Here is a 72,089-nt window from a genome sequence, read left to right as displayed (position 1 = left end):
GGGGCAAAAAAATTGAAAAAGTATAAAAATTCAAATTACTAGCCATTGTTTCACCATTTTGATGAAAAAAGTGTTTTAAAATGCATTATACACCTGTCCAGTTGTTTTGCCATCATTAGTTTCCAAAATATCGAATTTGCGAAAAATAAAATTTTTGCGTTGCTGTACATTGGAATTTCATAAAAATTCAAAACATTTTTAAACAAGCCCAAACATGCTAAATATGATTATCAATGCATAAAATGCATTTTAGATTGTTTTCAGTTGATTAGACTTCTATTTTTATGGAAATTTTAGAATTAAATGAAATGTAGTTTATGATATTTTCTTCTCAAAACTTCTCAAAAGTGGTTACATTACACCGGACGCCAAAACTGTCATCTTCCGGTGTCTCACGTATTTGCTGAATAAACGAACGGATGAAAAGAGGCGAACATTCTCGTCCAGATAGTGTCCAACATCACTAACATATCAATTACGTCAACGACATTCTTCCTCTCCCATTCTGGCGAGAGATTTGCAATGTCGCTTGTACACGTTAACCCTGTATAAACAAATCAAATTGAATTCTTCGAAATGCATTGGAGGAGGAATCTCAAGTTATAATATGTATGTATGAAAATTACTCATTTTCGAACAGTTGAATCCAGACAATAAAACATCTTTTTTATGTTTAATATTAAATTTATGCTCAGCAAACCCAATTAGTTTAGTAATCCGATCATAATATTTACCTTTTTTGATAGAAGTGGCGGTGTGACTGTGCCGTATAGGCAAATGGATTGTTACACCGTTTTATGATCAGATTACTAGACGAATTCGAGTAGATGACTGCTTGTCAAATTACCAAATGAATACTCTCAATACTCTACCAACGCGATTTTAAATTCCAACACAAGTATTTTTTTAAGATTTATTAAACAAAATTTTCAGTTTTTGCTTTTTGACTTTTTTTTAAATATGGCTGACTCAAGGTGAAATTTTTGTTTATTGGAAATAAAAAAAACTCCAGATTTCAACATTTTACAAACACTGGAAATAATGTTAGAAATCTCAACTTTAATTCAGTAATAAAGGGTTAAGATTAAAATTGAGACACTCAATAACAAAAAACATCGCCGACCGATCGCTCGAGGCCTGTTTTCTTGACGTCAACGCGTTGCAATGCTTCGTTTCTTAATGGGTGCTGTTTATTATTATTGTTATTATAATTATTAGTACGATTATTACCTCGCAACGGAAGTGTACACCATGATGAGTCAAAAGGTGTGACTTGGCGACACGGCGAATGTCATTTGTAAGACGCTCCTCTTACGGTATCAAGGTGCTGTTGTCATTAAAAGTGATGACTAAATTAAACACAACAGTAGCACTGAGATCGGATGATGTTTGGGTGTTTCGGGCTTCTAGACAAAATCTGATAAAAGCTAAATTTTGTTTTGTCTTATATCTCAATGCAGTGGAGGAGCATGGTACTTCCTCGTCTTTAACTACCTTGCGTCTCCATTGAATTATTAAAATTATTCCATATGAACATCACTTTCACCCAAATCAGCCCACAACTGTTTCCAACCAAAAGGGACAACAGCAACTTCATCGTCAACCGCTCCCTGGGCGTGGTTTTACGGGGCCAACGGCACCCATAAAACATCAACAAACTGTGTCCCGGTCACGTTGCAACTATTCCGAATGGTCCCGGTCGTCGCCGCTCGGCACACAAAATACAATGTTGTTATTGGCTGTGACCGGCCACTTTTGTTGACATAATTTATCGTTACCTTCTCGCCGCGATAGCGCTCAACAACCATCAACAGTTTTGCGAAGGGTAAACATTCGAAATGTTTCGAAAACGTTCGAATGTTTGCATGTAAAAGTAAAATAGGGATAATTCTCCGCCAACTCACACGAAATCGGAATAAGTTGCCCCTACCTCTTTTCGATTTGCGTGAAACTTCGACCTAACGGGGTAATTTTATCCCTGATCACGAATCCGAGCTCCATTTTTTGATATTTCGTGACGGAGGGGCGGTACGTACCCTTTCATTTTCGAACATTTGAAAAAAGACTTGTTTTTCAATAGTTTTCAGTCAGAAATGGTGATTTTTTTGAAATTTGGTGTCAAGGGACTTTTTTTTGTAAAATTGGGCGCATACATAAAATTCCGAGAAAATATATTTTTCATCGAAAAAAAAAAACACTTAAAAAGTGTTAAAAACTCTTGCAATTGCAGTTACTCAGTTTTACAAAATTTTGGAACATGTAATTTTAAGGGAAAGTTATTGTACTTTTCGAATCAACATTAACCCAGAAGGGTCATGTTTTATTCAGAACAAAATTGCTTTATTTTTTTTTATTTCGTGATTTTTGTTACTTTGCAGGGTTATTTTCACGAGTTATCGTGATTTTACGAAAAAAAAGTTTTGAAATTTTGTTTTTTTTTTTTTAAATTCAAATCGAAGAGGGGTCGGGACAACTGCTATGTGAGTTGGCGGAGAATTACTCATACAGTAAATTAAAAACAAAGTAAAACATAACTTGAGCTTGAGAACTCATTTTTTTGATCAAATTGGTGTCGTAAAGTTTAAAGTATTGCTTAGGACTTTTCAGAAAGAAATTGTTACACTCAAAAAAAAAATTACCCATTTTTTTTATTCGACTTCTACAAAAATTCGATTGTGCAAAATAATTATACTTTTTGAGGAATTTATTTTTTGAATTTGTTTCAGATGACAAAATGGCATCTTTTGACGCTGCCAATTTTCGAAAAAAATATTTATTTAATATATATGAAAAGGTTGGAAGGTACTTTATATAAATTTTGAAACGTGCACCGGCTTTTATTTTTGTTGACATTTGATAAGAAAAAAATAAATGGGTTTGGACCTTTTCAAATGTTATGGTTGATTCGAAAAAAATTAAAATATTTTTTTTCGAGGAATCGGAAAATTTTACTAAACTTTCCTTTTATTACATTGAAAAAAAAAATTCAACGTTATTTTGGTGATGTATAGAAAACCTCGTTTTTCTCGTGTATTTTTTTAGTGGCTTGGCACATGTATAGTCATGACTTTTATAAGTTAAAATAAACAAATTATCAACAAAAAATCTCGAAAACGGCTCAAGTTTCGTCGTTTTTCGAAGGCAAATTTAATTTTGCATATTTAAATAAAGTCCAAATAATGTCCATCCATATTTTTCAAAAATCTTGATTTTTCGAAAAAAAAATGGCAACACTGCCAAATGAATATTGACCAACCAAGATTAAAACATCATTTTTTGTGTAAAAAGTCGAATTTAAAAAATTGATGATTTTAAGAGTATTACTGTTTTTTTATAAGTCCTCTGAGCAATACCTACAACTTTGCCGAAGAGACCAAATCGATCAAAAAATCCGTTCTCAAGATGCCGATTATAATATATTGTTATATTTGATTGTGAGATTTATGTGATAAAACATCAGGATTTAAAAATACAATAAAAACGCTGGAAAACGGTGCATTTATTGCTTTTTGCAATAACCTATTGAAAAAGTAAGCAAAATTTTCAAGATTCTGGCTATTTTTTGATTTTTTGATTTATATTTTTTAGGGTTTTTTATGTGGCGATATATTAGCTTTTCAACTGGAGATATTTCGGAAACTATTTTTATTTATTTTTTATTCTATGGGTTTAACATTTTTCATGTATTAACCTCTAAATTAAATTAAAAATAAATACAACTAAGGCATTATACTTCAAAACTTCAATGTTCTGATTTTTATGCCAAACATAAAACTTTTGTGAAAAATGTAAATTAAACATTTGCAAGAGTCCAGAATCAAGCATAACATTCGGAAATGTCAGGATGGAGTTTTTATTCAAATCTATCAAAAAATTTAAAAATATCATGCAAGATAAAGTAAATAGTCCAATGTCACACTCAGATTTTTTTACCGAATTCGGTAGTTGAAAAATCGGTAAAGTTTAGATCGGTAAACCATCTGTCAAAATGAACAACATTTTACCGAATTTCGGTCGTACGATGTACAATAATGGAATTCATTACCGAATTTCGGTAAGTTTTCACCGAATTCGGTAATTTTCAGTTTACCGAACTGTTCACCAGTTGAAAATTCTGTAAATTTTACCGAATTCGGTAAGAAAATTCATGTGTGTAGAAGTGTGAACAAAAAGACAATTTTGCCCATGCCAGCTGATTACATCAGGAACGATCTTTTGGGCCAAATTTATCCTTATTAAATTAGTTGATGTTTACATAAAGAACGTATTTGGCCCAATTGTATTGTTTTGCTAGAAATTGTTTTTTTTTTGTATATTTTTGCTCTTGCATAGTTTTTTTTTATAAATTTTGTTCTTCTTTCTCTGTGGGTGTTAAAAAAATTGTTTTCTTTTTGCTTACTTTCTAGGTTTACTCTTGCATCAAAATGTAAATATTTACAATGTAACGCCCCGGTCGACCCAAAAAACCGTGTCACGGTTGTCACTGGTTGATGTTCAGCCAACAGCTGTGGTTAAAGTAGTGGCGTCGAGTAAATCCACTAATTTTAGCCACAAACATAAACCAACTAATTAGCGTGTGCTCATTCACGTATGGGGGGGAGAGCATTTTTCCCAGAATCAATGAACTGAATGGACCCCGTTTTTTGGCGTGGGTTTGACGGGGTTTTCCACCCACGCCGTCATCACAGGAAATCTCTCCGTTTGGTCTGGTCAACAACAAAGTACAAAGTTCTGAGTTGGAAAACAAGGAAAGAATTCATTCATAATGGTTCGTTTTTGATGTCTTCTTCTGGGAAGGATAAATCGGGATTTAACGTGATGAGAGATTTGGAGAGGCAATTAGTCTGAATTTTCGAAGGTGTTTGACTATTTCTTTTCCTTAAAAAAAATTAAACTTTTTGAAAATTGTAGAAAACTTTAAAAAATATAACTTGTATTTGTATTCCTAGAAAATTCAGTAAGTTTTAAACTTTCTTGAATCTAAATTTAATTTTTATTGCGTCTACGGCGCGGTAGCTTCTTTCAGTCAAAAATTCTCGAATATAAAATGATAACAAATCGTAAATCTACGCGGCAAACATTCCGTCTTTATTATTTCTTCACATCAACGAATTGTGGCGACAAGCGAAGGAGAAAAAAAAGAAGTAAATTTGCCAAAATTGATAGCACGGATGTGAGCCGTCACAAATTGCACGTTTTCAAGGCTATCAGACGCGACATTTTTTCTGCGTCTTGGCGCAAGTGGAAATTTTTTGCCAGTTTTTTTTTAAATCATTTTTTGTTTTTAATTTGTAAATCAATAGAACTAAAATTTTGATGGACATTTCGTAAATTTAATTTTATTATTTCCGCATTTTTTCTTATCATTATTCTTTTAAAAAACAAACAAATTAATCATCACAAAAACAATCAGTTCCGACCTTGAACATTCCAGCTAATCAAACATCGCAGTGACGATAGCAAAATTTGTTTTTGTTTACCTTATTCGGTTTCTCTCAAGCAAAAACAACAATTTCGACAGATGATACAAAACAAAGATTAGAATTAAATCGAAGGCGCGCGGGGTGTGGCACGTAGTCGCGCTTTTGGCGACTTCCTAATTTTAAACTTCTTTCGCCGGAGTAAGCAAAATAAACAAATTTACGCTTTCTTTTTGCTTCCCAAGGACTCTGAATGTTCAATCACCTCTCTAATCGACGACGTAATACGCCGGCTGCGACTAGGAAGAGGATGTGGGTTGGCAAAATATTTTGGTATTTTTGTTTGATTTTTTTTGTGCCTGCGATTTGGGAAGATTAGGGTAAAATAGGCTGTTTGATGATTTGGAAAAAAAAAATTAAAAAAAAAACATAAAAAAACACACAACTAATTAATTAAATCCATAAACAAAATGTAATGCAACAAAAGTTCCTAAAATTTCACGAAAACAATTCAGAATACATTTTTCAACATTGATATGGGGAAATATTATTTTGGTTTAGACTTGGATTTAAGGGGTTACATACATGTAAATCATCAAAAATGTCAGAGGTTGGTTTGAGTATACACTTAAACTTTTTTCAAAATCTTTTTGCAGGGCATTAAAATGTACATTTTCATCTATTAACAAAATAAATATGAAGACATTTGGATGTACCATTGCCGAGATATAGCTATTTTAAGTTAGCAGTTTCAAAAAACGAGTGCCACGATATCTCAACACTGCTTTGACCAAATCGGCTCAAAATTTTGGTGAAGACTTGTTAAACTGGTCCTGTGTGCATGACGAAGGTCGATTTTTCAAAAACTTAATTTAAGAAAAATATAAAAATATTTTTATGTTTTTCATATAAAAAATCCTCAGTTTTTGATTTTTGTATTTTTTTTAAATCGTAATTTCAAAATCGGGCTTCGTTATGCACACGGGATATGTCTTGGAAATCTTCACCCAAAATATCGTGGCACCCGTAAATCAACTCAGTGTTCAGAGAAAAACGCTCAGAAAGTTTGACAGTCCGCTTTGCGCATGGCAAAGTTTTGAACTTAAATCGTCTCTTACTCAGTTCAGTCACGAAATATCCTTATGAAACTTTCAGGAGTGATTGAAAATCAGCTTTTTAGTGAATTTAGTGAATTTTCTGTAACATGAAATTTTGGAATTTTCTACATGTATGTAACCCCTTAAACATTTAAACTACCGTTTAGAAAAAAAACATTATTTTTTTTAAACCCGTTTCATAACTCTTTTTTGATTAGAGCTGAGTTTTATTTAATTTTTTTGATTCATCTTATTTTTAAACTAACGGAAAAAAGCAATTATTTTTAACCTTTAAAAGAGTTTCAAGAAGGCTTGATAACGTAAAAATGCGATTCAGCTTGTAAAAAAATTGTGTACACAGGAAAAGCATATAATTATTGAACTTAATATTCTATTGAATTTAATATGTCATGCATTAAATTTAATGCAAATAATTAAATATTTCTAGAGATTGTTTTTGTTTTAGAAAAACTTCTCTAAGTAAATTTGAAATATTTTTTTAAGAATCGAGACAATTCCTTTTTTTCCTAAATAAACTACTTTTTTCTTAAAAATATAAAACATTTCTTTGATAACAAATTCAGCTTTATTTAAAAAAATATTTATACTACTGTCACTAATTTGCAAAATATCCATAAATTCACAAAAAAAACATCCGCAAGTTTCACTCCTTTTTCATTATGTGGTCTCAAAATTAAAAATTGGTAAAAATATAAAAAAAACCTTTATATTATTTAAAAAAAACGGATGAAAAAACGTTATGTTGGCTTAATAGTTTACATTCGATTTACAAGTTTGTTCAATAAAACTTAAATTTTTTAGCAGTTATTATGTTTTTGCCCCCTGACTTTTTGGATTGAAAGGGCAAGGAATGAAAATTTAAAAAAAAAAGCATAGGTCTATAACATATCAAATTTGTGAATGATTTTTTCTTTGTTACTAACATTTTATCCACATTAAGATACATTTTTATTTAAAATAAAGCGAAATCAAATTTTATTCAGAATATCGTTCCCTTTCCCCTTGAAAAAGGGGGCATATAAAATTATTGATAAGTAAAAAATCATCGAAAAACACGTAAAATCGAACAAAAACTATTTAAAATAGATTTTGCAACATTATTTTTGCATTGCATTTTTATAATATACTTTCAAGCTTTTCATAAATTTAGATTTTTAAGATCGGAAGACTTAAGGGGAAAAAAGTTTGTTTTGAATTAATTGAAATTTAGTTTTTCTGCAGAACTTACTACTTATATCGACATTTTGAAAAAAATACAAGGCTTGAAATTGTATATTAATTTTTTTTATTATTGTTTCTCACACTCCTCAACCTAGATCTCGAAAATTTGGATACAATTTTTAATAAGCCAAAAAAAATATCAACTACATTTTTAAATAGAACCTTATCAAAATACAAATTTGAAATTATTCATTGCTATTTCTTTTCGATACAAGTGATGAAAATTTAACTTTTCAGCACTCTTATGATACTTTCATTTTTGCGATAAAAAATTAATAATTTGATGTTTTTTTTTGCCGCTCAACATAAACGAAAAATGTGTTCTTTCAATTATGAACAGGAAAGTGTCTACACTTTCCTGTCTACAAAATAAATTATACCTTTTGCATTAGATTAAACTTAGAGAATGTTGTAGAATTTCGGTCAATCAAATTTTAAGTTTCAGTTATTTTATTTTATTGAGAATTTAGAAATTAAATTTAATAAAATATCTTCAAAACGAAGCTCATTCTAAACTTCATATTCATCGAAAGAAGATTCATTGAAATAAGTATTATCAAATTTTATTAGTTTCCTTAATTTAAATTTATTTGAGGATTATAGGAAAACTTCATTATCAACAGCTTTTTTTTTTTTTCATTTACATTGCAAAATATTTAGTGAATTTGATCCATTAAATATTGTGTTTTAAATCAATTGAATAATAAACATAAATTTATAATCAAAATATTCAAAAAAAAGTCTCATTTTTCTCACATAAAATGCAACTTGTTCAACGTTCTTTAAATAAATTTTGCAAAGATTTACAAATAAAAAAAAGCTCTAACTTTTTTGCGCTTTCTTTTATACTAATAATGAATAATGATCTTTTTACAATTCCGTCGCAAAACGACTTACTTTTCCTGTCATTTTTGAAAAATGAAAAAACCTACTTTTCTGTACCATAAATAGCAGAATCGAATAGCCACATTTTTCAAAACAAATGCTGAAAAGTTGAACTTTTCAGCACTTGTTTCGAAAAATAACAGTTTTCAACATTTTTTTATTTAAACGATTTATTGACAAAATACATGAACATTTGACTTATAATTTCACTCAATGGTTGTTTTTCGGAATTGCAAAAAATGTTGTATGGAACTCGTTGCAAAACTTGATTTTTTCAGCACTCGTCGTATTTATCCAACTCGGTAAACCTGTGAATGTACGACTCGTGCTGAAAAAATCTTCTTTCTGCAACTTGTTGCATAAGTATTTGAAGTATTTGAATTAAATTATTATTAAGAAATCAAATCAAATTATCCAACTAATTTTAAATGGGTTTTGTTCAATTGTTTGCATTATTGAAAATATCAGTTATTTTAAATGCAAGATAAATTAATTTTATAATTTTGTTAGAATTAAACCCAAAAAAAACACATTTAATCCCATTTGCTCCCCCAGGAACCACATCCTGCGTAAAATTCTTTCCGCAATCTCCAAGGTCGACACATCGCCAGCGAAAAAAAAGGCGCGGTAATTTAAAATATCTCGATTGAAACAAGAAAATAAAAAGAAGAAAAAATCCGCCAATTCACGCAATCACGAACATGGTGCTGATAGTGGTCCGATGCAGTGTCGAGTTTTATCAGCCTCGGTGTTTTGTTGGATTGTAATTTTCCGCGCGAAACGATCCGCAAACACGTGATGAAGCGTGGCCACCGTTATCGCTCTAGGAAATAGGGTGCGTTTTTGCTGGTGAGCAGTGACTTTTATTTTTGAGCATTTAAAAGTTATTTTATTCATTTTTTGTACTGTCGTTGTTGATGGTTTTTAATCAAACAGTACCTAATACATCTCAGATAAATTATCGTCAACGTCTATCAGGCTCTTAACGATTGAGTGCATCACCCGGGAACTTTTTACTAAAATTCAAATTTCTCGAAAAGGTTTAAAGTTTTCGCAAAACTAATCCCGACCGGGCCTAGAGGACATTTCAGAGTATGTTTTGTGCAAATATGAGCTTTGTTGGTAATCTCTAGCTCCTAGAAATATGTAATTTGTAAACAACTTTTGATGAACGTAACATTTTTGCCAAGTTCCCCTTCGTGTAGCAGAAAACAAAACCATTTTTTGGGAAAACTGGTCCCGACAGGTTTTAGTTTAGACAATTCCCTTCAATTTGATGTATAGAAAGTATAGCATTGTATGCCAAAAACTTACAGAACTATCCATTTTGTAAAAAAAAATCAATTTCATTTATGTTGGAATGTTTACGTTTTGACACAGCAAAGCGCTTGAAAAGAAAGTGCTGCCAGATTTTTTTCCAACGAGATTGAATAAAGTTTTGAGGAATGTGACTTGAACAAAAAACATTTTTTTTCCTCAAATGAACTCATTTTTTCAATTTTAAAATTTTGAAAGGAAATGTTTCTGGCCACTGTCATGACCAGGTGGCCACTTGGCCTCGCCGGAACCGGTTCCGCCGGATTCCGTGGAACCCGTGTGCGGTCATTTGACGGATTGTTCCGAACCTCATTATGCTGCATATCAAATGCCATGAAATTTCGAAAGGAAATAAGTTTGACCATTTTCATGACCAGGTGGCCACTTGGTCTCGCCGGAACCGGTTCCGCCGGATTCCGTGGAACCTGTGTGCGGTCATTTGGTGGATTTTTCCGAACCTCATTATTCTGCATTTCAAATGCCATGAAATTTCGAAAGGAATTATTTTTGACCACTTTCATGACCAGGTGGCCACTTGGTCTCGCCGGAACCGGTTCCGCCGGATTCCGTGGATCCTGTGTGCGGTCATTTGGCGGATTTTTCCGAACCTCATTATTCTGCATATCAAATGCCATGAAATTTCGAAAGGAATTATTTTTGACCACTTTCATGACCAGGTGGACACTTGGCCTCGCCGGAACCGGTTCCGCCGGATTCCGTGGAACCTGTGTGCGGTCATTTGGTGGATTGTTCCGAACCTTATTATTCTGCATGTCAAATGCCATGAAATTTCGAAAGGAATTATTTTTGACCACTTTCATGACCAGGTGGCCACTTGGCCTCGCCGGAACCGGTTCCGCCGGATTCCGTGGAACCCGTGTGCGGTCATTTGACGGATTGTTCCGAACCTCATTATGCTGCATATCAAATGCCATGAAATTTCGAAAGGAAATAAGTTTGACCATTTTCATGACCAGGTGGCCACTTGGTCTCGCCGGAACCGGTTCCGCCGGATTCCGTGGAACCCGTGTGCGGTCATTTGACGGATTGTTCCGAACCTCATTATGCTGCATATCAAATGCCATGAAATTTCGAAAGGAAATAAGTTTGACCATTTTCATGACCAGGTGGCCACTTCTCCTCGCCGGAACCGGTTTCGCCGGATTCCGTGGAACCTGTGTGCGGTCATTTGGTGGATTGTTCCGAACCTTATTATTCTGCATGTCAAATGCCATGAAATTTCGAAAGGAATTATTTTTGACCACTTTCATGACCAGGTGGCCACTTGGCCTCGCCGGAACCGGTTCCGCCGGATTCCGTGTGCGGTCATTTGGTGGTTTGTTTCGAACCTCATTATGGTGCATATCAAATGTCATGTAATTTCGAATGGAATTATTTTTGACCAATCGACTTTTTTACATAAGAAATTTCATCCACCCTGGGATTCAAATTGACGACCTTTGGATTGCGAGTCCAACTGCACGGATAGAAATCCTGTAGGTAAAAGCGGTAACTCTGTGTTGATGAATTCGACAACATGGAAATTATTCGAAAATCGTCAACATTTTTGTCGATTTCGTTGCAAATGTTTTCAAAATCGATAACATTGTTGTTCGAAATCGAAAAAAAATTGTTTTTGTCAAAATGTTGTCAAATTCAACAAAACAGAGTTACCAAATTTGCTTACATTACTTCCATATGTGTGCCTACCTGTGACTCCACCGAGACAGGACCCGGGAAGCGACACCTGGACTGAGCAAACGACCTAACCTTTAGGATAGACAGGGGCCGACATTTACTTTCTAAATCTCGTCTCGAAAAATCCCACCGGGACCTTCTGGGATCGAACCCAGGCCGACTGGGTGAGAGGAAAAAACGCTTACCCCTCAATTATAAAATTAAAAAATTATAAAATTATAAAATTATAAAATTATAAAATTATAAAATTATAAAATTATAAAATTATAAAATTATAAAATTATAAAATTATAAAATTATAAAATTATAAAATTATAAAATTATAAAATTATAAAATTATAAAATTATAAAATTATAAAATTATAAAATTATAAAATTATAAAATTATAAAATTATAAAATTATAAAATTATAAAATTATAAAATTATAAAATTATAAAATTATAAAATTATAAAATTATAAAATTATAAAATTATAAAATTATAAAATTATAAAATTATAAAATTATAAAATTATAAAATTATAAAATTATAAAATTATAAAATTATAAAATTATAAAATTATAAAATTATAAAATTATAAAATTATAAAATTATAAAATTATAAAATTATAAAATTATAAAATTATAAAATTATAAAATTATAAAATTATAAAATTATAAAATTATAAAATTATAAAATTATAAAATTATAAAATTATAAAATTATAAAATTATAAAATTATAAAATTATAAAATTATAAAATTATAAAATTATAAAATTATAAAATTATAAAATTATAAAATTATAAAATTATAAAATTATAAAATTATAAAATTATAAAATTATAAAATTATAAAATTATAAAATTATAAAATTATAAAATTATAAAATTATAAAATTATAAAATTATAAAATTATAAAATTATAAAATTATAAAATTATAAAATTATAAAATTATAAAATTATAAAATTATAAAATTATAAAATTATAAAATTATAAAATTATAAAATTATAAAATTATAAAATTATAAAATTATAAAATTATAAAATTATAAAATTATAAAATTATAAAATTATAAAATTATAAAATTATAAAATTATAAAATTATAAAATTATAAAATTATAAAATTATAAAATTATAAAATTATAAAATTATAAAATAATAAAATTATAAAATTATAAAATTATAAAATTATGAAATTATAAAATTATAAAATTATAAAATTATAAAATTATAAAATTATAAAATTATAAAATTATAAAATTATAAAATTATAAAATTATAAAATTATAAAATTATAAAATTATAAAATTATAAAATTATAAAATTATAAAATTATAAAATTATAAAATTATAAAATTATAAAATTATAAAATTATAAAATTATAAAATTATAAAATTATAAAATTATAAAATTATAAAATTATAAAATTATAAAATTATAAAATTATAAAATTATAAAATTATAAAATTATAAAATTATAAAATTATAAAATTATAAAATTATAAAATTATAAAATTATCAAATTATAAAATTATAAAATTATAAAATTATAAAATTATAAAATTATAAAATTATAAAATTATAAAATTATAAAATTATAAAATTATAAAATTATAAAATTATAAAATTATAAAATTATAAAATTATAAAATTATAAAATTATAAAATTCTTGACTTTTTTTTGATAAGGTCCTATAAACAAATGTAAACATTGAGTGTATCCCTTTCACACCTTATGTCAAAGTCGATCGGAGTAAGCGGGATACACTCAATGTTTACATTTGTTTATAGGACCTTATCAAAAAAAAGTCAAGAATTATAAAATTATAAAATTATAAAATTATAAAATTATAAAATTATAAAATTATAAAATTATAAAATTATAAAATTATAAAATTATAAAATTATAAAATTATAAAATTATAAAATTATAAAATTATAAAATTATAAAATTATAAAATTATAAAATTATAAAATTATAAAATTATAAAATTATAAAATTATAAAATTATAAAATTATAAAATTATAAAATTATAAAATTATAAAATTATAAAATTATAAAATTATAAAATTATAAAATTATAAAATTATAAAATTATAAAATTATAAAATTATAAAATTATAAAATTATAAAATTATAAAATTATAAAATTATAAAATTATAAAATTATAAAATTATAAAATTATAAAATTATAAAATTATAAAATTATAAAATTATAAAATTATAAAATTATAAAATTATAAAATTATAAAATTATAAAATTATAAAATTATGAAATTATAAAATTATAAAATTATAAAATTATAAAATTATAAAATTATAAAATTATAAAATTATAAAATTATAAAATTATAAAATTATAAAATTATAAAATTATAAAATTATAAAATTATAAAATTATAAAATTATAAAATTATAAAATTATAAAATTATAAAATTATAAAATTATAAAATTATAAAATTATAAAATTATAAAATTATAAAATTATAAAATTATAAAATTATAAAATTATAAAATTATAAAATTATAAAATTATAAAATTATAAAATTATAAAATTATAAAATTATAAAATTATAAAATTATAAAATTATAAAATTATAAAATTATAAAATTATAAAATTATAAAATTATAAAATTATAAAATTATAAAATTATCAAATTATAAAATTATAAAATTATAAAATTATAAAATTATAAAATTATAAAATTATAAAATTATAAAATTATAAAATTATAAAATTATAAAATTATAAAATTATAAAATTAAAAAATTATAAAATTATAAAATTATAAAATTATAAAATTATAAAATTATAAAACTATAAAATTATAAAATTATAAAATTATAAAATTATAAAATTATAAAATTATAAAATTATAAAATTATAAAATTATAAAATTATAAAATTATAAAATTATAAAATTATAAAATTATACAGTGGACAAGTGGCCACCTGGTCATGAAAGTGGTCAAAAATAATTCCTTACAAATTTCATGGAATTTGATATGTAACATGATTAAGATCGAAACAATCCACCAAATGACCGCACCCGGATTCACAGAATCCGACGGAACCGGTTCCGGAGTGGACAAATGGGAACCGATTCCAGAGTGGACAAGTGGCCATCTGGTCATGAAAGTGGTCTAAAATAATTCCTAGCAAAATTTCAGGGCATTTGATATGTTACATGATTGGGATCGAAACAATCCACGAAATTACCGCACCCGGATTCACGGAATCCGACGGAACCGGTTCCGGACTGGACAAGTGGCCACCTGGTCATGAAAGTGGTCAAAAATAATTCTTTACAAATTTCATGGAATTTGATAAGTAACATGATTGGGATCGAAACAATCCACCAAATGACCGTACCCGGATTCACGGAATCCGACGGAACCGGTTCCGGAGTGGACAAGTGGCCACCTGGTCATGAAAGTGGTCAAAAATAATTCCTTACAAATTTCATGGAATTTGATAAGTAACATGATTGGGATCGAAACAATCCACCAAATGATCGCACCTGGATTCACAGAATCCGAAAGAACCGGTTCCGGAGTGGACAAATGGGAACCGGTTCCGGAGTGGACAAGTGGCCACCTGGTCATGAAAGTGGTCAAAAATAATTCTTTACAAATTTCATGGAATTTGATATGTAACATGATTAGGATCGAAACAATCCACCAAATGACCGCACCCGGATTCACGGAATCCGACGGAACCGGTTCCGGAGTGGACAAGTGGCCACTCGGTCATGAAAATGATCAACATAGACTCTTCACAAAATTTGAGTTCAATCGACATAAAAAAAATCTCAAAATTAATTTGAGTTAATAAAAATCTAACTTGATTTACTGGCAGCACTGCCATGATGAGCAAAAAAGCGCTCCCGGGCCATGCACTCTCCCCTTAAATCAACTTCTGAAGGCTCAATCAAACAATGGCGATTAGTCCCTCAGCACCATTTATCGTCAAACATCTCAATCGACACCGCTGACAAGGCAACTGTTGGCGACCCAACATCAACATACAATGCTCGATTAGCTCAAATTACGCTGAATACACCTCATGATTGACGACTGTCGTCGTGTCGCAGTGACGTACGTCCTCCACGCCACTTTGGCCACTAGTCGTATAGAGTCGAACTCGACGGCAACAAGGTGTGTCCATTGCATCATCACCAATCTGACCGCAGCCGGTGAGGTGTATATAAGGGTTCGTCACGTTACCAACCACGATGAAAACGTAAACACAACGTTATCAAACAGTAAACAGAGTAAGCAGTGGCTCCATCTATCCCTTGGCGCTTAAAACCTACCACTGGCAACACTGCCACAACTGTCAAACTAGTCACCACTACTGTTTCTTTTGAAAAATCAATCATGACCATTCGGAAACCTTAAAATGACCAAAGGTTACACACTTAGTCAAGTGCAAACCAACTTGATTTTCGCGCGCAATTGATAAGGCGACGACTTTGCGCCATAAAAGTAATACACAAAACAAACACACGTGGTGCGGTGGTTGGCCATGGTTAAATGAAATGTCAACATCCACTTTATATTGCGTGACTTGCAGAAATGTTTCCAGGGTGGATTGACCGTGTTGACGAAATGTTACAAGAAAACAAAAATCATGCATCATCGTTCATAAATTAATGCGGCGTATTCTTTTCAGTGTGGACCCAACTCGGACAGTGGTCTTCAGGCGAAGCCAGCCAACTTCAAAGGAATTGAAAAGTAAGTTATGGTTAAAAAGCGTTACTCTTAGCTTTGTTATTTTGTTGTTTTATTTGGTGTTAATTTTCGTTACTTTTTTCTATAGATTCGTTGTCGATTCAGACATTCTTTTCCCAGTGATCGCTGAATGGTATGTATTTGTTTAAAATAATATTGTATGAATGCTAATACGGAAATGATCGTGTTGATCATTGCTCTCGATCATAATATTTCAATCGTAATTTGTCGACTCACGATTTTAGAGCGATTTTAACTCTCGCCACACTTTTTCTCTCCGCATTTTCTGTCACGCTAAATTTGGCATTACTCGATCAGTGTGTAAGCCAAATTTGACGCAAATTTCTGTCACTGTAAAGTTTTAAGAAAATCGAAAGCATCTATTACTTATAACTTTTTTTAGTTAAAAAGTGAAAACTTACGGATCTTTTTGAGAAAACGAATTGTGATTTCGAATTAAAAAAATCGAAATTTCGCGAAATCGACGCCAACATTTCAAAAAGCATCATGTACAAACCATGCGTTTTGAGAAAAACGCATTTGAATGTTGAGCATCCATTTTCAATTCCCATTTTAATATAAAAGCAAAATAAGATGTTCTAATGATAACAAACGATGAAAAACGTTGCTTTTATTGATACTTGATCATCCAAATTCAATAAAACATTATTTCCGTAATTTTATTTGAGTAAAACAAACATAACTCCTTTTGAAATCACCAACGTCTATATCACCCTGCTGTCATTGAGGGGGACGCTTTGTTATGATTCGTTTTTCTTCGCCGAATGTACATGGCGCTTTGTTCATGTTGCTTTTTTTTCGTCACGAGGTTCATGTAGTCTTTTGTTTGACAGGTTGACAGGGCTATATAAACAGGGACTGCTGATGGCAGAGATTTTGTTTATGGTACTTTATTTAAAATCAAGATTAAACAGACTTTAATGAAGTAACTTTTGCTCATTTTTGGTGGAGAGGTAGCTTATTAGGAGTACTTTCAGAATATGCAATAACTCAGAAAGTGTCAAAATATACATGATGCCTTTTGAAATATTACCGTCGAAATATCAAATTTACTTCGACAGATAAGGCGGAGAGAAAAAGTGCGGCGAGAGTTGAAATCGCTCATTTCGATTTAGTACCATAGCGACAATAACTGTTAAATTCTCGAACCGCTTGTTTATGTTTTCTCAATGACATTTAACCTCGTGTTCAATACAGTGAGAGTAGATAAGTTTGCGAAGCGATCATTTTGGTTGTGTCAGATAAGTCGCCTCGGAATTTAGATTTGTTTCCGAAACCTCGATCGTAATAATACAATCGTAATTAAAAAAAATCAAAATAAAAAATCTGAAAATTTAAGAAACATAAAAATTTTAAAATCCAATGCATAGTTCCTAAATTCAATATTTCAAAAATTCATTAATTTTTAATTTATTTTTTTTTAATTCAGAATATTTATTTGAATTAGAATTTTTTTTTATTTCCAAGTCACCATTTTTTTATTTTTTTTATAATTTTGAAGTTATTTAAAAAAATCTAAAATTCAATAAGCCCGTTTTTTAAGTTTATGTAAGTTAAATTTCATATTTTTTTTCTGCGAAATTTTTTTAATGTATTGTCTGAACATTAAAAAACTTGTTTAATCATGCTTAAAAATGGTTATCAACGCAGGAGAATGTATTTTTGGCTGTTTTCAGTTCAGTTGTTTTCAGTCAGTTTAAAAAAAAACTTTGTTATTTCGGGCTGATTGAAGGGGGCGACATATAATCAAAAAATATTTTCAACAGCATAATTCCCAAAAATTATAAAATTCTATAATGCTACAATTCTAAAATTTTAAACTTCTAAGATTCTAAAATTCTTAAAAAAATCGAAACATCAAAAAAATCTAAAATAAAAACAAATTAAACTTTCAATAATTGAACAAATAAAAAAATATGAATAGGGGAGATGGGGGTAAGACGGCCACCCTAAGGGAGAAGTCTCATAAAATTTACACAAAAGATTATTTTGATCTCAAATTACGTACATAATGTTCTTCTAGTAGTCCATTATAGAAATTACATAAATTAGTTGGTCTAAAAACCAATTTTCAATTTTTTTTCAGCGATTTTAAAAAAATAATTGAAATCGTATATATATGAAACACGCGGGGTAAGACGGCCACCCATGTAGGTTAAGACGGTCAGTGCTATAAATTAACTTAATAACTTTGCTAAATCCACCCAAATACCTACATGGTTGGTTGAACAGACTTCTCTGAGCATCATAACTATTTTGGTTGAAAAAATCAAGTTTCAAATGTGAAGAAAAATGCTGTTTAAAAAAATTCACATTTTGGCTCAGTGAATTTCATATTATTGCGACCACATTTTATTAAAAACGGTGATTTTTTGCTACAAAACAAACACAATTTGATGAAAAATAATTAGATTGTGTATTTCGTTAAGAATAAGTAAATTAAAATTATGTAAACAATATTAAATTAGCGATTTTTATGAAAAATTTGATAAGATTTCATACTATTCAATGAGATTTGCTATATCACAGTAAAGAATGTTGTCGAAACGGTAGTTTACAGCATTTTGATTAAAAATTGATAGTTTTATTGAAAATGCTTTTCCTTATCTACAAACATGTCTTTACAGTCAAAAACCGTCAACAATATAACCTAAACCTATATCAAATAAAATTTACAAATTACGGGTGGCCGTCTTACCCCCGGATGAGGTGGCCGTCTTGCGCCCCAATAAATTATTTTTTAAACATTTTTTGCAAATAGCTCAACGCATTTTTTAAACTTTTCCGAGGGACATAATCTAGGGAAAACATCAATTTAACATGAAAAAATATTTGAAGGCAGGAAAACATATTGTTATTTAACAAAAATGCCTAAGTTGTAATTCATGAAACTTACATCCAGTTTAAATTTTAAAAATTATTTGTTTCTTTTGCACTATTTTTATACTATTTCAAACAATATGTTTGGCAAAGGTGCCTCCATATGCATTATTCAGCATGAGGAACAGTATTGCTAAACATTTTAGTAATATTCATTAGTATACTTATTAAAACAGTAGGGTGGTCGTCTTACCCCCAGCTCCCCTACAAAGAGACGAGTTGTATTCATAGTAGGGGAGATGGGGGTAAGACGGCCACCCTAAGGGAGAAGTTTAATAAAATTTACACAACAGATTATTTTGATCTCAAATTACGTACATATTGTTCTACTACTAGTCCATTATAGAAATGACATAAATTAGTTGGTCTAAAAACCAATTTTCAATACTTTTCAGCAATTTTAAAAAAATAATTGAAATCGTATATATATGAAATACGCGGGGTAAGACGGCCAATGCTATAAATTAACTTAATAACTTTGCCAAATCCACCCAAACACCTACATGGTTGGTTCAACAGACTTCTCTGAACATCATAACTATTTTGGTTGAAAAAAATCAGGTTTCAAATGTGAAGAAAAATGCTGTTTAAAAAATTTCATATTTTGGCTCAGTGAATTTCATATTATTGCCACCACATTTTATGAAAAACTATGAATTTTTACTACAAAACAAACACAATTTGATACAAAAAAAAATAGTTTGTGTATTTCGATTAGAATAAGCAAATCAAAATTATGCAAACAATATTAAATTAGCGATTTTTATGAAAAGTTTGATAGGATTTCATACTATTCAATGAGTTTTGCTATATAACAGTAAAGAATGTTGTCGAAACGGTAGTTAACAGCATTTTGATTAAAAATTGATAGTTTTAATAAAAATGCTTTTCCTTTATCTACAAATATGTCTTAATAGTCAAAAACCGTCAAAAATATAACCTATATCAAATAAAATCTACAAATTACGGGTGGCCGTCTTGCCCCCAAATAAATTATTTTTTTAAACATTTTTTGTAAACAGTTCATCGCATTTTTTGAACTTTTTCGAGGGACATAATCTAGGGAAAACTTCAATTTAACATGAAAAAATATTTGAAGACAGAAAAACATATTGTTATTTAACAAAAATGCCTAAGTTGTAATTCATGAAAATTACATCCAGTTTCAAGTTCAAAAATTATTTGTTTATTTCGAGCTATTTTTATACTATTTCAAACAATATTTCTGGCAAAGGTGACTCCATATGCATTATTTAGCATGAGGAACAGTATTGCTGAACATTTTAGTAATATTCATTAGCATACTTATTAAAACAGTGGGGTGGCCGTCTTACCCCCAGCTCCCCTAATGCATTCTGCTAAAACGCTCAACCAAACCACAATAAAAAAATATATAATATTATAAAATTATAATATTCATAGATTCAAAAATTCCAATTATTATTTTTTATTTCAGATATTTATTTTGTTTATTTTTCCACTTTTACTATACTGCCGTTCTACGCATAATATTATTGTCCCATGTCAATTTTGGTCGATTCTGACTTTTTGTTATTTTAAGGTTTAGTTTGACGTTTACTTTTCGAAAAACACATAAAATCCAGTTCGGAAAATCATTGAAAACAACGCCAATTCTGTTTGTCTCATCGTTGTATTTCTACGCATAATTGTCCCACCAAGTATTTTATTTCACGAAATTATCAGTTTTACAAAGTATTGTGTCTTGTTTACCTATTGTATAGCAAGAGGATTACAAATGAGAGTGATAAACTGAAAACTGGGATGATAAGGGACCCACGAGACAATTATGCGTAGAAACACAAACAACGGTCGAAAAAGTTCAATCGCGTTTTTCTAAGTTGCACTTTTTTGAACATACGACAATTATGCGTAAAACGGCAGTACAGTTGAAAAAAATCTAAATTATTTTAAAAATGTTTTTTGTAAAAAAAATGTTTTGTTTCAATTTTTTTAATTTTTTAATATTTTCAAGATTTTTTTAAATGTTTGAAATTTGTGTTTTTTTTTGTTTATTTGATGTTTTAAAACCGCAATTAGGCCATTGCAAATTTTATATTTCAAGTTTTTGTCCTCCTCCCCTCAAAAAATCCCCAAAAAATCTGTGAACAAAAAGAAATATTGGGAAAAAATAAATTTTCATTTAAAAATTTAATTTAAAAATCATTGTTTAACGTTTATTTTAGTAATGTTGATCCGATAGGGCACATTAACCCAGTCATGACGTTCTGGCAGGATTCTAGCAGAGTTCTTACAGAGCTGAATATTCTTACAGCATGCTAGCAGAAATGTTCCACCGTTCTAGCAGGATTCTGACAGAACCAGCTCTGCTAGAATATTTCGTGACTGGGAAGGCTCTGAATGGAATCATTCCCGGTCGGCCATGTTTGTTTTAGAAAACCATCAAAATCTTGATTCAGAGAACATCAATCAAAAAATGATTTTCAAAATGTTGTTTGTAGAAGCATTTTAAATATCGTAATTCATTTTTCATTTCAATTTACTATTTTTTGGCTCTAATTCCATATCCATCATTGACTGTCATTGCTTCAAGAAAAAATAACGCCATCTACGACCTTAAGATTTATACAAATTTTGAATTTAGGGAAAAAGGATCATAACAAGACATAAAACTCTGGGAAAAAAATATTTTCATAGATTCATTGATATTTTGCAATCTTCGGTAGTAGCATAACTGTTACTATATATGTTTAAAGCATTCTGTGATACTGTTAACTAAACGATTTTGAAAGTTGAGCTTGAAATTTAGTTTTTCAGCTGTCCATACAAAAATGGTGGAACCTTCACAACATTGCAAAATAAAAATTTAAATGTTTGGGTTCGAAAGCAACAAACACAACATGTGGGTTGAACAAGCTTCTGATTTATTTCACAATAATGTCGTCAACCGTTTACAACTCTTAAACACTATTTATACGATATTCTAGTAAGTCCAGCTAATAACTTCTAACCAGTCAAAATTGTACGTGTGCTTATCACAAAACAAAACCCGCCGCTCTACTGCTCAGTCTGTGGCCCATCTTCCTTCGTCGACGCCGCAGCCGCCGCCGTCCCCTTGGCCACCGGAAGCGCTTCCAGCGCCTGCTTCAACCGTTCCACCAGATACTTTCGCAGCTCGGCCGGGTGCACCTTCAGCTTGTACAGCACGTCAAACTTGAGCGTGACCACTTTGAGGCCGAGCCGGCGCAGATGGCGGATTCGCATGGCCTGCGGCCCGATCAGGTGTTCCCCGCTGGCGTTGTAATACTCGGGCAGGTGGATCAGGACGGCCACGTTGATGTTGCGCTCTTTGGCGGTGTTGAGCGAAAAGATGCTGCCCATTCCGGGCGGGTGAAAGATTACGTCTACGAGGTAGAGCTCGTTGACGGGGAGGTGCTGGAGGATGGCGAACTTGGTCATGTTGTTGGGGCCTCCGGCCAGTTCTTCCAGCTCGGGGATGATGTAGTTGACGATGCGTTTGATGCGACCGTCGTGAAAGACCGCCTTGGCGGAGTGATCTCGCGGGAGGAGGGGACCGTCATAGTCGGGACATTCCAGGGTGAGGCTGGTGTCGAACACCTTGAGCAGACTGCGTACTCGGTCGAGGCGTTCCGGGCGGGTTCGGGCGTGCAGAACGTCGAGGAAGTACGGGTTGAAGATCCGGTTGACGAAGGGCAGCGGGTAGCGTTCGAGGCAAACGTAGCAGAACATGATGTGGATGATGTCGTTCGGGTGGATTTTGCTAAAGTTGAGATCCAGATACATGTCCAGGGTTTCGAAGAATTTGTTGCTGTTCAGCGGGTGAAAGTCGAGATAGCCGAACGGGCAGAGGAATGCCTTCAGGTAGCCCGGGTCCAGGTTCTGGTGGTTCGCGATGAAGAACTCGCTGCAGCCGTTCAGGATGTGAGGATTGCGCAGGCGGAAGGTCTGGAATTGAAGAGAACCAATTAGAACTTAATTCGCGTAGAACGTTGAATTTAACTCACCTGACAGTGCTTCAAAATCGACACGATCAGGCTCTGCGACACCACCTTGATGCCTTTGGCCTTCACGTACCGCTCGATCGATCGTTCTATTTGGTTGTCGGAGAAACCCAAATTCGTGAACGATTCCAGCACCGCCTCCAGCTGATCCTCGCTGACGGCGTGAATGTTGGTGTTCAACCAACGGGCAAGTGTTTGGGTAATTCTAAAGGGCGACATTTTACATGTCTCCAACGACTGCAACACATCAATCGTACAGCCCGTGGACATTTGCCACCAGACGGATGGAATTCGACGCTCCAGGATGTTCAGCACAGCCCGGCGACTGATCTTCAGATAGGGCAGGATCGAAAACACCAGATGGATGTTCTTATCGTTAATCTGCTTCTCCTGGTCAGCAATTCCACTCCAGAACTTCTCCACCATCTCAAACCGCCGGCACTGGGTTAAGCTTTCAATCGCTTCGCAGCACTGCTCCACGCTCAGCTTATTCTCCGAACACCGATAAACCAACTCATTCCCCAGCATGTCAATCGTCTTCGCCAACTCCAAGTAGTTCCGCAATCCGTCCATCACATCCAGCACCGTTTCGTTCCGTCCTCTGTACACAATACAATTGATAATCTTCTCAAAACACGGCTTATCCTCCCAGTTCTTCAACTCCAGCAGACTCTCCAACTTCAAAATCCTTTCCAACGCCCGCACAGCCACATCCGGCGAAAACGACTCCTCCCCAATCCCGTCCGTCACCAGACAAACGCCCTGCACCGTGTGGCATGCCTCCAACGTCTTGACCATCTCGTCCAACTCCGTATCCTTCTGCGCAGCAGCAGGTTGACAGTCAATGATCTTATTCGAAATCAACGCTACAAACTCATCCTCCGCCACCTTTCTCACCACCACCGGAAGTTCCTGAATGTCGCAGCCCTGCTGAACCAGAATCGTCGTGTTGCGGACAAAGCTCTTGTTGTTGTTGCCGTTGCCATTGCTTCCACCTCCCGAAGACGATGACGAGGAGGAATCCGATGAAAACAAGCAAGCACGGGCCAGGTTAGGCAAATAGTGCTGCAGCCCGGAACTGGTCCGGTACAGGCGCAGCGGACTCAGCATGCAGCGGGACATTTTGAGGTTGGTTGTCGAGATCACGATTTCACTTGAAGCACATTGTTATCACACACTTTTTTCGCGATTAAATTGCGCGAACAAGCAGCAGCAGCTGTAGCAAAACCAGCTGATTTTCGTGGGGTGGTGCAATCGATTTTGCGAAACGGGTGAAAAGCAACAAAAACAAGAAACAAGAGAACTGTCATGATGAGGCAGCAAAACAAAACAGGGTGCTTCGTCAGGAGAGAACGGAGAGAATATATAAAATAAGTTTGAGGTAGATAGAAAAAGGTGGGAATAGAAAAGTTTGTAAAGAAATTCTGGAGTAGCATTTGAATGGGGTGGGACGACATTGCATTTTTTCGGTAAACTATGGCCCCTTTGGAACGAGCTGTTAAGTAGGACCTTTTCTGTCAATAAGGGCCACGAAATTAATTTTTCAAAATTAATTTAAAAATTCATTTCAAATCCTATGCAGTCGTATAACGGGCCATTTTACTCAGATAAATATGCTTAACGTTGTGAACAATAATATCACAAATTAAAGCTTCATTTTAGGACCCAATCGAAAAAAAAATTCTAGAGTTCTTGAATTCCAAAATTCGAAAATTTTAAATTTCCAAATGCCAAAATTCTGAAAATACAGAAATTTGAAAATTCAAACGTTCAAAAATTCAGAAATTCTAAAATTATAACATTATTAAATTCTAAAATTTTTAAATTCATAAATTCTTGAATTCTAAAAATTGTTTTATCCTTTAATTCTTTAATTCTTTTATTCTTTAATTCTTAAAACCTAAAATCCTTATTTTTTTAATTCTTAGATTTTTAAATTCTCCATTTCTTAAATCCTCAAATTTTTAAATTATTAAAAATTCCTAAACTCGAAATTTTGAAAATTGTTAAATTATCAGATTCTTAAATTCCTTAATTCCTAAGTTCTTAAATTTTGAATTTTCAAATTCTTTAAGTCTTAATTTTTTAAATTCTTTATTTTTTAGATTATTGGATTCTTAAATTCTAAATGTCTTAAAATCTGAAATTTTAAATTTTGAATTCCAAGTTTTTTTTTAATTTCTAAATTATCGAATATTTTATTTTTTATTTTTTTGTTGTTTGTTTATTCTGAGATTTTAATTTTTCAAAGCTTAGAATTTAATTTAGTTTTTATTTCTAGATTTCATAATCATTAATTTCTATTTTTGTGAACATTATTATTGATTTTCCCTCTGATTTACTTTATTTTAGCAACACAAAAACAAAACGTCCTTTTCGCATTTCAAAATTCTGCGTTTTGAGATTCGACCGTTTGAATTTTTTGTCGCATTCAAGAAATTTAGAAAAAAAGATAAGCAAAATATCTAAATACTAAAAAAATAAGTAATTATCGTAATCTGGGGCGATTCGGGACAGTTGTTTTAGCCTTGTTACTGCACAATATTTGGATATGTTTGATTTGTTTCTGGTAGAACAGACACAGAACAACGATAATTGTCCAAATTTCAAGCTTTTAATGCTCTTGAAACTGCTGTCCCTATTCAAACTGTAGACCCGATTTTGTCCAGATGACGATATCCAAAAATATATAAATCGTTAATTAAAAGATGTTATTATAGAAAAAAAACTTTAATTAAAAAATATTAAAATATAACCTAAAATAAGATAAAAATCTAAAATAAATTAGATATATTTTTTTTTTGTTCACAACGATAAAGCATTTTTTTAGTGTTTTTAAATCAAATATTAAATTTAAAAAAAATAAGAAGCAAAGAAATTTTTAATTGTTTCGATCCGAACCGAATTTTGAATTATTCGACCTGGATATATCTGATTTTCAGACAGGATCAAATTTTATTCAATACAATCTAAAAGTTATTGAAAAAAATCGAATCCTTTTTCGATATATTAAATAATATAATTTATCAATGAAATTACTAAAACAATTTTTTTTATTTTCAGCCGCGTCTTCAAGTCCCCGGCGGAGATCGAGGTGCTGCGGTACGTGGCGCGCGTCTCGTCCGACGCCCACAAGCAGGTCATGAAGAAGATCCGCCCGGGCTGGCACGAGTACCAGGGCGAGTCGGAGTTCCTGCACCATTCGTACGCGGTGGGCGGCTGTCGGCACGTGTCGTACACTTGCATTTGCGGCGCCGGCTCGAACTCGGCAATTTTGCACTACGGCCACGCTGGTTCGCCGAACGACCGGCTGATCGAGGACGGCGACATGTGTCTGTTCGATATGGGCGCGAATTACGGCGGGTACACGTCGGACATTACGTGCAGCTTTCCGGTGAACGGGAAGTTTAGCGCCGATCAGAAGCTGATTTATGAAGCGGTGTTGGCTGCTCGGGATGCCGTTTGCGGAAGTGCCAAGGAGGGGGCTTGCTGGGTTGAAATGCATCGGCTGGCCAATCGGGTTATGTTGGAGGCTTTGAAGGCGGGAGGATTGCTGCAGGGAGAGGTCGAGGACATGATGGCCGCTGGGTTGAATGCTATCTTCCAGCCGCACGGATTGGGACACTTTTTGGGGCTGGACGTGCACGACGTGGGCGGTTATCTGGCACACTGCCCGGAACGTCCAGCGGAGCCGGGAGTGTGCCGTCTGCGAACGGCTCGTACCCTGAAGGCGGGGATGTATCTGACGATTGAGCCCGGCTGTTACTTTATTGCTCCGCTGCTGGAGAAGGCGTTTGCTGATGAAAATTTGGCCAAGTTTTTGGTGCGCGACCAGATTGAACGCTTCCGTAACTTTGGCGGGGTTCGCATCGAGGACGATGTGCTGATTACGAAGACTGGCATCGAGAACTTTACGCTGGTGCCGAGAACGTGAGTTGGGCTTGAGGCTGAAGAAAGGTGTTGAGGATTAATTTTATTTTCTTTTATTTGCAGCGTTGACGAGATCGAGGCCTGGATGGCACGTTAGAGAGGAGCAATATTTAGCAAAAAAAAAAACAATAATTTTGTTTTCATTTATCGTTCAATATATTTGTATTTCTTCTTGCAAGAACCAATAAAAAATAATTTTCTATGACCTTAGCAAACATTAGGTCTATTCCCGTACTTGCAGAATTGCAGAATTTCTGCAGCTTCTGCAGAATTCTGCAGCCATCATAAGTCACTTTTTTGCAGCACGTTCCCGTACTTTTCAGCTCGCTCTCTTCATCTCTCTCTTTTGCAGAAGTTCTGCAAGGAGAGAAGCTGCAAAAATTTTGCCTGGGTAGTGCGTTCCAGTACTTTTTCTGCAATATTGTACACAGTTGAGTGGATTTACTCAAATTGGGTATTAAAGTTTTAAAATTATTTCAAAATATTAAAAAAAAGGGTTGACAAAAATAGTAATGGAAAGAAGTTTACTTCTAGAACTTATTGTTCTATTCAACTCAACGATTTATTAAAAAAAAAAAAAAAAAAAAAAAAAACAAATAATCAAAATTAAGTAACTGGAAATTAATTATTTAGGTAGAAATTATACATTAGAAATTCAATTTAAATCTTTTACATTAGGTAAACAATTTTATGAATTTAAGTTGCATGTACGTTTAACAAACATAATTTCAAAAAAAATGGCAAGCAATGGTTTAATAGTTGAAAACTCAAATGTAAAAACGAAGTTGACTTTATAGCTGTCGGCCACCATTGCTAGTACCAACCACTAGTGTCTTCCTTTTTATCTATAGTATACAAGGACTTCGCCGCCTAAGTGTATGAAAGTATGGCACCCATATTTACACAAAGAATTTTAGAGAAACTCAAATGTAAAAAAATAAACAGTTCGTACTCTATTATCCGAAGACGTCAAAATTTCGAATTTCTAAATTTGAGTTTTCAACCTAATATATGACTCCAACGGGTATTTTTTTAATGATTCAAGATGGCGGCATTTAAGAATTTAATAATTTAAGAATTTATGGATTCAAGAACATTTTATTAATAGAGAAATGTGATGTAGAGTCTCTGTCTAAAGTCTGGATTTTTAATACAATGTATTTTAATTTTAAAGAATATAAAATATGATGTGTAAACAACGTAAGTTTTTTTTCAGCAAAAATGTTATGTTCATCAATTATATTTATTATTTGTTTGGTATAGTCTAATGCCTCTTTTATGATTCCTTCATTGGAAGTTCGACAAAATCACATCAAATATTTTGGTTCTTATAAAAATACACATTGGTAGCTCATTTACAGGTACAATTTTTTATTTGTCAATTAAATTTACCTATTATGTTAACATACATATTTAGTCTGTTCAAAAATAATTTAAGATTAAAAATTTATCCTTGAACAAATATCTATTTGAAATTTATTCAACTCAAAAGAAATGTGTCTTTTAAAAGTTTTCAAAAACAATTAGTTTTTATGATACAAATTGTTTATTGGGGTATTAGCCGTGCTTAAGTTACCAACTTTTTATCACTAAAAAATAATGAATTCGTTATATTACATATATTTCATTAATGCACTAAGCCTGAAATCATTAACATAAAAAACCGTTCTCAATAAGACCAGACATAAAAAAACTACCCCAAAGAATTCAATTCTTCACTTCAATTTAGTAATAACAAATCATCAAATTTATCACAACTAATAATAAAATGAATTTCACCTAACTTGCAAATTTTATGTAAGCGTGTACTCAACACCAACTTGCAGTTACTTTTCAACAAGAAAGAGAAGAGAGAGCTTGCAGAAAAGTACGGGAACGGTTTTTTGCAACTTCTACCTCTCTCACTGCAGAAGTTCTGCCTGAGAGAAAAGTTACTTTTGTTGCAGAAAAGTACGGGAACGCTCTGCTGCCGTTTTTGTGCAGAATTGCAGAATTCTGCAGTACGGGAATAGACCTATTGTCGCTTGATTATTTTCAAAGAAACATCAGATCTAAATAACAGGGTTGCCACTGATCTCCCATTTTCGAATTCTCGATTTTTCCGGTAGCTCTAATATCTTTAGGTGCCAGGCATTAGTTACCAAAGGATTATTGCAAATTGCCTTAAAAATATGAAATTATTAAAACAGCAACCTAACAAAATATTTTTGAAAAATTCCATAAAAACAAAAACCTTTTTTTTATTATTTGTTGTTTGCAAAATGATTCGATGAAAAGGCCATTTTTTAAATTTGACTTTAAAATTAAGAAATTAAAAAAGAAAAGAATTCAAAAATACAAACTTTAAAGCTGTTAAAATAAAAAATATCAAAAATTCAAAAACAAAAATACCTAAATTTTAAAGCTCTTCCATTTAAAAATTAAAAAAAAATCTGAATCGAATGTACGAATTTTTGCATTTAAGAAATTCTGAATTCAAGGGAATTTAAATTTCTGAATTTAAGGAATTTCGAATTGAAAATTTTAACAATTGAAGAATTCAAGAATCCAAGAATTAAAAAATCTAAAATTCAAAATTTAAAGAATTGAAAAATATTTAACAATTTTAAAATTTTAGAATCAAAAAATTCAAAAAAATGAGAATTTAAGCATTAAAAAATTTAAAAAATTTAAGGATTTCAGAATTTAAGAATGTTATAGGGGAAATCTACCCATTTTAATCCTAATAAGCGGTCGTGTTTGAATGATGCTGGATAATCTAGAGTCTCCCTTGAATTTTACTGAAACCAAGTACACCAACGAGTAGAGCAACTTTTTGTGAACATTTCTGTTTATTTTCACTTTCACTAAAAGTTATTCTATTTCTTTACCAAGCATTTAACAAAAAAAAATTCCCAAGGGTATTCTAATCGAGGCGAATGCATTGGGCCACGCCCATTTTTCTAATATCGGCTTAGTTCTTTTTTCTTCCAACACTCTGTCGAGTGTTGCCATTTGCGCTGACAGTTCAAACGAACACTCACGAAAAGTGGCATTTATAGGGAAAGTTTCCTGGCATCGCTGGCTGTGCTGCTGGTGGTGTTGACGGCCAGCCTTTGTTCTTTTTTGCCTTCGTCTCTCGCTCGGTTTTCTTCAGCCTTCGATTGGAATGCAAAGTGAAAATTTAAACGTCAAACGACTTGGCGCGTTTGTTTTTTTGATGGCGCTTGCTAATTTATTACATTTTTCGGGATTATTCTTCAAGTGAGTGCCTTACTAATGATCAAAAGAACATGTTGCCGGTAGTTGGAAGCAATTTCATATCTTTAGCGCTGAGGAAACATTAGCGCAAGTGAAAAGTTAATTTTGGCGATATTCATTAAGCGTTTGAGGGATTCTCGTGTGTGTCACTGTGTGTGCCAACAAAATGATGAGAAGTGGTCTCGCAAAATACAAATTATGATCAAAAGTGCATTAAATGTGATCATTTTGGCCAGTAAGTGGCATACATTTGCGTGCTTACTCGAGGCGGTGCTGTTGCTGGTAAGTTTATAGCCCAAATAGTATTTTTGGAGCTTTAATCGAGCATCAAACTCTCCATATGACGAAGATAGGTGTTTGATTGGAAAGGGTAGATTTCCCCTAATTTGAGAAATTTAGAATTTCTGAATTCAAGGATTTTTGAATTTTTTTTTATTGATTTTAATTAAATTTATTTTATAAATTTAAGAATAAAGCAATTCTAGAATTTGGGAATTAAAAGATTCGTTGATTTGAAGTAAATTTAGTAAACAAAATTCAAAAAATACAAAAATTTTAAAAGTAATAAAAACAAAAACTTTGAAATTTTGAAACAAAAATTTAGACATTTAGACAAAACAACCAATTTTAAAATTGAGAAATAAAAAAAAAGTTAAAATCAGAATTTCAGACATTAAAGCTGTAAAAATAAAACAACAAAAAATCAAAAACAAAATACCAAAATTTAAAAATTTTAAGGCTCTTTTATTTAAAAATTTCAAAATCAGAATCGAATGTAAGAATTTTTGAGTTTAAGAGATTCTGAATTTATGGATTGTTAAGTTTAAGAATTTCTGGATTGAAGGATTTTTGGATTTAAAGATTTTTGAATTGGAATTTTTTTTTTTTTTTTTCCCATAAAATTATTTTTATTAGGTCCTTTTCGGTACTGGGACCTGGTTAGGACCGAGTCGGCTTTTGTAATTACAAAAAACTTAATAATTACAGAGGATCTTGTGTGTAAATGTTAGTGGGAGGGGAGCCGATTACCCGCGGCCTACTCGGGGTTAGTAGGGAAGGGATTGATGTTAAAGACAAGGCATGGGATGGGAAGGGGGATTGTGTAGGGGTCTTGGTTGGCTCTGCTGGCCTTTGCGTTTTGTCCTCAGCCGCAACTCGGTGTCCAGCTGCTGGGGCGATCTTGCTTTGCTTCCGGTGCAACCAGAAACGACGGCTTTGTGTGAAGGCGAGTTATACTAACTGGAGGAAAACTAACTGAAGGAAAACTAACTGGAAGAAAACTAAATAGATATTTTGGAATCTGAGAGGAACTGATAGATAGGATAGAGAACATCAAGGTCTAGTTGAGATAGTGCGTCTCGCATCGGGATTTCTGGTGGTCTTCCTCGGGCCCTGAGGGTATCTTTCAACTTAATTCTGTGAGCCTGGTGATCTGGACACGCCCATACGAGATGGTCGATGTCCTGATAACCCTGCCCACAGTCGCATAAGTTCGTATCACTCATTTTGATACGGTAAAGATGAGCCTTGGACGAGTAATGGTTCGACATAAGGCGGGACATCGTTCTGATGAATCCACGCGTCAAGTCCATTCCCTTGAACCAGGCTTTTCTTTGCACCTTAGGTCGTATGGAATACATCCAACGTCCCTTGGTGTCGTCGTCCCATTGTTTTTGCCAATCCAGGAGCGCACGCTGCCTCGGCAAACCGTAGCATTCTTGTAGGCTAATTGGCCTTTCAAAAATGTCTCCACTCTCAGCACCCTTCTTGGCGAGCAAGTCCGCTTTCTCATTACCCGGAATCGAGCAATGAGCGCGGACCCACACCACCGTGATGCTGAAGGACTGAGCCGCCAGGTTGTTTAAAGTCTTGCGTATTTCCGTGAGGAAAAACGCAGACTCCCTGGTCGGCTTCAGAGACCGGATAGCCTCAACAGAGCTAAAGCTATCGGTGAAGATGAAGTAGTGGTCAGGTGGCATGGTCTCGATGATTCGCAGTGCGCAGTAAACCGCGGCTAACTCTGCGACGTAAACCGAACTCGGGTCCTTCAGCTTAAAGAACAGCTGATAAGATTCATGATAAACACCGAAGCCCGTACAGCCGTCGAGCTTGGAGCCATCGGTGAAGAATCTGTTGTTTGGAGGAACATGGTTGTACTTTGATGCGAAGATCGACGGTACAACTCCCCGCAGAAGATGGTTTGGGATACCGCGAGTATCGGCTTTCATGGACGTGTCGAAGCCAATCAGGGTGCTGCTGGTTAACGGAGGCGTGCGCTGTACCGTTGTGCTCGGGCTCCACTCCCACGATGACATAAAGTCATAGTATAGAAGCATGCGCCGAGACTCAACGTGAAGGTTCAGCAACGTTTCAAAGTTGTCAATTACCAGTTTATTCCTGTAATCACACCGGATCAGGAACCGGTAAGACAGTTCGTAGTAACGAGTTCGCAGAGGCAATACTCCCGCCAAGACCTCGAGGGTCATGTTGTGAGTTGAGTGCATGCATCCCAAGACAATGCGAAGACTTCGGTACTGTATCCGCTGGAGAACCAACAAGCGTGATTTCGCAGCTGACTGGAAGCAGAAACTGCCATATTCCAGCACCGAGAGTATCGTTGTCTTGTACAGTCGAAGCAGGTCAGAAGGATGAGCACCCCACCGGTTGCCAGAGAATTGGAAAATTTAAAAATATAAGAATTCAAGAATCCATGAATTAAAAAAACTAAAAATTCAAAAATAAAAGAATTTAAGCATTTTAAAATTTAAGAATGTAAGAATTCAAGAATGTAAGAATTCAAGAATTTAAGAATTTAAGAATTTAAGAATTTAAGAATTTAAGAATTTAAGAATTTAAGAATTTAAGAATTTAAGAATTTAAGAATTTAAGAATTTAAGAATTTAAGAATTTAAGAATTTAAGAATTTAAGAATTTAAGAATTTAAGAATTTAAGAATTTAAGAATTTAAGAATTTAAGAATTTAAGAATTTAAGAATTTAAGAATTTAAGAATTTAAGAATTTAATAATTTAAGAATTTTAGAATTTAAGAAATTAAGAATTTAAGAATTTAAGAATTTAAGAATTTAAGAATATAAGAATTTAATAATTTAAGAATTTAAGAATTTAAGAATGTAAGAATTTAAGAAATTAAGAGTGTAAGAATTTAAGAATTTAAGAATTTAAGAAATTAAGAATGTAATAATTTGAGGATTTAAGAATTTAAGAATTTAAGAATTTAAGAATTTAAGAATTTAAGAATTTAAGAATTTAAGAATTTAAGAATTTAATAATTTAAGAATTTAAGAATTTAAGAATTTAAGAATTTAAGAATTTAAGAATTTAAGAATTTAAGAATTTAAGAATTTAAGAATTTAAGAATTTGAGAATTTAAGAATTTAAGAATGTAATAATTTAAGAATTTTAGAATTTAAGAATTTAAGAATTTAAGAATTTAAGAATTTAAGAATTTAAGAATTTAAGAATTTAAGAATTTAAGAATATAAGAATTTAAGAATTTAATAATTTAAGAATTTAAGAATTTAAGAATTTAAGAATGTAAGAATTTAAGAATTTAAGAAATTAAGAATGTAATAATTTGAGGATTTAAGAATGTTATAATCTGAGAATTTTAAAATTTTAGAAATCAAGAATTCAAGGACTTTCGGATGTGTGCGCAAAACATAAATCAACAGAAAGTTTCACTGTTAACAAATACCTTACTATTTTATTGTTTTCTATCATTCTTCAAAAAATGAATTTCATCTCTCGCGTCCATGCATTGTATATGTGTGTGTGTTGGGCTTATCGTTTTATATGTAAGGATTTTTTTGTCGTTTCTTTTCGATTACTTTTCTTTTAGCACAATCTTGGTTTTGTTATATTACTTAATTCTCGTGTTCACCCACTCACCGAAGATCGATCATCTCTCAAGGTAAGTTTGTGTTGTTTTCTGCTTTTATAAAATATATCTGTATAAATCAATTCAATCAAAAATAAGATGTAAATTGTGTTTTATTTTTTCGCAAGAATTTTACTGCTGCACTTGCTACTTTTTTTTTTAAAGGAAATCACAACAACTATACGTCATTTTCTTACTCTTTCGTTTTTTTAATATCTGCTCTTTTCGGCAATCTAACCGGAAACTCTGGATTTTATTTCATTTAGGAATTCTAGAAAAGGGGGGAAAAGCCGCAGACTGAGGTACGTTGCACAAATTTTACAGCTCACCACACGACAGGGGGGAAAAAGAAGTATCAAAACACGTGAGATTTGTAAAAGTTATGAAATCGACACTTAAAAAGTAAACCGCGTGGAAATTAAATTTCCCTACTCATCGACACAGCTGACATGTAGTAAAACGGGTGGTGAAAACAGAACTTAAAATGTGCTTAGTTTTTTTGTATGTACATTTTTTTTCGCACGGATGGTTGAAAACTTGACTCTATTTTTTGCTTTAGCTAACTTGGGACAAAATCTGACGAACGAGCAATCAAAGAAACAACCAAACCGTTACACTTCTATTCATTATGTTTTATTCATAATCGCGTACATGTTCTGTAATTGATTTCTGCTTAACCGAGTTCACTAAACTGAAAAAGGAAAAGTAATAAAAGGCTTGGAAAACTACGTAACCTGTCTTAAAACTGTGCTTGCTCGCTAATCTTTCTCAAACTGGTAGTAAAATGTGTGGGTGTGTATGTGTGTTCCGCTTAAAACTGGTTAATGGTGAAATATTGTTTTGTTTTTCTTTACATGCGATCTCCAATGAACCGTTTCTGCATGAGTAGTTTCTGAAATAATCATTTTTAAATCTGCTTACGGGCTAGGTTTCTCTCTGCTTTTATGGGTTTTCGCATCTAGTGTTTTCTTATTATTTTTCTTACTAAATTATATTAGTTATACACACGTACGTTGTTGCACTCAAGTAACAATCACTCGATCCCGATCGACAACTTAGTTTTTAATAATATATTTATATTAATATATATATTGTGTGTTTTTAAATCCCTTAGTTCTACTGTTTTGCTAGAGTTTCTAAGCCTTAAACTAGAATCGCTTGTTTCAATCCTTAATTTTTTGCATTCTTTTTACACAATTCATTGTTTGTCGTCGTCATTGTTTACTTCCCCCTCCTTTTTATACACACCTTCATCATTTTCACCATCTTAATGTGGCGACACGATCATAGAGCCGCTGCTGGTTTTCGCCCGCTTGTTGGCCGCCGTGCCCGACGGAGACTTGTCGCTGAGCCGCTTTACAGCTGCCGATGGGGAGGAGCCACCACCGGTCGTGGCGCCCGTGCTGCCCGTGGCCGGGGCTGGGGTGCCTTTGGCCGATTGGGGATCTGCGAAATTGGAAATGGGAGGTGGAATTAAGTTGACGGATTTTTGATTGGAATTTGAGATATTTTTAATGCTTCTGTCATTTCTGCAACGAATCAAACTTTTGTATGTTTTTTTTTTTTTTCATTTTATTAGATTTTTTTTGGAAGATACTAAAATTTTCACAAATTACCGTAATTTTTCGAAAATACAGTAATTGTTCGGTAACTAGGCTGAGAACGTAGCCCAGTTACCGAATGCTGTTCGCTAACTGGGCTGAACAAAAAACAATGAGAGGACTACCGATACTTAATTTTTTTTTTTTGATGAAATATAAAAATTAAAGTCACTCAACTTTATTTACAATGATTACTTTTCATATTTCTTTAATTGTGACTCTAAATCAGGGGTGCTCAAAGTTTTTAGAGGCCGGGCCAAATTTGAAGCCCAAATGAGCTTGCGGGCCAAATTTGCAAAATAAGTAATTTGAATAAACGAAATTCCGTTATTTTAATTTAAAATAATTGAAAATACATCTTTAGTTGTTTTTTGAACATTTTCTTTAATTCGAAGTAAGGCAGTTTCAAATATTTTTTAAAGTTTATGTCACTTCCCTTCAAAATTGGTTCGAAAAATTCAGGGGGCAAAATTTTTTTTTCACAAAACTGGAAAATTTCGATGGAAATAGAAGTCTAATCAACTCAAAATAATCTAAAATTATTTTTTCTGCATTGATAATATTATTTAGTTTGTTTGGGCTCGTTTAAAAATATTTTGAACTTTTATGAAATTACTATGTTCAGCACCGCAAAATCTTTTTTTCTTCCAAAAATAAAATTTTCTTCAAAACTTAGAAATTTTGGAAATTTATGATTTTGCAATCAACTTGACAGGTATATAATGCATTTTAAAACACTTTTTTCATTTAAAATTTAAGCTGAATGTACTTGTGATTTTAATCAAATTTTTATGTTTAGATTTTATGTTTAGGATTTTATGTTTCAGGAACAAGTAAATATAAATTGAAATCATTATTAAAAAAAAAGGAAGATTCAACAAAAAAACATTTAAACGAAAAAACATTATACATCGAAAATTCACTAACATTCAAATTACTTTTGAATAAATAACCCGAACATTCTCAAATGATACCAAACGCAGAGGAATGCATTTTTAATTGATTTCAGTTGATTGCACTTATATTTCTTTTGATTTTTTGAGGTTTTTCAAAAATACATTTTTGCCCCTTATTTTTTGAGCCAATTCTTAATAATTGGGTGAGGAGAGGGTTGGTCGATAAATTGTAAAATAGTTGCAACAGCCTTATTTCTTCGATTTTAATATTTTGTCTGACTTGTTATCCAGCTGTCATGAGTTCGAAACCCGAGGGAAGGTTTCTAAGTACACAGTAAGTTTAAGGGTCAGTTCATGAAAGGGTCATTATGACTTTTAAATTAATATAGAATACTATTATTCTTGCAATTATTAAAGATTTCTACGTAAGTGAAATTTAAACGTTTTATAAATATTTCCAAAAATGTATTATGAAAGTTTACTAGTTCTACTCACTTCGAAACTTGTGAAATTGTTTCAATTATTAAGATCTTTGAACAACATATTTTTGTCCTTAATTGGGTATCAAAATATTGAAACCTCATTATTTTTTACTAACAAAAAATAAAAAAAAGATTATCATAAAAAAGTTCAAAATGAACCTTGATTTTGGAAAAGTATAAAATCACTTGACAAGTGGTCAACGGGCCATTTTACATTATTATTCAAAATGGGTCCGCGGGCCACAAAAAATCACCTCGCGGGCCACGTTTGGCCCGCGGGCCATACTTTGGTCACCCCTGCTCTAAATTATGTAGAAGTTTGTAAAAAAATTTTTTTTTCATTTGTTGAACATGAATTTTTGCATCCATTATCCCCTCGGTATTCGATTTGTTTTGGTTTTTTGACGTTTGTCTGCTTTTTAACTGGGCTACGGCCCAGTTATCGAGCGCCCAGTTAAAAAGCAGCCCAGTTAAACAACGCCCATTTACCGAACAACTACTGTACTCAAATTTTCAAAATTTACAATATGGGTATCAAATGATGCGAAATTTTGTATGCTTTTTCACTTTATCAGAGTTTATACTTGCAAAATTCCAAAATTTTCGCAAAATACCCTATTTTAATGAAAATACTCAAATTTTCAAATATGCAATATGGGTATCAAACGAAGCGAAATGTTGCATTTAAATTGTGAATGCTTCATATAAAATTTTCCGTCATTCGATCCCACATTGCATATTTTAAAAATTTGAGTACTTTAGAAAAAATAAGGTATTTTGCGTTTTTTTTTTGTATTTAAAAAAACTCAATTAATGTGAAAAAGCAAACCAAATTACACTTCGTTTGAAACTTATATTGCAAATTTTGAAAATTTGAGTATTTTCGAAAAAATATTTTGTGAACAACTTTGAGTACATATTTTACTTTGAAACTTACTAGATTTTCAAAAAATATATTCCTAGTGAAGTAAATCTTTCCCTGTTCCTGAGGGGAACACCCTTGAAGAGTATCGGGGCCGGCATTTACAAAGCGGATTCAGTGACAGTTTATTAATCAACTTAATGTTAACATGTTAAGGTTAATGTTAACATTCCATAGGTCGCCTCCCTAAGGTGTCGTGATAAGGTCCAGTTTGTGACGATACACTACCTTCCCTTTACTAAGCAATCGAGTCCAGAAAGGAAACGATCACCAGTTGTGTTGGTCCGAACCGGGATTTGAACCCCGATCTCCCGCTTACGAGGCGGAAGCCATACCATTAGGCTACGTGGCACGGTCAAGTGAAAGCATAGAAAATTTAACATGATGTGGTTGAAATTAATCGATTTAAGTAAGATTTTTAAAATTAGTTAGAACTATCGTTATCGTTATCGAGATACGATACCGTCTGCTCATTTGGTAAAATTTTCAGAAGAATTATTTTTAATAAAATTGTTTGCAGGAAAACTTTTATTCATTACAAGCCTTACCCAGCAAACTTCGTTCTGCCTTATTTCGTTTGTTGACGTTTTTTTATTTTTGCCTATTCAGCCTCCTGTGATCAAAATATGATTTTACGTAACTTTCTCCATACAATTTGCCGATGCTCCGGAATCGGTTCCAGAGTGGCCAAAGTGTCAATTAGTTAGCGTAAGAACCTACCTTGGGCTTATACGAACCCAACGCAACAAAGAGCACCTCGATCCGACGCTCCGTATTGAACTGATTCGCGTTCGAACAAAACCGTCGAATTTTTTTATATATATAGATAATTTTAAAAAAATCTGCAGAGGCTTCGTTTGAATAATTTCTTATGTTTTTTTTTTCTGAAGTTTTAAATTGAGGTTTGTTAGTTTTTTAGGAGTATATTTATGCTACGGATTTTAAATAACATTCGATTTGCTTTGCATCGTGTCCCTTTTATAAATAAAAATGGTATTTAATATAGCTTGTCTAATCAAATCTTAATTGTGTTACAAAATTTGCTTTTCCGAAAAACTGAAACTCAGGCTTTACGTTTGAAAAGGGCAAAATTCAACATTTTATTTAATTTTCAAGTGTTGTCTTGAATTTGCATTTAAAAAATATGTTTAACAAAAAGGCATTTCAGAAGAATTCAAATTTTTGTAATTGTTTTTTTTTTGCATTTGACTGCTTTACAAAATATACCATAAAATTAAAAATTAAAGAAACAATTTAAAAAAAAATTAGGAAGTTTAACAAAAATTAGGCTGCGGCAAAAAAAATCTCCCCTCCATTTTTTTTTCTAAGTATGTACATCAAAATTTTTATGGAAATTTTTAGCAATTCCGAAAAACGCTTTTCAAACGGATTTTTTTGTCAAACATCCATGAGTTAAATAAATTTACTGTTAAAAACAAAAAAAAAATACTTTTCGATATAGTGTTGAAAAGTTAAAAAAAGTAAAGTTTTTTAAAGGTATTAATTTTTCATTCTGTTATTTTTGGTAGAAAAAAGTAGGCCGTTTCGTCGCTGACAGGAAAAAAAAGTAGTTTCACGACGAAATTGCAAAAAAAAAACTTTTTAACCACTTTTTTTCATTCGAAAGTTAGGGTGACTAGAGATGGCCGATTTTTCAACACAAGCTTTTATCGATTGCTTTTTTGCCCCTAAACAATTCCTCAAAATTTAGGAGCAATTGGTTACGTTCACACTTTGTGCATTGCGTTTCAGTTTGGAAATTTGTGTAGAAAAACCATAAAAAGAAAACATTTTTAAATAGTTTTACGATTTTTAGTAATTCATATTTTAAATTGAATTTTTAAACCAACATAAAAGCGTTAAGTTTAATTTAAAAAACGTAACTTAATCCACCTTTAGGTGGTTGGTGCCTTCCTCTCATTTAAAGAGTGATTACAATCCCCTAAAGTGTCCACATGGTTTATGGATCTCCCCTAACGTGATCGCAGCACCTAAGAGGTCCTAATAAAAATAAGTGACGAGTAAAAAAAACAGACTTCCTACAGACTTTTTGTCAAGATTATACAGACACCGCCTTTCAGGAAAATGGCATCCCCCTATAAGGCTTTTTTCGTGGCGACCAGACGGGACCATTTGAGGTTATGTAAATTCAGACCATTTTTTAAACTGCTTGTAATTTTAGATAGGTAAGTCAGATCTTGAAAATTCTTAGTCCACAAGAAAGGTCTTCTCATATGCTTTCTAAAAATATATAACATGTGAGGGTTTCATGAAAAAACCACCCTTTTTACCATAATTTAAATTTAATATGAAACAGTTTTTTCAACATAACTTTTTAAATACATGAGAAAACTGCATGAATTTAAATAGCAACTTAGGGGACGTTAAGACGGATCGATTAAAACCATTCCGGCCAAAATCGGTTGAGCCTGTGACAAGATATTCCAGTGACATTGATTTGGTACACATGTCTACATACAGCCAAACACACAGACATTTGCTCAGCTGGTGATTCTGAGTCGATATGTACAAATGAAGGTAGGTCTAGGAGGTCTAATTAAAAAGTTCGTTTTTCGAGTGATTTTATAGCCTTTCCTCAGTAAAGTGAGGAAGGCAAAAATATATTTATTTTTTTAATTTTCCGTGTAACGAGCCAGTCTAATGACTATGAATAATAAATTAAATTTTTATACTTTTTTATTGTTTTGCGCCCTTCCATAAACTGTTTTAATCCAAGATTGCGGCCAAAATTACGATTAAGAAGTATTGAAAAAAATCGATTATCCGAAGTCCCATACAAACCATCGGATAATTCAGTCTGGACTGAACTTACATAGTCTCATGAATTTTCAGATAATTTTGGGAAATTTAGGAGATGTTAGTTGACACTCTACATCAACGCAAACAAAGTTGTCCCGGTTCCGAAGAATTTCAGTAAAACATTTTGGAGCTCAGTAGTCACCATAGGCGGGAGAGGGTTGATGTTCCAACATTGTTCCATTTGTTTTCAGTTGCGACAAAAAAGTTTTAAAAGCAGTTTATAAAATTTACATTTTTTTATTTGTCTTATCTAGTTTAAGTCCATAATTCATATATTCACATTTTGCATTTCCTCCTCAAACCCCAAAATAAGCAAGCACAACAACAAAAAGAAAGCTTCACCCACCTTGCAGCCACCTGACTTGCGTGGCCGGTCCGTAGCCCTTGTCGTTGCGCGCCGCGATGCGGAAGATGATGGCCGGCTTCGAGGTGTAGTCGACGTGGGCCGTCTGCAGCGACTGGTTCGGCACGGTGCACTGGTTGTTCGGTCCGCAGTACACGCGCACAAACGCCAGCTGGGCCGCCGCCGACGCACTGCTCTTGTCCTTGGCGTTCTGCGACTTGACCGCCAGGTAAACGGAGTACTCCAGGATGTCGCCGGTGGTCGACGGGGGCGGTTCCCACGAGAGGTGCGCTCCTTCGGGAGATTTCGAGATTTTGATGGCGGACGGGGCGCCGGGGAAGCCGGGCAGGCAGGTCTTGAACGGGGCCACGTCGCTCCACTCGCCCCGGCCGCAGCTGTTGATGGCGGCGACGCGGAACCGGTACGCGCAGCCTGGTTCCAGGTTCAGGCGCTTGAACTTGGTTATGTCGGGGAGGTTGTCGGCGGAGAGGGATTCGCCGTCGTACAGGCAGTTCCACTCGTCAAAGTCTAGGAAGTTGGACACGGTGTGCGATAGGCCCTTGAAGATGCCGACCGTGGACCACTTGTCCTCGTCCTTGATCTTGACGAGCTTGATCTGTGGGGAGGGGAGGTTTTCGATTAGTTTAGTTTGGGATTGCTGGGTCAAACGCTTCCGACTTACATCTTCCTTCTCTTCCTTGGCCTTGCCCCGTCCGGCCTTGGCAACGGTGGTCACCTTGGCCTGCGTCGTGGTCGTTCCCTGAATCGTGGTGACGATCGCGGGTGCGGCCGTCGGCGCTGCCACGTTTCCATTACTATTGGCCAAGATATTCGCCGGTGGAACACCGACCGGAGACTGCAGCAGTGGCGAAGACAGTGTAAACTGCCTCGAGTTGGCGTCAAAGTACTTGACCGTGGTCGTAACGGGTTGTTGGCGCTGCTGTGGTGAAACGGCCGCCACCGGGATGGCCGCGCCGGATGGCGATGAAGATACGGTTGAGGTGGCGGAGAGCGAAGACGCGGTCGACGCAGTCGAAGTCATCAGATCTGACAGTACGGATGTTGCGGACGCCGCAGCTTCCGCCAGCGCGTCCAGATGGCTTCCGGTCGTGACGGAGGTGGTGCTGCTCGCCGCGGACGTGGTGCTTTCCGCGGGCGGCGTCTGACTGATAAACTGGGGCGTCGCAACATCGGCCGAAGAGAGATCCGCCGAGGTCGTTTTGAACGTGATGGTCTGGCTATCGTTCGACAGCAAACCCGCGTTCAGCTGACTGAAAAAAGCAAGCAAAACCAAACGTTAAATACCCCCAAACTCTTTTGAATAAAGTAGCGTCGAACCAACAAACTCACATAATATTGTCCGAACCGGACGCGGCCAACAGGTCGGCGTTCTGCAGCGACAGCAACTCGCCACTCTTAATCGTGGTCAAAATGTTCGCCGCTTCCGTCTCCGAAGCCGTCGGAGCACTGTTGACGCTGACCACCATGGGGGCTTGCGCTTGGGACGATGGTTCCGCCGCTGTCGAGCTGGCCATAGCAGAATCTGCCTCGTCGGAAGTGAGCATTGCGGTGGCATCGGCCTCGGCGGCAGCAACTGCTGCACTTTCATCGGTGGAATCGATGCCGGTGGTCGTGCTGGCAGCAGCTCCGGTTGCTTCGGCCAGTTCGGCTTCCAGCTGGGCAGCTTCGGCGGCGGTGGCCTCGGCAATAGCACTGCTGTCCGGTTGGTCGTCGAGGGGCATCTGGGGATGAAGATGATTTGGGTTTTTAGAAAAGTAAGCTTATTTGCAGCTTTTATTTGGAATAATGCAAATTTTATTTCAAATTCTTCTTATTAAAATGAGATTGTTTGGAGCGTTTATTTTAGTTTTTGTGTGTTTTCTTAAAAAAAATTGTTATTCTTTAAACACAACTCCGGTTGCTTCGAAAATTTGTGGTTTTTCTTTAAACACATTTTATTATTTATTTGCGTTAGTATTATTTTTTTTAAATTTTGCAGTTTTTCGTGGTGATTATTGCATTTGATCGTAATATTTCGATCGTAATTTCTCGATTCACGATCGAGATTTCTCGATAGTAAGATTACGGCTTACCATCGACAAATCTCGAAATTGCAAATTTTGACAAATTTTGAAATTAGGATCATAATTTGTAATACCATTTTATTTTTAAAAATTTTTTATTTAAAAGAAATATTTAAAACAATTACTATGCTCAATTTTCTTTAATATAAAAATAACAGATTTCAAAAAATTTAATTTTTTTTCAATATTTGCAAAATTTTAGATTAGAAAAATTTCAAATATTTCAAAATTTTAAAAAAATCGAAAATTTCAAAAAAAATAATAATTTATCAAATTTATTTTTTTTTAAAAAAAGTTTTAAAACTAAAAGCTTTTGAAAATCTTTAATTCTTTAAAAAAAAATTAATAACAAAAAATAATAAATATGTATTCAAAAGAAAAAAAATTTTAGTAAGAATTTTTTGAATATTTTTTAAAATGAACAAGATTTAAAATATTTTAAATTTACAGTCTAGAAAAAAAATTGAATATGACATACATTGTATAGATTATGAAAAATCTTACTCTACTGCCCAAATTTTTTTCTCGAAAATTTTTATTTTTCCCGTGTTTAGGAGGTCATTTTGAGCAACTTTTGTTCTACGAAAAATTTTACTTCTCTTGTTTTATGTTTTTCTTGTTTTATTTTTAGTATTTTATTTTGTTTTTATTTTGTTTAGTTTATGTATGTTTTTAGTAGTATTTGGCCTATTCTACCACCTCCTATCATTACATTTTGCCTATCAAATTTTTTCATGTTTTTACAATCAATTTTTCAATTTTATGCTTGTTTTTCACATTTTCTGGTATAGAATGACACCATTATCATTTAAATTGTAAAAAAAAAATGCCTAGAGGCATAGTCTGGGACACTACAAACATTACTGCATACTTCTTTTCACTTAAAATAAAGGGAATGTTAGTAAAAAACACAGCCAAAGTTGACCCCTAAAAAAATGAAATTTTTAAAAAACATTGGCAAAATCACATAGGGGCGGGGGGGGCAGAACGGTCCGCCTAAGTAAAATGCGCCAAAAACCATAGAAAAACATGAAAACTTATGAATTCAGTGTAGTAGGCTTATGCTTTGGGATGTTCCCTTCAATGTTATATACTTGGTTGAAGAAATTTTTTAGCTTAAAACTGTTTTTGAGCCACTTTAAAAAAAAAGTTTTTTCGACTTTTTTTCCAGGGTGCGGGGCAGAATGGGCCACCCTGTGGGGCAGAATGGGCCACCTTAGAAAACAAGCCATTTTGTCTAATACAACGTTGAAGGGAGATAAGAAATGACTTAAGGTACCTTTCTAACATAGTTTCCATGAAGTTAGACCACTTTAATAAAAATAGTCACTTACCAAAACAAAGATTTTTGAAAATAGTGTTAATATGTTGAAAAAGGACACTATTTTTACAAATAATCATCAAAACAACTAAAAAATCAACTAATGTTGCATTAAACGTGATTTGTGAAGCTACCAGGAGTGAAATAATCCATTTAATCCAAATTTCATAACTTTTGATTGTTTTTATAAGGCAGGATAAGGGTGGTCCATTCTGCCCCCAAGTGGATTTTAATTTAACACTTCCACCACCAAGTCTCTAAATGATTTTAAGGTTCCGTTGTTGTTTGTATACCTTGGTAGTAACATCTAGTAACGTTATAAGCATTGAGCAAACTTTTTCAAACAATCCAACTTTTCAGAAAGCTTATTTAAAAACCTCGAAAAAAACAACATTTGCGTGGTTTTGTCAATAAATTTACATTTTTGCTCATAATTCGAAAAATACAATGAATTCAAACGTCGTTTTCGGTATGGAGAAGTTATTTGACATCCTTTATAAGACCCTTGCCATACAATTGGTCTAAATCCATTCTAAAGCCCAAAACCAAGGGTGGCCCATTCTGCCCCCCTGGTCCATTCTGCCCCCCCTGCCCCTAAGACAAGTAAAACTTCCAACCCATAAATTTTCTAAAATTTTAAGAGTTCTTCTTTCCAATGCTTTTTCAAGATCAAAAATTTAGTTGAAAAATTGATTTTTGGCGAGTTTTTTTATATCGAAGCCCGTCTAAAGGCGGGGTTGGGTTGTAAAGGGTTAAAATTAAAACATTGTAACATCAAAATTTTTACCTTTTAGTTTTTTTTTAATTTCTGAAATTTAAAAAAATAATTGTTTTAATTTTTATTTTTTTTTTAATTTAATTTTTGAATATTTTGAAATTTTTAATATTTTTGATATTCTTTGTTTTTTTTTCAATTTTTTTTAAAAAAATAGCGATTTTTGGTTTTTTTTATTCAGGCCGTTGCAATTTTTTTTCAAAGTTTGAGTTTATGTTTTTGAATTCTTAATTTTTTAATAATATTTGTTCAGCTGTTGAATTTTTATTTGTTTTTTTTTTTGTATTTTAGTAGTTGTGTGTTTTTATTGTTTTTTTTTTCTAAGTTACAATATTTTATATTTTTGTATCTTTCAAAATATGTTTTTTGTAGTTTTTCTTTTTATTTCATTTTAAATTTTTGTTTATGTATTTTGATATTTTTGTATAGTTAGTCGAAACCTCAAGCTAATGAATTTCTGTAATTTTATATATTTGAACTTTTGTCAGGGCTGTGGATTCGAATAGCTTTTTAAGCGACTCCAGCCTCCGATTCCACAGATCTGGCTACTGTATTTTTAAGGTGAAACGGGAAGGCACCGCCATCTTGAAACCACGACTCGAGTTTTTAAAATCAGTTGAAATTAAAATGCCTTAACTAACAAGGTTATCAAGCAATCTGTCGAGTTCAGAATTTGATGGAAGTTGAACAAGAGTTGTCTAAGAACTGGCATCCTGTTTCACCTTAAATTTCTCGATTTATATTATAACTATTTTTAACAATTTGTATTTTTTGTACATTTGATGTTCAATGCTCGATGATGTTCAATACTTTTTAGTAAAAAATACCCAAAAAAGCCGAAAACCAAAAATACCATAATGGAACTATTTTTTTAAGGTTATTTTTTTTGTTGTTCGGAACTGAATTAAGTTTCATTTGTGCCTTCCATTTCATTAGGGCACATAACTTTTCTAAAAAAAAGAGTATCCTTCTCACACCTTATTTAAACTATGATTTGAGTGAAATGGATACACTCTTGTTTACAAAAGTTATGTGCCCTTTTGAAATGTTAGGCTCCAATTTAAAAATCACAAAAGAGCGAAAATCAGGAAACATGAATGAGGCGAAAAAAATACAAAGAAAATTAGTGTTAAAAACAAAACAAACTAAAGTTCCCAGAAGTTTCCAGCACCAAATGTATGACTTACTTGAGAGATATTTTCAGAAGATGGGAATCCGAGTTTTGGAAATTTCTTACTGAACTTGTTCAGGAAAACAGAAATGGGGATTTGATGGTGGAAAACTTTAGTGTATTTGGTGCCAACAATGCAAGTTCGATCTGATATATTGACAAATTTCATTTCAATTTTACAATTGCTATTTTTTACAGTTGGTAGAAAAATAAACAATAAAATACTGTATGATAAAATAAAAATAAATAATAAAGTCACCTGCTGAAAACCACGACAAATATGTTCTAATCTAATCTAAAAAAGGACGCTACAAATAAAAAAAAGTGAAAATCTAACTCACATTCTCTGGCGCATCAGCCGCGACCTCTCCCTTCTCCTGCTGATCCTGCTCCATCTCTTCCGGAACTGCCACGGAAGCCACAAACGAACCCTCCTCCGCAGCCGGTTCCGCCATTTCTTCATCCCCTTCCATCGCCATCTGCTGCTGCTGCTGTAGCAACTCATCCTCTCCCGTCACGTCATTCGTCGCTTCTCCCTCCGCACCTTCCGCGACGTCATTCGTCGCCTCTCCCTCCGCACCTTCCGCGACGTCACCGGTCGCCTCTCCCTCACCCTCCGCAACGGCCAACAGCTGCTGCAACTGATCCTGCTGCTCGTCAATTCCAGGCTCCGCATTCTCCGCGCCCACATCAGCTTCCTCCATCGCTTGATCGCCACCATCTCCAGCCACCTCTTGCTGCGGATCTTGTTCAGCTGTGGCGAGCAGGTCACCTGCACCCGTGGCGTCCCCTTCCGGGTTTTGACTCTCGATCGCGGCCGCCCCTCCAAACAGTCCTAACCGGACGTAGCGGGGGGTGATCGGGGGTTGTTCTTCCCGCATTTCCGTGTCCTCGTCGTCGTCGGAGGAGGGGAAGTCGTGGCATCCGTCGAGTTGCTCGAACGTGGGCCAGGTTGGGGCGGATCTGCTGGGCGTCGTCGTGGCGGGGAGTTCTTCGATGCGAGCGGGTTCGAACATTTCGTCGTCTTCGTCCGGTTGGGGGAAGAGGTCGTAGCAGCCGTCCATCTGTTCGATTTGGTCGCCGTCGTTTTCGATGAGGCCGGCTTCGGCGGCGAGCGCAGCGAAGGCCGCGTCCGTTGAGACCTGTTCTTGCTGCTGTTGTTGTTGTTGCTGCTGCTGTTGCTGGGCGAGTTGAGCTTGCTGTTGTTGGAGTTGGATCTGCTGGTATTGCTGCTGGGTTACGATCCGGGTGGTGGTTTTGGATGGCAACATGACGATCTTTTGTTGGCCGGGGATGCCGCCGCTGCCGGTTGCGCCGGACGAGGGGACGATGGTGACGGTTTTTTGGCCGCCTCCGGCGGAGGGTGCGAGCTGAACGGTGACGGCTTTGCCGCCGATCGTGAGGGCTTTTTGGGGCATGTTGATGATTTGGGTTCCGGCGATCTTTTGGCCACCGGCGCCTTGGAGGCCGCCCACGGGGACGGTGAAGGTGATGGGTTTGCCCCCCTGCACGGCACGAAGCTTGATGGCCTGTCCGCCGATGTTGGCGGTGGTTGTGCCGGCGGTGCCGGCCTGTAGTACGGTGGTTGCACCGCCGATTCCGGTCACAGTTCTGCTGGTTGAGATCGTGTTGATCATTTGAGAGGTCGACAGACTGACAAAGTTGTTTGCGGACGAGGTTACGGTTCCGCTGACGGTTCGGATGCCTTGCGGCGTGGTGACCACGATGACCTGCTGGTTCGATCGGATCTGCTGGCCGGCCTTGTTCGTGATGACCAGCGTTGGCTTACCGGCCACGTTCGTTCCGACCTTGCCAACCTGCACAATGTTCGGGTTCTTCATTAGGATCTGCTTGCCACCGATCGTTCCGGTTGAGGACATCAGCTTGACAACGTTGCCTCCAATGACCGCCGTCTTCTGACCTCCAACCGTTGCTTGCTGAATGGTTCCGGCGCTCGCTCCCTGCAGGATATTGGAAGTCACAATCTGCTGCTGCGTCTGAAGACCACCCGCTCCCTTCTGAAGCATGTTGACCTTGGGCAATGTTTGAACGGTCATGCCTTGGCTCGTCTTGACCAGCGTTACAATCTGCGGCTGGTTCATCGCCGATCCCGTGCCCTGTCCACCAGCTCCGCCCACGATCGTCAACGGCTTCTGCAGAATGATCTGCTTGCCTCCGATCGTGGCCGTCGTGGTCGTCGATCCGGACGCACTGACAATGCGCTGCTGCTGCAGCTGAGCTCCGACAATGTTCTGACCGCCAGCCGCGCGCAGCACCGTTGCCGCTTGCTGGCCCGTAATCTGCTGAACGACGTTCCCTGCGCTACTAACGCTAACCATCGGTTGTTGCGTAGCGATCCTCACCGGTTGCCCCGTTGACGACAGCACACGAATCGGCGTTCCACCGGTCGTAATCTGCTGGGCGTTCGAAACCGACGTCCCGCTCACAACCCGAATCGTCTGCGGCTGAGCCTGTTGAATGATCTGCGTCGGCTGTTGCTGCAAGATCGGCGAAGTCGGCGTCAATATCTGCTTCTGCACTTGCTGCTGCTGAAGCGGCTTGGCCTGGACCTTGGTCACGATGCGCTGCATCTGCTGAGGTTGCTGTTGCTGGTGTTGCGGCGAAGTCACGCTATGCACCGGCGACGACGGCACCGCTGCCATCGGAGTTGGACTCTGCAGCCCGGGAGGATTGTGCACCGGACTGCTGATCTGCTGAATGTTTGGACTCGCGACGGACATCAACGGCGACACAGCTTGAACCTGATGCGACGGAGACACCGCCATTGGCGACGCAGTCGCCCGACCCTGAAGAGTTTTGATAACTGCAAAAGAGAAAAAACAAGCAAATTACCAACCAAACTCACCCCCAAAACCCAAACTCATCATACTTGGCTGCTGCAGCAGCGGCTCCCCGCTGGTCAACCCCGCCGCGATCCCCGCATTCGTCAGCGGTGACATGGAACCGGCGGCAGCCGCCGGCGACGACATGGTTGGAATGGGCGAACCCAACGTCGGCATTGGTGCTGGCGGGGCAATCGCTGCCGGAACCGGTGCCGGCGTGGGAGTCGGCGGTGCGGGCGTGACCGTCGGCGGAGGTTGCGGGATCTTCTGCACCTCCAGGATGTAGTACGCGGCCGATGGGACCGAGGGCCAGCACAGCTCGAGCGAGTGCGTGGAAGCGCGGACCAGCTGGACGCGGGATGCGGCGGCCGGGCGTTCCACCTCCAGGTACCAGAGGTCTTTGCAGCAAACCTGTGTGAGATTACAGCGGGGAGCGAAACACACGTTAGAATGGAAGCAGCTGGAGCGAGGGCTTGGGGGAAAAAGTGGGAGCAAAATAAACAAACTCAACAGAAGAAACGTTGGCAGAAACTGCAAAAAGTTGGGCAAATTTGAAGGGACAACTGATAAGAAAAATAAAAATTAAAAAAAGAAACAAAAAAGAAAACATAAAAACAAACACGCATAAAATGAAAAAGAGCTCTCAACTAAATTAAGAATCAGTGTGAATTCTGAAGAAGTCGGAGGAGTCTCCGGCCGGAAGCTCTCCGGATTGGTGGAACGAAGCAGACAATCAAAACCTAGATTACAACAACAAGCAGAAGAATAATGATTTTAGGGGGGTGCACTGTGGGAGAAATGTGAGCGTGAGACGAAATATTGAATTTACACTTAAGACTTAATATATTACTTTTAGAGCATTTTATTATTGTTTTCGATATTGAGTTTTAGTTTGCAATACCTTTCATTTAACTTGATTCTCATATATTTTGAGTAGGACTAAGCTTTACCTAAATCTACTAGTGTGCAATTCCCATAAAACAAGGGCATAAGCTAAAATAAATTGTGTCTAGAGGGTGACGATTCTCGAGATTTTCAATTTCCCGGGAATCGAGAGTTGTATTTTGCTATTTCCCGGGAATTCCCGGGACCCGGGAGTTTTTTTTAAACTATGCAATAGTGCCAATAATTTAACAGAAATGTAAAAAAAATGTTCAGTAACATGTTATGTTATAAACTAATTCAGTTACAATTAATTCAAACTTATTCAATGAAACGTTAATTTAAGTAGCCTCGTTTTATAGTTCACAGTTCTACATTTTGATATATTTTTTCTGAATTCTGAAGCTTTTTGCATGAACTTGTTATTATATTTTTAAAAATTTAAAAAAGCTAATATATAATTTCTCAGTATCTTTATTTTTGCAATTTTATAAATAACGACTCAAAACAACAATTTAAAATTGTTTTTCCTTCTTGGGTCAACTGTAAATATTAAATAAAGAAATATTAACAGTTATCCGGAAAACCAGAATTTTAACAATTGGCGGACCTAAACATTACAAAGCGTTGCAGAGTTATTTTTCCAAAATGTTATCTTCCCTATGAAGCCATTTTGTGTCATTGGTAAACCCATGCAAGTTGGCAGCTGTCCAAACAAAAATGATACATAAATATTCGAAAATCTCTAACTTTTCAAGGAATTTTCTGATCAATTTGGTGTCTTGGGCAAAGTTGTAGGTATTGTTGAGGACTATTCAGGAAAAAATAGGTACACGGAGAAAAAATCTTGCCGATTTTTAAATAACTTTTTGAACCATAGGGAGTTTGGTCAAAAATTTTGCCACCCAGTTATAAACTTTTGAATAAATAGTGATTTTTGGAAAAATCTAAATTATATCCAGAAACCTCTTTTGGCCTCATTTTATATGTAAATTTGAATTTCTTATCGAAATGTATTTTCCATTTTTTTAATGAAGTGCCTCGTTTTCAAGATATAGCCTCCGAAAATTTGATTTCAGTGAAATATTTGGAGTTTTTCGGTTTTTAACCCTCTCCCGCCCATGGTTACTCCAGAGCACCAAAACTTTGAACTCAAATATCTCGGAACTGACACAACTTTTCATTGTGCTTTAAGTTGCAGGTGTTCATGTAGAATGTATACTAACATCTCCCCAAATTTTATCAAATTTGGTCAAGCACAAGCAAAGTTACAGTACGAAATGTAAACAAAAATGGGCAAATTTTAGGGAAATAAATAAGACCTGTTTTCAAAAGCCCGTAAAAATTACCAAACACAAAATTTTATGAAACAAAAAATTTGTTTGGACCAATTTTGAGTGTTTTTCAACCTTTTTCATTTGGTGCACCAGAGCACCACCTAGGCATATGAGCAACTAAATATTTAGGAGCACTTTTTTCTAAATTGGGTCCTAAAATGAAGCTTAGATTGCTGATATTATTGTTTACAGCGATAAAGCTTATTTTTCTGAGTACAATGACCCTTTGTACGACCACATAGAGTTTAAAATGGATTTTTAAATCAATTTTGAAAAATTAACCTCGCGGTCCTTCTTGACAGAAAAGCTCCTACAGCTCGTTCCAAGGGGACCATAGTTGATCAATCGAAAAAATGTTGTCTTGTCAAACAAAATTTTCGCATTAAAATGAAAAAAAGTGATCAGAAATGGTTTTTAATCGTGTTTTTTACCGTTGTACATAAAAGTTTACATAGGGCTTTAGTACCCAATTACAGAAAAAGCTTATTTTTACCAAAACAAAAGTTTATAAACGTTTTGACTATTCATAAACAAGACAAAACATTGTTATTAGACCGATGGTTTTATTATTTTCTTTATTTTTCATGAAAATGGTTGTTTGTGAGTTTTGAATGAGCCAATCAAAGAAATCTGAAAATGCAGAGAATTTTGAATTTGTAATTCTAACTTCAGAAATATGGTCTTACAGCAAAGAATAAGTAGTTTTTAACACATTTCTTAGCATTTTCAAACAACTGAACCAATAGATTTGAAGAAAACGAGATTGATGGTGCTCTGGTGCACCACTTCAAATTCAACTTTTTTGCACCAATTCGATGTTTGTGGGTCAAAGTAAAGTATTTCCTGCAATATCGTACCAAAATTTAGCCATTTACTATTTTTACGATAAGCAAACAGCTCTGGGCGTTAGAGGGTTAAAAATGGTGACCATTTTTTTTTTTTTTTTGTTTGATGCCACTATCCACTGCGACCAGGAATTAGATCTATTGCGGACTTGCAATTCTATTTATAGAATCACAAAGGCTTCTTCTGTTATTAGGTAGATGGGACACGCACACACGCTATTGTTGAGCGAGTGTGTCGAGCGATCCACTGCCGTAACTTCGCCGCCGAAGAGGTTTGAATGTTTTTTCAATCCTCTTTGGCTCTGCCTTTTCCACTCTGTACTGTCCAAATGAATCGCTAGAACCGAAGTGCACATTTTACGTTTACTTATACCCAGCTAGCCCTTAAGTTCTGGTTTCTGAAAAACTCGTCCCTTCAAAGCACTTTTTGCGATCGGGCCGTGGAGCTCTGTAGGGCAATTATACAGAGAACAGTTGGTCCTTATACATGTGAAGAGTACAGGGGAAAGGATGTGCCGAGCCATGTGGGTTTGAAACCACGACCTTCCGCTCGTAAAGCGAAACCTGTAACCATTAGACCACAGGAGCTCGGCATGGTGACCATTGGTGACCATTACTAAAAATATTTGTTTTACCTAGTTCAGAAAATTTAGTACTTCTTCGAAAACAATATTTAAAAAAATTGAAGCAAGATTAACGTTTCAAAAAGGTCAAATATTTTATATTACGCCCTTTTGAAATGATAGCTTTGATTAAAAAAAATGATGATGTTCAGATTACAAAAAAAAAATCCAAGTGGTTTATGGATGGTCCCTTAGGAACTTCGGGAATCGAATCATGGACAATTTTTACTGCATATTTAGGATCACTTTTGACATTAAATTCGACCCAATTTTAGTCAAATTTTAAACCCATATGCATTTTCTCAACATTTCATCATCAGTTTTGGTTTTTTTTAATACTAATTTTTGAAGTTTTAAGCCTGTTTTCAACCTAAAAATTTATTTATTTTCTCAGTAAAAAAACATTAATATAAAATAAGAGAATGAACCTAATGATTTTTTTTTGACATGTTAAAAATTTAAGATATTATGAAATTAGAAATTTAAATAAGAAAATAAAATCGCAGTTAGGGAGCGTTCTTTTATTACGTAACGCACGTTGATTGTCGTGCTTAAGTATGACCCCTAAACTACGCTAAAGTATTTTTTTTAATCCAATATGGCTGTGATGAAATATTGAAAAAAATCAATTCATTACTTAATAGTTAATAGGCAATCAACTATTCATATTTGTGGTCGCAGAAATCGAACTTAAAAAAAATTTTACTAAAAAACTGAAAAAAACGAAAAACATTTTTTTTCTTGATTTGATTATCCGAAGTAGGGGAAATCTACCCATTTTAATCCTAATAAGCGGTCGTGTATGAATGATGCTGGATAATCTAGAGTCTCCCTTGAATTTTACGAAAACCAAGTACACCAACGAGTAGAGCAAGTTTTTGTGAACATTTCTGTTTATTTTCACTTTCACTAAAAGTTATTCTATTTCTTTACCAAGCATTTAACAAAAAAAAATTCCCAAGGGTATTCTAATCGAGGCGAATGCATTGGGCCACGCCCATTTTTCTAATATTGGCTTAGTTCTTTTTTCTTCCAACACTCTGTCGAGTGTTGCCATTTGCGCTGACAGTTCAAACGAACACTCACGAAAAGTGGCATTTATAGGGAAAGTTTCCTGGCAACCTTCGGATTGTCGAAACTTGGATAATCGAGTCTGGACTGTATAACTTTCGAAATCAATCGATCGCTTGCACCAATTAGGGTAGTTGCTGTAGAACTTTGTCTGAATCAAAATAATCTCAATAGTTTGGGATTCTCCTTTGTTAGTCCCTTTGTGCAAACATTTATACACAGTCAAATTAAAAATCCGCGTTAAAAAAATTCAACAGCTGCGCAGTGTCCCTCCTAGCCAAGAAGAAAACCGAAAAAACAGCAACAACAAAACAACCAGACAAAAATAACAAACAATTCGCTCTCGCATCAAAGTCATCGTTCGTTTCACACCGATAACTTAATTGTAGTAAAACAGAGCTCACCCTGACCTGGTTGTTCCAGGCCTTCCGGTAGCCGTCCCGTCCGGACCAGATGTACAGCCGGGTGTGAATGCCGACCGCGCAGTGGCCGGCCCGAGCCCGCGGCATGTTCTCCTCCTCCGTGTCCAGATCGAGCTCCTCCCAGGTCATGGTTTCTGTTGGAGAGACATCCGAAACGGTTAGTAAGGGAAATGATTAGGATTTTGGGAGTCGTTGCCTCACCGAGATTCAGACAGGCCAGCGTGTTGGTGCACTTCCATTCCTTCTCATGCTTCTCCACCTTGACGACGTCCTCCATGACCAGCGGGACCCAGCCGCCAAACACGTACATCCGGTTGCCGATCAGCGTCGAGCTGTGCAGTGACCGGGGCAGCGGCAGCGGGCCACTCGTGCGGGGTCTCGTCCACGACATCGTGTCCGTGTCGAGCAGCCACAGGTCCCCTAACCGGCAGCCGGACATTCCGCCGTAGATTACGAGCCAGTACTTTTTGTTCTTCTTGTCGTACCAGGAGACGGCCGTGTGGGACTCGCGCGGCGGCGGACTCTCGCCGAACGTCGTCGGCATCTCCCACTGCAGCTGGTTGTTCTTGATCTCCAGGATGTACAGATCGTTCAGATACTTGGGTATGTTGTTCTTCGGGTCGTCACTCTCGTTGGCGAGTCCACCGAACAGGTAGATCCGGTCGCCGACGAGGGTGAAGCTGTGCCCGAGACGACGACACGGCGGCAGCCCCGACTCTGGCGGCTTCGGTCGCAGCTTCTTCCACTCCCACTTGGTCGCCTGCAGTTCGTACAGCTCGTTCGAGTACTTGCCGTACTCGACCATGCCGCCGAACACCAGAATGCGGGTGCCGTCCACGACGAACCCGTACGCGGCACAACCGGGCGGGACGTCGCCCTTGGTGGCCGGAACGTACCATTGGTTGGTAGCTGGAAATTAAGATGGACATTGATGAACTCGTCTGCCTTTGAAGGGGTAGCTGAGGTTTTGCTTGAAGAACGGGGTTCAGAAACGGTTTCGCTCTCGTTTAAGGTTTCAATGCATGGCACTCGAGGACCTCGTTGGACCTGTTGAAGTCTACGGCAGTCCGAATGCTAATAAAAGGCTGAGAAATTTCATCATTACCGTAAGGTTTTGAATTTATAAGATCTAACCGTAAATGAAGGTAACTCTCTCTCTCTCGGCAGCTTTGATTTAAATGGATTGCCTAATTATCAAAAGTTTAAAGCTAAGCTAAACATAAACAAAATACTGCATGATTAATTCAAAATTATGTCAACTAAGGCAAAAACATTAAGTTTAACACTAAACTTAATAATTCTAATTAGATTCATGTTGAACGAATTGCGCAAGTCCATTCATGTGCGCTCAAGTTTTTCAACCAAGAAACACCTCTGCTTCGTTGGGCTGAAGCAAAACTCCATCGCTCTTGTTTTGCTCCTTCACTTTCGTGCCATCCGTCTCGCGTTATTTGCATTGCCTATCTCGTTTGCACACACGCTTCTTGTCGCTGTTTCGCGTTCGTTCTGTTTGGATGTTTCCAGAACGTCTCCCTTGCTCGTTTCGAACATTGGCCTTCTGTCTTCTTACTCTAGCTCACAGTGGGCGAATTTCGAACAGGGTGGTCAAATTGATTCTCATCAAAAACCTCTTTCTGGACTAGTTGAACAGCATTGCGTTTCCCAATCACAGACGTAATCGTCAAGTATCTTGTTCTGGATCAGTTGAACAGCATTGCGTTTCCCAATCACAGACGTAATAGTCAAGTATCTCTTTCTGGATCAGTTGTACAGCATTGCATTTCCCAATCACAGACGTAATATACAAGTATCTCTTTCTGGATCTGTTGAACAGCATAGCATTTCTCAATCACAGACGTAATTCTCAAGTATCTCTTTCTGGATCAGATGATCAGCATTGCGTATCCCAATCACAGACGTAATATTCAAGTATCTTTTTCTGGATCAGATGAACGGCATTGTATTTCCCAATCACAGACGTAATATTCAAGTATCTCCTTCTGGATCAGTTGTACAGCATTGCGTTTCCCAATCACAGACGTAATATTCAGGTATCTCTTTCTGGATCAGTTGAACAGCATTGCGTTTCCCAATCACAGACGTAATGTTCAAGTATCTCTTTCTGGATCGATCAGTTAAACAGCATTGCGTTTCCCAATCGTGAAGTATCTCTTTCTGGATCAGTTGAACAGCATTGCATTTCCCAATCACAGACGTAATTGTCAAGTATCTCTTTCTGGATCAGTTGAACAGCATTGCGTTTCCCAATCACAGACGTAATTGTCAAGTATCTCTTTCTGGATCAGATGAACAGCATTGCGTTTCCCAATCACAGACGTAATCGTCAAGTAATTGTAATTGTAATTTATTTGGTAACGATATCCTGTTAGTTTACACTTTGTATCAGGGCAAGGAAGGGATTAAGGAGATTGTACATTTGGAGCCAAAGAAATTGTCAATTCTCTGAACGGGTGAGAAAAAAAAACTAAAATCTAATCTAATCTGGATCTAGTTCTGCATGTGTGTGATGACTGCTCGCTTAAATGGGTTGAAACGAGCTTCTCGTTTGATTGCCATTGGTAGGCTGTTCCAGCAAGATGCCCCGTGCACCAGGACGCTCTTGCCGCTGGATGTCGTGTGGCGTGGGATGATGAAACCGGCGGTGCGCTCTTGCCGTCCACGCTGGAGATGCTGCATAATGTAGTCAGGCAGGGTGCCCTCGAACGCCTTTTTCATGAAGCAGCATACTCGAAGTTGGTAATTGTCTGGTAGATCGTGTCCCATGATTGAATTACGCAGTGCAACTGTTGTGTCCCGCCGTCGGAGGTTGTGCACAAACCGCAGTGCCGACTTGAAGCCACGGTGCAGCTGTTCGCGTAGGGCGGCGGACAATCCGGGAAAGTAAACGGTGTCGCAATAGGTGAAGAATGGGACAATAACAGCTTGTACAAGTTTACGTCGTGTCTGCAGGGAGAGCACAGATCCGAACCTTCGGAAGGTTCTCAACGTGTGATAAACTTTCCTGACGACGTCGTTAACTTGTGCCTTCCAGGTCAGATTGCAGTCCATGTGCAGCCCAAGGTTTATCACTTGGCTGCTAAGCGGGATGATCGAGTCGCAGAAGACGATGTTCTCCTGGGGTGTTACAGTTCCGGTTTTGTTGAACACGATGGCCTGGGTCTTTTTGGGGTTCGGAAAAAGCTGGTTGACTCTGGCCCAATCGGCGATCGCCGCCAGATCCTCGTTGACGTCGCGCACGATTCGGTCTACCTCAGCGATGGGGCCAGAGAGATAAACCTGCAGATCGTCGGCGTACAGCTGCCACTCGCACTTCAGGTTCCTTGGCAAACTGTTTATGTACAGGCTGAACAGTAACGCACTGAGGCAAGATCCTTGTGGCGTTCCGTCCGGTACGTCCAACGCTGCTGACATTGAATTCCCAAAGCGAACGATCTGGGACCGTCCACTGAGGAAAGATGAGATGAGGTCACAAGCAGACCTGGTGAACTTGAACTCGGTGTTGAGCTTCTTCCGTAGAATCTGATGGTTCACGCAATTAAACGCCAGCGAAAAGTCAACAAGGACCATCACTGTGCAGCGGTTTTCGTCTAGGTTGCTGTACACATCGTGCACAACTTTTGTGAGGGCCGTGGTGGTGCTGTAACCCTTCCGGTATCCCGATTGGTTTTGTGCTAGGAGCGGTGGTTCTGCAGCGTTCAGGTGCTCGGAAATCTGGCCAAGAAGAACTTTTTCAAGAACTTTCGACACTGCTGGCAGGACACTGATGGGTCGGAAGTCCTTCGGCTGAATTGGGCTGGAGCTTTTCGGTATCGGTGTGACGATCGCCTTCTTCCAGGCCGCCGGAAATGAACTTGTGTCGATGATATGGTTGAACAGGTGGGCAAGCATTGGTAGTACAAATGGGCACAGCAACTTAACGAAGGAGATCGGAATGTCGTCTGTGCCCGTAGCGTTGGTCTGGACCTCGAGGATCTTCCGTGAGATCTTTTACCGTCAAGTATCTTTTACTGAATCAGTTGTATAGCATTGGAAAGGACAACTTGTCCTGTTGGTGGTCCAAATAAGAATGATTTATTTCTCTCCGACAGCTGCCTTTTATACTCAGTCTTCGTCACAGAATCAGTCACTGCTGCGCTGAACTGATGAATTCTCTCTCATTCCTGGTAATGATTGTAACTCACTCGACGATTCCACAGTTTTGACCATCACTTGTCTCCATCTCGTCCACCATGCTCGCCTAACTGGCTATCCGCGACGGCACGACCAACCCCTAGCAAGCCGTCTCTTTCGCACCACCGCCGTACTGCGCAGCCGCCGCGCCACCGTTTCGCGAAGCGGCGCACAACTGCCCGTCGCCTGGCTGTCACAGCAGAAGATGGGGCCAGCAGCGTACGAAAATCCAACATGGCGCCCATACTGGCCACCATGGGCGATGTTCCTTTCCTACTCTATGCCGCCACCGCCGAGAGAGTGTGTTACTTTCTTGTGTTGTGATTTTGTTAATGGCGTTCTGTTTGAAAACATTGGCCTTACCCGTGTTGTACACATGAAGCTCGTCGACGATTCCTTCGTTGCCCCCGCCAAAGACCACCATCAGCTCCTTGATGTTGACGGCCCGGTGGCCGTGGCGGGGCCTCGGCTGCGGTCCACTCGGGTTCGTGACCCGTTTCCACCGCAGGATGGCATTGTTCTTGGTGGCCTCCTGGTCGGTTCCGGTCGCTGCCGGAACCAGCAGGTCGGCCGACTCCGTGTTGGCCGTCATGCCACGGCAATTTCGCTACCCCTTTCCCTTCTAGTAGCAGCACTTTTCACCTCTTCACAGTTTTTTCTTCCCTCGATCCCCCCTTATTCTTCACCGGCCTTCAAAATCTTACGCACTTTACAGCCTGGCACTACCGAGGACAGTTTTTCCATTGAAAAGCAATCGCAACACCTTCACTGTTCCGACACAGTTACCGAAATCCTACGGGGCCCCAACCCAACCGCGGAAGTGTCCGCGCGTCAGCCCGTGTAGCGTTTTTTTCACTGAATGACTTTGAAGCCGAAGCTAATGTTGTTTTTTTCTCCTGCCACCGCGAGTCTTCTGTCACTTTCTGACGCGAACTACCGACACACACCAATGTTTGTTGTTGTTTTCTTCTCTCACGCGAACCTGCCGGGGAGAACGAAAGAGGAAAGAGAGGTAAGTTGGAGTAAGATTATGAAATAGATGTATACAAGGGAAGGAACAATGTGAAAGTTCAATGAAACGCTAAAACTGACTTAAAAAATGTTAAAATAATTGAGACAATTAAAGCGAAGTTAAATACTTTCATAAGAATAACCTAAACAGATATTTTTTATATTTTCATAATTTTTTAGACCTTTCAAAATGTTACTTGCAAATGTTTACAAGCGTATATCAAAGTATGGTGTGCCAAGCGAGATGGTAAATCAAACCAAACTTGAGCAGTCTGTCTCGTGCGTAACCGCGAAAAACGAGACAGCGCTATTGTTCTGTTTCATTCTTGGAAAGAAGAGCCCAACCAACACCACTTATGCAAAGTATGTTTTTCGATTTTTATCAATTAAATTAATGTTTTGACTTTTGGGCGATCGAAACAACATAAACTCACGCACACAAACCTATTTGTAGGTTTTTCGATTTTTATCAATGGTAGTTGGTCAAACTTTGGCAGCTAAATTGGAAAAAGTTAAGGTTCCAAAAAGGAGTGAGAAAGAAGGCATAATTGGTGAGTTCACTTCATTCAATGCAAATTGTAGCAAAGGTGCGTTCAACGCTCTGAAAGGTCAACACGTAGAAGAAGCGTGCAGCGGTTTATGTTCAAAGTTAGGACATTGTATTAACTGAGGTGCAGTGGTAATGTAGAGACATAACCAAGATGGCGAAGAACGATGATATTTTATTAAAGCCAGGTAAGCAAGGCGTATGGGAGTAGAGCTCCTTTCTCTTCGGAGGTAAACCATCGACAGAAGCTAGCTTTGTTGTTTTACGTGAAATAAAAATGTTTTATTTAGTCTGTACAATCCAGGGACTTTACATTTGAAGAGATTCAGCACACTTTTTTGAGAAGCTATAGTGTTCAACAAGCACAATTTAGATTGTTGACCTTTTAAATTTTTAACCCTCTAACGCCCAGAGCTGTTTGCTTATCTTAAAAATAGTAAATGGCTAAATTTTGGTACAATATTGCAGGAAATACTTTACTTTGACCCACAAACATCGAATTGGTGCAAAAAAGTTGAATTTGAAGTGGTGCACCAGAGCACCATCAGGAAGATAAGCAACTTTTTTTTAAATCACAAAATCTGGTTTTCTTCAAATCTATTGGTTCAGTTGTTTGAAAATGCTTCGAAATGCGTTAAAAACTACTTATTCTTTGCTGTAAGACCATATTTCTGAAGTATGAATTACAGTTGCTCATTTGCCTAGGTGGTGCTCTGGTGCACCAAATGAAAAAAGTTGAAAAACACTCAAAATCGGCCCAAACTCACAATGTTATTCACAGGGGTTATTGTCCAAGGTTGAAATGATAGCAAAACATTTTTTGTTTCATAGAATTTTGTGTTTGGTAATTTTTACGGGCTTTTCAAAACAGGTCTTATTTATTTCATTAAAATTTGCCCATTTTTGTTTACATTTCGTACTGTAACTTTGCTTGTGCTTGACCAAATTTGATAAAATTTAGGGAGATGTTAGTATACATTCTACATGAACACCTGCAACTTAAAGCACAATGAAAAGTTGTGTCAGTTCCGAGATATTCGAGTTCAAAGTTTTGGTGCTCTGGAGTATCCATGGGCGGGAGAGGGTTAAAAATATCCTACCTAACAAAAGCGAAGCACACAATCCGGACACACACTCTCAATCATCCAAACACACTCACTCAAGGGTAGAATCCACGGATTAACCCGTGTTCTGAGTCCGAAGCCCTATCTCGATGCTTCAAGGTCAGAGAAACCAGCCTAACGTCACCAGGGTCGAGATTTGCAAGCCTGTGGAGGTCGAAGGACCTTGTTCTCCAGGGTTGGTTCAGGTTCAGTCGTAGGAACTTGCTCTGGACCAACTGCAGCTTCTTCCGGTGGTTCATGGCACACCCCTGCTAGACCGGGGAGCTGTGCAGCAGCATCGGTGCCACTACGTTTTTGTAAATTGACAGCTTGTTCTTGAGCGATACTTTCGACCGAGGATTGATGATCGGGTACAACTTTTTGAGCAACGCGATGCCCAGAGTGATCCTGTTTTCGATGTGATAGCGGTACAAGAGCTTGGAGTCGAGATCTAGACCGAGGTACCGCACGACCGTTGACCAATCCACCTCCGAACCCAGGACCTTCAACTTCGACTCAGCCTCTCGGTGTCGCGATGTGGAAAGACGATGGCTTGGGTTTTCGCCGCGTTCATACAAATCTTCCGGTTGCCGAGATATTTTGATGTCCAGGCCATTCTGGAGCTTAGTGACGAGATGTCGGATGTTCCGCCGAGGTATTCAGATTGTAGAGCAGCGAGCCCAGGATGCTGCCTTGAGGAACTCCAGCTAGGCACTCGTACGGGTCTGATAGAGAGCTTCCAATGCTGACCTGAGCCATTAGTCTATCCAGGTAGTCGGAGAGCACCTGCACTAGTTAGATGGGAATGTTGAACTGCATCAGCTTGTGAACCAGTCCGCCTTGAAAATGACCAGTGTCTATACAAGCACCTGATACTGAGGGGAAGATCAAGTGCCTAGAATGCATAAAATTGGCCACCGATCAAGCGCTTCCCTAACATGGATGTGAACTTCAGGTACCTAGAATGAATACAATATAGAAGAAATCTAGCGCTTACCAATCCCATAAATGAATATCCAATAAATCTTACTAAACTAAACTAACATGAACTACGTTATCCTACGCCATTTCGGTCCTTTGGTTTTTAAAATCCGTCTATATTATGGAGTACACTTCAGACTCAACTATCCGAAGCTTCAATCAGCGGTTAAACGAAACACGAAAAAAACATCTTTGGTTTCTTATCTTTAACATCAAATTCGATTTCAGCGACCCCATTTTAGTCAAATTTAAATGGTTGGTTGCCTGTAGAATTCCAAATGCATTTTCTCAATATTAAACCACCACCATTTTGGCCACCATGTTGGATTTAAAAATTCTAAATAACTTAAGTTTAGGGGTCATACTTAAGCTCAACAACCAAAAATAAGAATTTTTTTATGATTAAATTATCCATATTGAAATTTTCCGAAGGCTTTCGGATAATCAAGTCTGGACTGTATTCAAAATATATAAAAAAAGGATTACCTCTTCAACTTAAAATTCCGGAATTACACAAAAGTTTAAAACAAAAATTTCTCTAAGCCCACCTTGAGAGCAATAACAAAAAATACCATCACAGAAGCTCATTCAAATTTCTGGAGTAAGTTACGGGAGGAAAAAAAGGTAAATAAATACACAATCAAGCTTGCTCTCCCTTTCTTTCAATTCTTCCCTCTCTTTCTACCTTTCAACGCAATCTGTCACTTTCTAACCGAAACCCATCTCTTTCACCCCTAAGCGGTTTTCATATACCAAACTCTCCTATCACGCTATCTCACTCACACCCTCTTCGGACGCTCTCACTCACACCAGCACAATTTTCCTACTTTGCTCTCACTCTAACAGCCACAACTGCACGCAAAATTTTCAAATTCCTCGGTCCGCTTTCGGACGGAGTTCTGCCTTTTTGAGGACCCCCACCGAACCAGCCCAAACATCCCAAAGAAGCGAAAAGAGCACAGAAAATCCCACAAATCTTGCACCTACCTCTTTCTCTCGCGCTCTCCTTCCTTCGGGCCAAGCAAAAACCGACCGACCAAGCCAAGCCCCGTCGCCGCCGCACAGCAAATTTCACACACACAATTTCCCACAATCTGTCACTTATCCAGCTTCCCTTCTGTGTGCGGTTTCACAATGGCCTGGCGCAAAACGCGACCAACGAACGGCGCGAATTTCGAGAGCGAAAAAAAAAGTTCCGATTTTGACACAATCGCGAAAGCCGCGGCCGCTGGCTTCAGTTCGAGGCTCCTACGACTACAGAATGATGAAAACCGTAATGGCGGCCGAAAAATCTCTAGAAGCCGGCAGGGCTGCCAGGGCGGCAGGGGCGAAATTTCGGGTGTGTCGCATCGGGCAACACCAGTCCGGAAATGTCTGCAGACAATTTCGGTTGAATTGGGTACTAAAGCCCTATGTCAATTTTTATGTACAACGGTAAAAAACACGATTAAAACCCATTTCTGATCACTTTTTTTCATTTTAATGCAAAAAAAAATATTGACAAGACAACATTTTTTCGATGGATCAACTATGGTCCCCTTGGAAATGAGCTGTCAAGTAGGAGCTTATCTGTCAAGAAGGACCGCGAGGATAATTTTTCAAAATTGATTTAAAAATCCATTTTAAACTCTTTGTGGTCGTACAAAGGGTCATTGTACTCAGAAAAATAAGCTTTATCGCTGTAAACAATAATATCAGCAATCTAAGCTTCATTTTAGGACCCAATTTTGGTTATTTTTTTCTGTGATTGGAAATATTTAAATATGTTTTTTTTTAATAAAATAAAAGTTAAATAAATAAATAACCAAATAAATAAACAATTTAATAAAAACAAAACATTGATTATTACACATCACAAATATTTAATTTAATATTTAAGCCAAAGGATAATTATCTTAACCTGATGCATAGCAAATTAGTCACACAAATTTCGCATTACTGTATTAATACAGTTAAATTTACTGAAATTTGCACTACTGAAATTTTCAGTAAATGAAAACTTGCTTGTTGCGTTTCTCCTTCGCTGTGAGTGACAGGCGATTGTTGCCGCCTATCTACCGCAGTGTAAAAATCAGCAAGTTGAACTGAAATTCTGCGTTGATTTGGCTGTCAACATGGTTTGTTGATTTGTTCTGTAGTTGTCATGCGGCTGTCATGCGACCATATTATCTTGCGGTCGTATCACCGCGCGTGAACTCTAATTATTGACGCCCGCAGTAATATTATTATATATAAATTTATACTCACGCAGAAAAATATTTTGTAGAATCAACCTGTACGAGGTTTGATTCAACAACATTTTTGTTGAATATTATCATCGTCGATTTTGCGTTGAAACAAACCTTGATTTTCTCAATTCTACGAAAATCTTTTGTATTTTTGAAAAAGTTACTTTGACAAAAATCTTGATTTTCAAATCAACAAACGTTCCATATTTTTCTGCGCGCCGAAGTTAAGCGAAAAACTAACTGAAAATTCAAAAGTGCAGTTTTCAGTAAATATTAACTGAAAACGAACATCAGAATTTGCTGTATGGGTAAGTGAATTTGCACAATTTCACAATTTTACCAAAAATAATTGTAATATCTTAAAATTTTGATATTAGCTTATGAACTAGCTTATGAACACAACATGAACATGTTTACAAACTGAAAATTTCTATTATAATCTCTTTGTTAATATAATAATTTGATGTTTTTCAATCAAAACTATTCAAAAAGTATATTTTGATTGTCAGATTTTTATCATGTGTTTCAATTAATTTTGAACTATCGTACAATAGCAAACATTTATGTACGTGAATACATTAGGGGGTAATCAGATTTTTTCCACGATCCAGTATAGTTGATTAGTTGATGTTAAGAATCAGGCCTGTCCAGAATGTTTTTGTTTTTTTTTTTTGAGACTAGTGAAATATTGAGGAAGGTTAATGCACAGACAAACAGACTCCATACAAATAATTTTTGAAATTCATCGTCCTTCATCAAACCACCAAATCACGGCGACGCCAGCGCTGCCTGGTGAGCTTATGCCGAAGCGCAGCCCAAACATACCAATACAAACCCATTACTGTCATGTGTCATGTCAATGTATGCGTGAGACAATCAAGCCTTAACGATTGTAAACATCAACAGCTGATTGAAATAATGTTGTTGTTGCTTATCGTCAGTACTCGATGAAATTAAAATTAAAATGAACACCGACGGCCGAAGATGACGGCCAAACCATGCGGCAGCATCAGCAACGACGCACCACAACCGCAACGACAGAGACCAAACCACTGGTCCTCCCCGTTGCTCCCAAAAACTGTCCAACATTCCTTCTCTCCCGAAACCTCAAACCATTACACCTGATCAACAAGATACAAGTAGGGGAAATCTACCCTTTCCAATCAAACACCTATCTTCGTCATATGGAGAGTTTGATGCTCGATTAAAGCTCCAAAAATACTATTTGGGCTATAAACTTACCAGCAACAGCACCGCCTCGAGTAAGCACGCAAATGTATGCCACTTACTGGCCAAAAAGATCACATTTAATGCACTTTTGATCATAATTTGTATTTTGCGAGACCACTTCTCATCATTTTGTTGGCACACACAGTGACACACACGAGAATCCCTCAAACGCTTAATGAATATCGCCAAAATTAACTTTTCACTTTCGCTTACTTTTTCACGGCGCTTAAGATATGAAATTGCTTCCAACTACCGGCAACATGTTCTTTTGATCATTAGTAAGGCACTCACTTGAAGAATAATCCCGAAAAATGTAATAAATTAGCAAGCGCCATCAAAAAAACAAACGCGCCAAGTCGTTTGACGTTTCAATTTTCACTTTGCATTCCAAACGAAGGCTGAAGAAAACCGAGCGAGAGACGAAGGCAAAAAAGAACAAAGGCTGGCCGTCAACACCACCAGCAGCACAGCCAGCGATGCCAGGAAACTTTCCCTATAAATGCCACTTTTCGTGAGTGTTCGTTTGAACTGTCAGCGCAAATGGCAACACTCGACAGAGTGTTGGAAGAAAAAAGAACTAAGCCGATATTAGAAAAATGGGCGTGGCCCAATGCATTCGCCTCGATTAGAATACCCTTGGGAATTTTTTTTTGTTAAATGCTTGGTAAAGAAATAGAATAACTTTTAGTGAAAGTGAAAATAAACAGAAATGTTCACAAAAACTTGCTCTACTCGTTGGTGTACTTGGTTTTAGTAAAATTCAAGGGAGACTCTAGATTATCCAGCATCATTCAAACACGACCGCTTATTAGGATTAAAATGGGTAGATTTCCCCTACCGGAGGAAATTAAAAAAAAATCAGCGTGAAAAATTATGAAGTGTTTGCAAATATGATGGTATTTTAATGATCATACCTAGGATTATACGACAAAATACATCATTTGCCTCAACTCTGCAAACAAATAAACATAATAATGTCTCTTTACGTATTTTTCATTTTTTTAGGGCCGGTATGCTCTTCAAAAGAAAGAGGGTTAAGAAACAGCTTTACGAACGGCAGAACAAAAGAGAGGGAATGTTTTCTTGGGGCTTTTCTTCACCCTCTCTGGCTTGTTTTTGCTAAAGCTGCTGCCCATTTGAAATTTTTCTTGACCGGTTTCTTCCGAAGTGCATACCTTACATTAATAGGAAGTTGTTTGCTAAATGTTTCCCCGAATGTTTTCGATTGGGGTTTGTGTCGCAACAAAATGTTCGGCTCTACTTGTGACACGTCATTTTCAGACAATCATTTACATTATTTACAGTATCTTTTAAGGCTCTGGAAGGCATCATTCCCGATCGGCCATTAGGCGGCCATGTTGGTTTTAGAAAAACATTCAAATCTTGATTCAGAAGTTTTCAATCAAAAAATGGGTTTCTTTGTGTTGTTTGTAGAAGCATTTTACATATAGTGATTATTTTTTTCATTTCAATTTACTATTTCTGGACTCTGAATTCAGAATCATCATTGACAGTCACTTTCCAAACGTGAAAGACACCATCTATCACCTTAACTGATGGAACCAAATTAGTTGGAATTTGAAGCGTTTGTTAAGCGATATTATACGAACTAGTTGCTTGAAAAAGTTTGACTGCAAAATTGATAGTTTTGAAATCATTTACCATCAAACAATAAAAATAGAAAATAGATTATGTTAATAAGTTCCCAATTTTTTCCAGATGTAGGTATTACTCTAATATGTATATTTCGGGTGAATATCTAGCCTACTCTTTGAAATACCAACACGGAATATTGAATATTTATTTATAAAATTTTAATCGAAGAGAACATATTTTAACAAAAAATAAAATCGAGCTTGCAAAATAACTTTTCTGCACCATAATCCGAAAAAGTCTGCAGACATGCAGATAAGTTGGTGAAACTGGCAACCGGCGAGCGAAATTTGGATTGCCCGATCAATGCGAGAACGGGCGAGTTTTGTACACTCTGATAGAAAGTTTAGCAAGTTGATGGGTTAAATGAATCAAAATCGCACCAAAACCAAAGACAACCGGACAGGAAACTCCATAAGCTTATCGCGGTTCATAATTTTAAATAAATTAATCAAACGCCAAAATTCAGCTGCTATCATTCGAATTACAGAATTTGGATTAGGGTTCAGAATTTAAATTGGGTACAAAAATCTTGAATGAAAACTACCTTTTGGGTTATTTTTATTTTTATTTTATTCAAGAAATCACGACAAGTCACAAACATCATAGAATTTTATGGATTTTTCAAACTCCTTCAGATACGACTTGCAGCATTGTTGTTCATTTCGGAACACAACAAATTGTTATGTTCGTCTAGCAATTGCTCCACATCGTGTTGTAGAACTGAATAATCGCACTCCTAGAATTCATAAAGGTTAACTTTAAATACCCCAAACTAATAATTTACACACCTTCTGAAGTTGCTCCACAACATCCTGCATTGATTTATTTTCCTTGATCAAATCGACCAGCTTATCCTCCAGGTGCGAAATCTGCCGATACGTCTCATTGCTCTTCAAGTTGATCTTGATCTCCTGGTTGCGCTTCTTCGCCTCGTCGACCACGTTTTCCGTGACCCGCTTCTTGTCCTCCAGCTCCTGCAGCGTTCCCGTTAGTTCACTCATCTTGACGATCGCCTCCGACCTGGGTGCTTCCAAGTTGCTGAACTTCTGGATGTTTCCGAGGGCTTCCGTTTCCTCTTGACGCAACTCCGACAGCTGACCGATGGTTCGTTTCTCCAGTATCTGCAGCTGTTTGAGCTGGATGCCCAGCTTTTTGTACTCCTTGATGAGACCGGAGTGCGAATTGAGATCGTTCTTGGCGGTGAAACCGGCACTTTCTAGTCTATCGGAACCGAGTGTTTTCATGTTGATTCCTTGAAGAGTTATCTGCTCGATGGCGAATGTTATTTGATTTTTCAGTGATTCAACGTCTGAAAAGTTAACTTAGAATTAAATTTTGTTTTTTGTTGAATGCTAACAACGGTTGATTACTCTGCTTCTCAGTGGCCATGCTCTGCTGAAATGTGTCCATAAAAGCGGACATCACTTCGTCACGCTTCTTGAGCTCCTTGTACTTGATGTGGCGTTCAGAGTTGCCTTCCTCAAGGTCTTGGTCGATCTGCTGCAACATTTCTTTCTTTTCATTCAATTGATCCTCGATAATCTTGAGTTGCTTGCCAATGCTTGCCAGCGCTTGGTTGTTCGAACGAACTTCGTTGATCAGCTTCTCACGCTCCTGTGCTGGCGACAGTCGATTGTTCTCTTCGTCACGCATCTGGTTGCGCTTGGCAATCAGTTCCTTCAGCTTTGTCTTCAACCGATGCGCTTCCGTGCGCGTCTGCGAGTTCATAATGATCGTGTTCAGACGCTCCTTTTGCTTCTCCAGCTCGCTGATTTGGTTGTGAAAGATCGTGTTCTGCTGCTTCAAGCTTTCCGACAACGTCTGGAACTCTCGGTACTTCTTCTGGTCGCTCTCGGAAAGCGAGTAGATCATTTCGTTGATCTTGTTCTTCTCTCTTTCCGTTTCGACCTCGAGTTCACGGTTTTCAGTGTCCTTGATCTGGCGTTGCTTGAACACAATCTCCAGCTGTTCCTGGATGCGTTCGTTCCGCTCACGTAGGGCAACCGTTTCGTTCTGAAGCTGTTGGCGGCTCATTCCTGAGCTGCAGTTGTCAAGTGCGATGTTCATTGAGGTTAGGGTTGACTGCAGCTGGGTTAACTCCTTGGCAGCGTCCTTGACCTTCTTTTCGTATAGTTTGCGGGCGGATTTTTCTCGATCCAGAAATTTCTTTTCTTTAAGAAGTTTGTCAGTTTCTTGGGTAATTTCTTGAATTTTACTTTGCAGAACAGCTTGCCAGTAGCGTTTGTCTTTGATTTGACGGTTTCCGCTGGCGGTACCAATTCGACCGTAGGAGGTCGATAACCCGCTGATACCATGTTGGGTTATGGGCCGATCGGTCATTCGCTTAAATTTTAAAAATAAAAAAAAGATTATAAATATTACACTCAAACCCCGATGGTTTGACACCAACTGTTGTCAAACGAACGGGGTCACTTTTTAGTTTGACACCCCTTTTACACGGAGTTCACACACACTACCAAACGTTTGTTTTGATAGTGTGCGTGAGCGTCGTGTAAAAAGTGACAGTTCGTCACTTTTTAGTTTGACTTTGACCAACCAACGGGGTACAAACTAAAAAAGTGTCAAACGAAAAAGTGACCAACCACCGGGGGTTGAGTGTACAGATAACAATCAAAACGAAATCTAAACTAACTAAATCGAGCTTATACTTTAGCATTGTGTTAAAAAGATCAATGTGTTGAAAACCAAAGGTAAGATAATGTCAAATTACTCACGTTTCCAGCATTTCCCAGTGCCGTTCCGATTCTCTGAGCCGAAGCCGAAGAGTTTGTCGAATGGACACTGTTGGCCACCAGCCGGCTTGCGGTTCCCCCGCGGACAACCGATGGAGCTCTGTAATTATTTCATTTTTTAAAATATATTTTATTATAATTACTTTTTCCCCTCACTTCATGGCCGTTCCCGGTCTCAGAATTCCAATTGGACTCGGCGAGGAAGAGTCGTTGTACGCGTTGAACATGCCAGTTTCTCTCATTCCTCCGCCGCGACGAGACGTTGGTCGTTCTGAGGACGACCGGGACGAAGAGTTATTGTTGTAATCTTCCATTGTTTAATTGCTTTTTAAGAAATTACGGATTTGCAATCTAAAGAACGCCTGTTCCAGTGAAAAACTCGACGAAAAGTGTTTAGTTTTGGTTCGTTTCGTTTGCATGGTAACGGAGCCATTTGTAAACAGTGCTGCAAGCTTTTTCACCGGTTCTGTTTTGTTTTGATAGAACATTTGCGGTTATGTTTGTGTTGGTGAATGCCGGTACGTAAACAAACAGGAAAAATGTCAGCACAGAAATCAGTTTTCAAACGTATTTGACACGTGATACTGTAATAAATTGTAAACATAAGAAGTAAAGTGACATACCCCTATGTTTGGATTATCAAAATTATTGACAATAGAAAATTAGTTTAAAAATATCGCATTTAATGATAAATATTATGAAACTGACAAGCAATTCAAATGATAAAATAAGTTTTAAAATATTCAAAAAATTCCCCTGGGAAAAAAATATTCAAGGGGGATGACACATTAGCAAAAACCTAAATAAAACAAAAAAAAAAACATTTTTCTTTACTAAATTCGCACAAGTCAACGGCATGCAGTAGTGTTAGTGAAACTAACGAAGAAACGTTCTGTTGCCTTTCTGTGTTCATCGTCGACCGGCAGTTCTGTAGTGGTTGAACATGAGAACAGACGTGAATATTTAGGCTGGTGATATTTGAGTGAAAATTCATCATTAGGAATCGGCAATATTTAGGTATGTTTAAGAAAATGAGATATGTAAGGTTTTATCCGTCTTGATTTTAAATATCTGTTTAAATCATTTGATTTTAAAATTTGCGAAGGGGGCTCAATACATTTTTATTTGTCTGGCTTTCTTTCCGCCAGACATCATTTTGTGTTCAAATGCCAAAAATCATATAAAAATAGAGTGCGCGCGCAACACATGTTCCCTTTTTTTGGGGATGCATTTCGCTTTCCTGAGCTTTGGTGGCAATGAAAGTGTCATGCTTTGATGTCTGCCTTTATTGTCTGTTTTATTTTTATTCTGTAAACAAACTGTTGTCAGGGGGAGTGATGCTTTTTTAAATAGAAACATAAAAAAAATAAACAAACATGTTTTGGTGTTCGTACAAATGTGATTACGTTACTGCAATTTTAAGTTAAAATTTAAAAAGTGGGTATTTTTTTGAATATCTGACGGACTTTACCGAGTACTGTCAATGGTTTTTATTACGGATTTATATGTTTAAAAATGCGAGATTTTTCAAAAATATTGTTAAAGCCCCCTTTTTTAATAATCATTTTTAAAAATCAAATTATTCGCTCTAC

At 36.3% G+C, this 72,089-nt stretch overlaps 4 protein-coding genes across 6 annotated transcripts in view; 1 reads left to right on the top strand and 3 right to left on the bottom strand.

Annotated features, from left to right (window-relative positions):
• LOC120418156 (xaa-Pro dipeptidase) overlaps positions 1-27,425 on the top strand; it is a 165,859-nt gene extending 138,434 nt beyond the window's left edge. For both annotated transcript variants that reach the window (XM_039580454.2, XM_052708313.1), the window contains 4 exons: positions 16,330-16,391; positions 16,477-16,521; positions 26,354-27,220; positions 27,284-27,425. In XM_039580454.2, the coding sequence (XP_039436388.1) occupies positions 16,330-16,391; positions 16,477-16,521; positions 26,354-27,220; positions 27,284-27,317 (1,008 nt within the window). In that variant the 3' untranslated portion in view covers positions 27,318-27,425. The remainder of the gene's footprint in view (positions 1-16,329; positions 16,392-16,476; positions 16,522-26,353; positions 27,221-27,283) is intronic.
• On the bottom strand, positions 22,176-24,591 carry LOC120418151 (FAST kinase domain-containing protein 3, mitochondrial-like). Its single transcript, XM_039580450.2, has 2 exons — positions 23,294-24,591; positions 22,176-23,234 (listed from the first exon to the last, which is right to left on the bottom strand). The coding sequence occupies exons 1-2, from the start codon at positions 24,410-24,412 to the stop codon at positions 22,326-22,328; spliced, it is 2,028 nt and encodes a 675-aa protein (XP_039436384.1). The 5' UTR covers positions 24,413-24,591; the 3' UTR covers positions 22,176-22,325.
• Positions 27,426-34,157: 6,732 nt separating the features above from the next.
• LOC120418158 (host cell factor) lies at positions 34,158-63,864 on the bottom strand. Of its 2 annotated transcripts, none has more exons than XM_039580455.2 (10): positions 63,618-63,864; positions 59,352-59,970; positions 54,999-55,706; positions 54,780-54,931; positions 49,665-50,028; positions 47,116-49,598; positions 42,774-43,165; positions 42,106-42,694; positions 41,427-42,039; positions 34,158-35,805 (listed from the first exon to the last, which is right to left on the bottom strand). In XM_039580455.2, the coding sequence occupies exons 2-10, from the start codon at positions 59,578-59,580 to the stop codon at positions 35,627-35,629; spliced, it is 5,709 nt and encodes a 1,902-aa protein (XP_039436389.1). In that variant the 5' UTR covers positions 59,581-59,970; positions 63,618-63,864; the 3' UTR covers positions 34,158-35,626. The 2 variants fall into 2 exon arrangements, with proteins under 2 accessions (XP_039436389.1, XP_039436390.1); XM_039580456.2 differs by having other exon boundaries at positions 54,786-54,931; positions 63,618-63,863.
• Positions 63,865-68,313: 4,449 nt separating this feature from the next.
• LOC120418143 (intraflagellar transport protein 74 homolog) lies at positions 68,314-71,013 on the bottom strand. Its single transcript, XM_039580440.2, has 5 exons — positions 70,654-71,013; positions 70,480-70,597; positions 69,115-70,087; positions 68,533-69,053; positions 68,314-68,480 (listed from the first exon to the last, which is right to left on the bottom strand). The coding sequence occupies exons 1-5, from the start codon at positions 70,809-70,811 to the stop codon at positions 68,376-68,378; spliced, it is 1,875 nt and encodes a 624-aa protein (XP_039436374.1). The 5' UTR covers positions 70,812-71,013; the 3' UTR covers positions 68,314-68,375.
• Between the last annotated feature and the right edge of the window lie 1,076 nt (positions 71,014-72,089).

The sequence above is a fragment of the Culex pipiens genome, chromosome 2, assembly GCF_016801865.2.
Source record: "Culex pipiens pallens isolate TS chromosome 2, TS_CPP_V2, whole genome shotgun sequence".
Taxonomy (NCBI): domain Eukaryota; kingdom Metazoa; phylum Arthropoda; class Insecta; order Diptera; family Culicidae; genus Culex; species Culex pipiens.
The sequence above is the reverse complement of the archived record's forward strand: the minus strand, read 5'-3'. Positions and strand labels throughout refer to the sequence as shown.

Excerpts from the sequence above, each read along its gene's own strand:
- LOC120418151 (XM_039580450.2), bottom strand. The coding sequence starts at position 24,412 with ATGTCCCGCTGCATGCTGAGTCCGCTGCGCCTGTACCGGACCAGTTCC. Across the intron at positions 23,235-23,293 it reads CGATTTTGAAGCACTGTCAG|ACCTTCCGCCTGCGCAATCC; the intron begins GTGAGTTAAATT and ends CTTCAATTCCAG.
- LOC120418158 (XM_039580455.2), bottom strand. The coding sequence starts at position 59,580 with ATGACGGCCAACACGGAGTCGGCCGACCTGCTGGTTCCGGCAGCGACC. Across the intron at positions 55,707-59,351 it reads GCTTCATGTGTACAACACGG|CTACCAACCAATGGTACGTT; the intron begins GTAAGGCCAATG and ends CTTAATTTCCAG. Across the intron at positions 50,029-54,779 it reads CCTGGAACAACCAGGTCAGG|GTTTGCTGCAAAGACCTCTG; the intron begins GTGAGCTCTGTT and ends AATCTCACACAG.
- LOC120418143 (XM_039580440.2), bottom strand. The coding sequence starts at position 70,811 with ATGGAAGATTACAACAATAACTCTTCGTCCCGGTCGTCCTCAGAACGA. Across the intron at positions 70,598-70,653 it reads AGACCGGGAACGGCCATGAA|AGCTCCATCGGTTGTCCGCG; the intron begins GTGAGGGGAAAA and ends AAATAATTACAG. Across the intron at positions 69,054-69,114 it reads CATGGCCACTGAGAAGCAGA|ACGTTGAATCACTGAAAAAT; the intron begins GTAATCAACCGT and ends TTAACTTTTCAG.